This window comes from Serinus canaria, chromosome 4, assembly GCF_022539315.1.
Source record: "Serinus canaria isolate serCan28SL12 chromosome 4, serCan2020, whole genome shotgun sequence".
NCBI classification, from domain to species: Eukaryota; Metazoa; Chordata; class Aves; order Passeriformes; family Fringillidae; genus Serinus; species Serinus canaria.
The window spans coordinates 2,625,059-2,688,759 of record NC_066317.1 but is presented as its reverse complement, the minus strand read 5'-3'; the positions used below and the strand labels follow the sequence as shown (position 1 = coordinate 2,688,759).

The 63,701-nt window shown below is 43.0% G+C and overlaps 1 protein-coding gene across 2 annotated transcripts; it reads right to left on the bottom strand.

Moving 5' to 3' along the window:
• Positions 1-4,313: 4,313 nt before the first annotated feature.
• Positions 4,314-40,188, bottom strand: UGT8 (UDP glycosyltransferase 8). 2 transcript variants are annotated; one of them, XM_009089370.3, is made up of 6 exons: positions 39,837-40,188; positions 23,898-24,721; positions 10,564-10,706; positions 8,950-9,026; positions 7,602-7,821; positions 4,314-6,660 (listed from the first exon to the last, which is right to left on the bottom strand). In XM_009089370.3, exons 2-6 carry the CDS (start codon positions 24,717-24,719, stop codon positions 6,297-6,299), a joined length of 1,626 nt encoding a protein of 541 aa, XP_009087618.1. In that variant the 5' UTR covers positions 24,720-24,721; positions 39,837-40,188; the 3' UTR covers positions 4,314-6,296. The 2 variants fall into 2 exon arrangements, with proteins under 2 accessions (XP_009087618.1, XP_030095264.1); XM_030239404.2 differs by lacking the exon at positions 39,837-40,188 and adding an exon at positions 39,217-39,303.
• Between the last annotated feature and the right edge of the window lie 23,513 nt (positions 40,189-63,701).

The window sequence follows — 63,701 nt, the reverse complement described above, 5'->3', positions numbered from 1 at the left end:
AGCATGGAGGGAAAGTCCCAACAGGAGCTCCTGAGACATTCCACAACCAAATTCCTCATGCTATGGGACGGCTAAAAAAAGGAGAAGGTCAACACTCTGGCCCTTCCGCCCCCACCCCTCAGGGATTCCTTCTGTGTTTTCTCTCTGCCAACACACTGAGGTGTGCCCTCACCAGGGAGGCCACCCAGGTGGACATGTGGTGACTCCTATGACACAGGGAAGAGTGTCCAGCTTTCCCAACCTTTCCTCCCACACCCAGAAACCATCCTTAACAATACAGCTGGTGAAATGGTTTGGGTCTGTGGGACATTTCCTGAAGATGAAGAAATGATCTAAGAAAGTAGTAGCAAGAAAGCTGGTCACAGGTCTGGGAATGGTAACCTGCCCTAAAGTTGCTCTTACATACAATATTACATATTACAGGGAAGACAATTTGTTACTTCTGAAAAGTTGTTTTACCTATAATGTTACTTTAACCCTCTTAACTAAAAGCTTTTTTTTACACACCCCCCCTCCCCCTTAATTTGATACAGCAATCCCATCAGGCTCACATGGATAGACTGGAATGTTGGCTACTGTTACCTTGAGATGCTCTTCTCTTTACATCCACTAAAACACAAAAACCAAAGAGAAATAAAATTAAAGAAGCTGATGAATCTTTCAGCAATCCCAAGTGTCACCCACAGGTCAGGATTCATTTGCCTTTTTTGGAAAAGCATGGAGTCACAGAGTCCTGCCCCTCATTACATGTCATTCCTCACCCCCTGGTTTCTTCACTGCTCCGTCTGCTGTTGTGAGGCTGCTCTGAAAGAGACAAACAAACAGGGAATGACCTGGGGTTTATTCCCTGGGGGTTATTTTTAACCTGGATCTTCTCACCGTGTTCATTTGTGATGCGGCTCCACACAAAGGAGATCTGGCTGCAAAAACCAGGAGCCATTTGCAGTCCACAGCAGGAGGGGTGGCCAGTGGGAACGAGTCTTTACAAAAGGATGGATGAAGCTCTTGTACCTGAGTAACACAAGCAATGGGATCCAGGGAATAAACTATTCCCCTCCCTGTACCCAACCATCAATCACACTCCAAGTTCTTATCATTTCATCTAAAAAACCAAACTCCAGCATGTTCTTCCAGTAAAAGCAGTGCAGATTTTAATCATGTGTCTCCTTGTCATCCTTTTCCCAGCGCCACCAAAAGACCCAAGACTGCACCTTTCCCCACAGCAGAGGCTGCAGAGCCAAAAACAACAAAGAGGAAAAGCTAAATAAACATTCCTCTCATCAAGAAGCTCATGGGTGAGGCCTGAAGCGCTGAAAGGTCTTATCTGCAGTGAAATCCAATGTCCAAACTTAAATCTCGGCTTGGAAACGCTCCCTGGGGCGAGGCCACCTCCACCCAGGAGCCAACAGCGCCCAGGGAGGACATCCAGGATACACAGGAGCTTTCTAGACCAGCAGAGCTGGGACGGAGCTACTGGAACAGCTTCTGGCAGAGTTAGGGTGTCTCCAGGTGAGTTACCCTGAAAAGCAAAACCAGGAGGGCAGGGAAATGCCAAGGGGCTTTGGGCAAGTGGCAAATCAACAGCTGGCAAGCTCAAAAACTAACACACAGTAAAAATGCTGCTGAGAAAGGCTGATGTACCAAAAAGGGAAGGTACAGAAACATTCAGGAAAAAAAGCATAAATGCATAAAAAAGCAGGGCACAACAGAGTAGAACCTCTTACAAAGACAGGCACAGGTGTTAATTCCTTATAGAACTCTATTTTCTCTACATACATATTTGCTGTCTCTACTAAGTTTTCCTCAGCGGGCATCCCCTGGAGCTGAAAACTCTTATCCTTGCTGTAAATCTCACAGGAGCAGAAATTGGGAATTTATTCAAAGCCTCTGTCTGAGATTATCACATATCTACTGCTTCGTTTCAAGAAGCAAAGAGCTGTTGTGTTCAGAGTGAGAGCCATTTCTTCCTACCAGGCTGTCACAGGAGTTCAGTGCATCTTTTAGCAGAGATCTTGGAAAATGACCAGGTGAGCTTTGAGGAGCACAAATAACACAGACACCCCAGAGGCTGCTGAACATCCCTATGCCCACTGCAGCTCATCTCCAACCAGCCCCTTAAGTACAAGCATCCTCCTGACCTTTGCCCCTTCTAGTTTTGAACACCTGCTCTAATTTTACATTTTCTTGTAGCACCAGCACACACAAAATAGTGCTTATATCTCTCCCAAGTTAATTACTACACTGGACAGTCCAGCTGATTAAACACCATGTCAGGAGGAAAGACGCAGAATTCTTCCAGACCCAGAAAGAAACATCTCATTGTCCCCTACAGCCCTCCAGGATGTCCCAATCCCAGCTTCACCCCTTTGTTTTCCAAAATCTAATATTCTCTATAAAAAAGAACAATGTCTAAATTCATGCACATGTGTACTCACCTACACTCCTTACAAGTAACTTCTCCATTTTATGAGGTCTGGCAAGGCTTTTTTCCCCAAACAAATCCAACTCGTAGACACTAAATTAAAATTTTGCCTGTTAGCTTGTTCTAAGCAATTCTTAAGTATGTAGGAATGTAGTAAAACATTCATAATAATATAAAGCTCTGTTAAAATTTGATCACTGCAAAACAAAATGACAAGAGAAACAGATGCACATAAAATAACTCTGTGTCCATTGCTATCAGTACAGAAATGGACAAATTGAGATTATTTCAGTCTCTTAATCAGGAGCAAAAGTGTCTGCAGGTGTTCCCTGCATTAAGAGTATTTGGCTGCCAAAAATATTGGTATTCATCTGCAAAAGTCAAAGTCTATGTTGTTTCTTGCCTTAGTAACTATTCCCCACCAGTTCTTACTCCCAGATATCATTACTTCATTAAAACATAATCACACTGACATGGAACAATTAATGCTCCATGCAATGCAATTCTGCTAAGTCAGAGCTCCTGTCTTCCACAGACCAGCACTCCTCAACCTATGGAAGGCTAGTGTTTGTGCCTCAAAAACCCACCTGACACAGCTGAACCCTTCAATCTCAGCCCACACTGCTCTTTTAAGGAGCAATTCCTGAATCTACTCAGTAACAACACAAGGAAGGTTTGCATTCCTGAACTGTTCATTTCCTTAACTACTGCTTAATACCTAAGTAATGTAAGCCTCATGTACCTAAACAACTGGATGATTCTGTCCACTACTCTAACAGTAAATTCCACAACAAGAATTTCCAGCCTTTCCCTAAACACTGTTCAGCCTTCCATCCCCTCAATATATGAGGAACACAATCTTTCCTATCCAATTTTGGTTTTATTACAGAGTAATGAGGACTGCCCAACACAGTGTGTTCCTTCATTTTGCAGTAAAATGAGATTCAGCAATTGCTGCCTTCTGCTTGAGAAAACACACACGCACACCCCTGTAAATAAATCAGGTTTACAGCTTTCAAAAGGTGATTTTCTTTAGGATAAGTAAGGCCCAACTGTGGTATTTTCCAACTGGTGGCAGAGCACTGTCTTGGAAGATGAACTCAGTTTCCTTTAAGTGTCTTCTCTGTTCAATGCCTAATGACTAATATTGATCAGAGGGGTGACTAAAGCCTCAGTCCTGACACTGTGATGCAGTCTGGAGATACACATGTATTTTTAAACCCTTCCTTTAACATGCCTTCAGCCATCTGGCTGATTTCAACACTGGCTGGGCACCAACAGCAATCACTTCTCAATTCTGTCTCTGAAACACAGGAACAATTTGCTTGCTGTGGCAAAGAGGGGATGGAAATAACCACAGTAACAGCTTGTGCTTGAACTTAGAAGGAAGTTGAAACACAACAGGTATTTCTAGACATGAAGTGGATCAGCCTCATCAGCCATTTGGCAATACAATGAACACAGCAACTGCCTCTTCTTGCAAAAGAATTGCAGCATGTTTGTAGCTACAGAGAACACTGAAGAAAACCAATCCATCATCTCAACTAACATCACTGTGAAAAACCTTTCAGCCCTGCTTTTCAAAGAGTTTACCACGTAGAGGAAAACAACAACACAGAAACCACTGTGCCAGCTATGCCACAAAATATTTGATTTGCCTTTAAGAAATGTAATTAACCATTTTCTCTTTCAATTCAAAGATGCTACAGGAAATGGACCTATACTCACCAAAACCAGCAATATTTTTGATTTCAAATACATATCATACACCACAGTAAACACTGACAAGTTGTGTGCACCCCAGTAAGCATCCACATTTAGGTACACACACACACCATGGGTACTTGGAGAAAGCATCCAGCTCAATAAAAATATACTTCCAACAACAGAATTTCTCTATTAAATCCATGTTTATTGCTTAAGTTTTATCACAGTGGAGATTAAATTATGCTTAATCATCCGGTCAGTGCTTTTGTACCTTCTTTAATGCCAAAACACCCCCACATTATAAACCAAGTCATTCATACACTCGAAGTCTTCTCACCATCCCACCATTCATCGCCTCTGTGTGCCCCTGTAGTTGCCACGGGCTGCGAGATTGTAAAAAGGTATAGCTAAGAGGCTTATATTTATAATACCATTTTTGTGTTCAAGTATTCAGAGAGCAGCACGAGTAGCTGCCCTGCGTATTAGAAACATATCTGCACTGTTATTTATTGCTGTAGGACCGAGGCTCCTGATGGAATGGCGATGAAATTTTGCATCACTGTGTATGAAGATGAGCTCAGCATCCCGTCATCATCCCAACTCCTCCCATGTTAGTGAGCGACACAAGGCAAAACCTCTGGGCTTCCCTCCTTTCTCTCTCAGCCACGGGACCTCGAACTACAAATAAATAAAGCGTACACTCACAACGTGTGTAGTGCAAATTCCAAGTAAACAGAATGACACGGAAATAAAACTCGGAGTTGCCAACTTTGGTTCAGCAGGGCAGCAAGGACCCCGTGCCCGGCATTCCCGCCCCGGGAGAGCGCACCACCGCCAGCGTCCCGTCTCGGCGACAATGATTGAGGGAGGCCGCTGGAGGCAGGGGGACACGGGGCCACCTCGGCAGCCAGGTGGCCAGGCCTCACCCCACACACACCACCAGCCCCAGGCAGGATGGCTGGAGACCGCCCGCGGCGCGGAATTCCTATTGGCAACTACGTGGAACATGGATTGCGTGGCCCAGACTAATAGAAGGTAATGTTTCTGTTTCTCCAGAGACAACCGTTGAAAGAGAACATCTACAACATTGCGATTCAGAAAGAACTTAATGAGAATTAACAGGAAAGACATTCAACTCTGGGGGAGCGCTGTGTGGGGGTCGTTCCCTTGAAACAAACCCCAAGGAGTGGTTCGAGTCCTGCACAGCTCTGGGCCATCACAAAACCTCCTGCACTAAGCACAGAACTAGATTTTTACAAGTTCTTTTTGGTTTGTTTTTTTTTTTTTTTCCTTTTTTGTTGCTGTTGTTTCACTTATTTTTCTTAGTTATGCACATCTACTTCCCACACAGCCGTATTTGGAACTGAAATAAGACTCCCTAATATTTTTGTGGCGTAAATTCTGTATGCAGAGAAAGGCGACAAAATTTTGTCTCAGTTAAAGTTAGGACACACTGTAGACTTACTCCCTTTTCTCCAAAGTACTGGTAGCGAGCAGAAGAGTCATGCAGCTTTATCAGTAAAACGAGTACATATTTTTGCCATTTTTCTTCAGTGCTCTTTAAGATTATCCCTATTTTTTTTTTAACGTTTGTTTTCTCAGTCCACAACTTGCTATTTCTCACATAAAGACTGGGGGAAATCACTTGTGTTTTCAACAGCATTCTTACACAACAGGTTGAACCTTCCACAGAGGAAACACAGAACTAGCACTAGAGAGTTCTCTCAGCTAAAAGGATGGAGATATTAAAATAATAAAAAAATAAAAGGAGAACACCTCTGCAAATAAAAAGAAACCTCTCCTGGTTTGGGGACACACACTGAGCTTTTAAAAGCTGAAAATTCATAAATACGGTCATTGTATAGAACTTTAGAGAATTAAGGCTTCTAAAAACTTCAGTGCCAAAATAACCTCTCTGCATATCAGTATTAAGAATAAAATATTTTCCATTTTAGGTTGTGCTTGCCTTTTTTTTTGTTTTTTTTCTTTTTTTTTTTTTTTTTTAAAGACTTCTCTTAGTTCCGTAGAATTTTGTCACATAATATTACATACTGAGGGGGAGTGTTAGAACTGCTTATTGAGGTTTTAAGTAGTTGTTAGACTAAGTTACAGCGATAAAATTCGATTACTGATCTGATTCATTACTACTTTACATGGGGCTGTTGGCTCATTTCACCTTTTTTTCATGCTTAATGTGGCCGTTTCTTCTATACTTGCCATTGGGGATCCCGTTCTGGTAGTGTCCATTAACAGCGCTATGTTTGTCATTAGGCCAGAGATGTTTGCTCTGCTTGCAGATTAACTTTGCCACCCTGGCCAAAACATAGTAAACTAAGGCAGCACCCACTAGTAGGACCAAGGCAATATCCAGTAAGAAATACTGAAAGAGGGAGATGCTGTAAACAGCAGCACGCAGGTGCTGGGCTCCGTTGTGGCGCAGGATGTAGTTGATCCAGTACACAGTCCGGTTCACGGGGTGTCCAGGCTGGTCCTTGTGGATCTCCGACAGCCTCCGCGCCCGCTGCCGGTAGCTGGGGGGAGGGAAGCAAACAAGGAACAAAGGAAAAGCTGTCATCTCATGTCATTGTGCTACTGAATGACCAGAGGAATGGCACAATAGCAAGAAACCTGGGGTTGATTTTGCAATAAGCTATTTCCGCCCGGGTCCAGAGTTTCACCCAAAACTTTTGGTTTTTCACCCCAGCAGCTAAACCTGCCAATTTCTTCCTCTCCTGTCTGCAGCTTATTTACACAGGACTTGCCTTTACACCAAGGATAATTGCACAAGGGGAAGGTGATGCAACTGATGTTATCGAGGTCGCTATCAACATTCCCCCTCTCTGCCGCTGCTTAGTCCTGACAGCAATCTCCTTTCCCAGAATGACTCAGCTGCCATGAAAGCAAGAAGCATCAACAGCACCAGGCTCCAAAATTAGGGCTTAGCCCAACACAATATACTGCCAGATAACCCCTCACTAATTTTAATCTGGATATGAGTGGTATTACAAGCCAGAACAGGAAAGTACTACTAAATATAATTTTTTTTATAATAAAACCACAGAACTTAGAGCCACTCTTCCTGAATACCTCTCCATTTTAGCTAAAACCCAAACTGTGTACAGGTATCTTGCTCCAGGCCCTGCAAGTAGCACCACAGCCAGGCTGCTCATGTGCAGTAATCAAAACAGACACAAAGGGACCTTGGTCTGCAACATGGAATAAGTTGGGACAGGTTTGTTTCCATAACCTCTGTGCCCTCCACATGGCAACTGCTACAAAGAGCAAGCGAGACAATTGAGTTTTGGTGCTGAGCAACTAGCCCAGCACCCACACAGAAACTTCAGCTGTTGGGTAACCCTGGGAAATAGGACAAACACCCCGACTCGCCTCAACTGTACACACAAATAATGAAAGGCAGTTTTTTTCCACTGCACAAAGGTTTCCTTTCCATTCACACACAAACATTCCATACCTGGGGTCATTAATAACTTTTACTAGGGCTTCATAGAGCTCACTCTCAGTCATGGTCTTCCAGTTGAGCAGTATTCCCATCCCTTTGGCCTGCACACGGGTCATGGTGTCATAATGGTCTCCGAAGAGGGGAATGCCCACCACTGGCACCCCGTGGTACATGGTTTCAAAAATGCTGTTCAAGCCTCCGTGACTGAGGAAAGCTTTAATGTTAGAGTGACCTGGAACCACAAGAGGCATGAAGGTTACAGAATACACTTCCATCTCCTTTATTTGAAGCTGTTGAAGCACCCGGGTACAACAAATTCATCACCATGTTTCTATAACTGCAATTCAGGCAGGTTAAAATTACTGGAGCTTGTTCTGAAGTTCTTCCTAAACCCACTCTGCTGAAATTCCTCATGCATTAAATCATTTCCTTATACACTGAGAGAGAGAACAGCCAAAGTAAAGAAAGAAAAATCTCATGTGTGTGAGTGGTGTAAAATGATTAATGGAGTAATTAATATGCATTGCCTACTGCTGAGGAGCTGCAGGTGGTGACTCCAGCAGGTTCAGCAGTACACTTGAGCAAGGGGGAGCACACTTTGGTAGGGAATATTTTATTTTTTTTTAATGGCAGGACAACTGAAGACACACTCTCCCTAAAGTTTCACATGCCTTACTTGAGCTTAGCAAGACCTGACAAATCACAGCAACAGCCTCATGCGATGGAAAAAGCAGCCTGGCTGCCTGAGAGCAACCCTGTAACCAAAACAAATCTACCTGCTCTTGGAGTCATCTGCCTACTCACTACCTTCTCCAGCTCACACACACTGATGCTGAATGCACTCATCAGCTCCCATCAGAGCTGCTTTGGGAACACACAAACATCCATGTCTCCCAGAAGCAGTCAAATATTCTGTGGCCTCTCAGATCTGCAAGGGGCTCAGGTACCCTTTGACAGGGAAGACAAAGAAAAATAAAATATCAAGTTTCATTTCCCCCTGAGAACATGAAACACCTCAATTGAACAGAAAGGTTAGCAGCTTGCATCATGTACCCAAGTTCTGGTAGAGCTCTCTTGTCTTGATCAAACAGTATTTACAGACTCTGATGCTCAGTTTCATGACTCTTCCTTGAACAGTGTTTGAACTTAGAGAAAACATGAAATTCATTTTAGGGAAAGACAATTAACAGAGAGGTGTTCAATTCTCTCTTCAGATCCTAATTGAATATTCTTGCTCCATGACTGCCATGACAGAAATTATCCTGGCTTCATAGTAACTGCTAATTGAGTAGATTATTTCTGGAAGAACAAACTGAACTCAAGAGAGAATTAGCATTAAACAATGGAAACAGATACTCACCAAGGAGGTCATTTTGTGGCAACCATTCGATCAGCTTGGTATTGTTGCCTAAATTCCTTGGTTTGTTTCCTGAAAACCTAAACCAGCAACATGAAATGGAAACAGTTATCAAACCCTCCCAAGTAACCACTAAAGGATAGGGTTGTTTTGTTCATTAGAGAGGACTGGAACTGCAACTTCAGAAAGAACCAGCTACGCTTTCCCAGTGAAGCAAAACATACATTGTTGGAACTCTGGTTACTGAGCAAAGGATCCACAACACATCTTTGCAACTGGCTTCTACTTCTCTATGTCAAAAAAAGCCTAAATTATTTCTGCTCAGTTATAGAAAAGCAGTTAATTATGTTACTAGCTTGTCCTCACTAACCAGAAAGGCATAAAAAGACAAAAATCCTTTGATTTAGCATCATGACATTAAGACTGCCAAGCAGTACTCACTACTTTCCAGCCCAACACACCGGTCCATGATCTGAGGAACAAAACCTAACCCCAAATCCCTAAAAAACACCAAGTTACATTTGACTGATATATAAAGACTTAAATTTTAATAGAAGGCTTTAAATGAAATTGTTGGGTTGGCATTTAAAAAAGGCTATCCTTATGAAAAATCCTCCAGATTTATTTACTACAAAACAGGGATGTTTCCTGAAGAGACATACTCCAGGGAAATCAAAGTAAAAGGACAGAAGAAAAGCAGTAAGATAAATTGGGATAATTAATTAGAAGTCGAGCAGTGTTGTGGGATTCATAACAAAACAATGGCTCTACTCCAAACGAAAACTGATGTTACCTTTACTGCCACAGATTCTGTGCCACAGCCTGAAAAAATTCCATTTTTCTTGGTAATTAGTGGGATTTGATCATTCAACTACACCCAGCAGCAAGGACATGCCTACAATACTGTGAGGAACAGGCCACCAAAACCAATAATATAACTCCAAGAGTGTGGCAAGGTTGGGAGACACCTACATAAAGTGTAAGACAGAGTATTTGAACAAAGAAGAAATAGCTCACATGAACTCCACCAAATCATATCAGCGACACTTGACACAAAGCAGAGCTGACTAAACAGCTTTTGAATTTTTACAGGGAGTTGTGAGCACCACTCAAGATGTTTTTAGAACTAAGAATGCTTCTTACTGATTTTGACTTCTGAAAATTTCTCTTCCTTCAATTTCTCACAGAGAACAAGCAAGTGGGAAAATCAATAATGAAAGGCTGTGTTTACACATAAAAGAGGAAAAGGGCCTAAAAGAGTGAGGGAAAAGGGGAAGAACAAAGAAAACGGGGGCTTTTCATCATCAGGATTAATTCTTGAGCCCTGGGGTAGTTCCTTCATCAAAAATAGAGACAGCATGTTCTAAATGGTACAATCTTAGCTTCTTTTCACTGTCCCTAATCCTTCCAAGGACATAAACTCAGCCTAGGAGTGTAACCACGCCTTATTCTGCCATGACAGTAACTGCTTCTCCTTGTTACCAGGATATTGCAGTATTTCCATGCCAAGTGTTTTTCAGGAGTGTCACACTGTCTGTGCCACCTAGGCAGTCTCAACTCCAGCAGGAAACAAGCACTCCCCAAAGCGCCCCAAGTTCCTCCAAGAATGACCTTTACCTCCAGATGACCCTCTGGGGCAGCCTTGCCAGGGCGTGTGCCAACTTATTGGCGATGTCTTCCGACAGGTACTTGACTCCAGCGCCGAAGGAGACGAGGACAAAGCCGTTCTCGTGCGCGCCGTTCACCCAGGCCTGCAGATCCTGCGGAAAACAAAGTTCACACTGAGCACCACAGAGGCAAGGCACGGGAACAGAAGGCAGACGTGGCTGAGAAAGAGCAGTTGGTGGTGCCTTTGATGCTTCAGAAGCCAAGGTTCACAAGTGCCAAACATCCTAGAAGTCGCCGGGAACAATGGCTCGAGGTTCAGAATCCAGAGCAGCACCATGAACAGCAAAACCCTTCAGTGTTTGTTTTAGCTGCACTATTAACCACCACTTCAGACAATTTGTCCCTCCTTAACTGAGCAGTTGACACACATTCCCAAGTTAACAGGCTGCACTTTAACTCAGCAAGGCATTAACAGATTCATCTCGTAGTATCAGCTTGGAAGCCCTGCACAGGAGAAGTGTGAATGAAGCCCGGGACTCAGCTGTGTCATTTCCACCCTTTAGCAAAGAGAGAGTGCTTCAAAAGCCTTGTTTTGCTTTCATTTATATAAAAAGAATAAACACAACTTGAAAGAAGCCAGAGCTTCTAAAGACACTCTCAGTTCCTACTGCACAAGGAGTAAAGAAAACATAGCTTTTACTTTTTAAAGCATAGATTTCATTTCTGGGTTTTTCCTAACACAACTGTTAGCAGTGGAAACAAACCAAAAAATGCTACAACTGACATATCAGTCAGAAGAAGACTATCTCAGGATATGCTTTAATTCTTGTCTTGTCAATTATAAGCACAAGCCTGCTCAACACCAGTGCAGCAACAGGAAATGAGCAAAGAGAAAGTGAAGAGCCGTGCTCACAAAGTGCCTCTTGTCCTGGTAATAAATAGGAGGGCAGACAGTAATGGAGTAATGCTGCGCTGTCGTACCCGAGCACAAAATCCAGCGCACTGCACCGGGGGCTGTGCACTGCTCTCTGCTCTAAAGCAAAAAAATCCACAGCTTGTCCTTCCCCAATGCACTCTTTTCCTTTTTTTATTCATGGGGAGGGAGAGGGAGAATGCAAAGGAGGGGAAGTGGCTCTGACCTGCCTCAAAGCTGAATCATTTATTAGGGGCTGAACTTCTGACACAAAAGTTTCCAAGTGGTTTTGTGATTTATTTAAAGCTCGTCCTTGAATCTTACTTCAGGACCTAAGGCACACTGCAAATGTCATTATATTACAGTCACTATAGTGCTTCAGCTAGTTACATTTTGAAGTCTTTCCCATCAGCTGTTTAAAGCTAAAGAGAAAAGACCTTTTCGTGGGCTCTAGGACAAACCATCCTGAAAAACCCAATTTTCACAGGCCCTGGTCTTCACAGGGCGCTCACCCAGCCAGAGGGGCAGGTTGCTGGAGGTTTCCAGAGTGCCTTCCCTGACAGAGGTGCTCAGGAAGCCACAAACAAGGTATTGGTGCTGGCTCTCAAACACACAGACATGGCAGACCTTGGGACACAAAGGCCAGGGCAGCCTTGCCTGCAGTGACCGTGAGATGGAGATGAGGATACTGAGGCAATGTGGCAGGGAGCAGCAGCATCTCCTGAGCTGCAAGGAAGCCAATTCCAGCCTGGAAGAATCCCATGAGACACAGAGCTAGAAAGACAGGTTTGGGAGAACATGTTCCAGCACCACTTCCTCTGAGCTAAAGCAGGCTCCATGCTGATGAGCAGGAGGCCAGCAAAGGCGCAGGAAGATAAAGATGTAATAAGAAAATAAAAAGAAAAAAAAAAAAAAAAAGAAAAAAGCACACTTTAGTCTGAATCAGGGACAGAGAGAATACCCAGGCACTGCTTGAGCAGGCAGGGATGGGGTTTGGAAAGCCAAAGGTGAATGGGGCAAAGGACCCGGTGTCACAAAGTTCCAAGTGCTTCCTGGTTTCTTTGTTTTAGCCTTCATTGGTTTGGCCTTGGGCAATGCCAGGTCCCTCAGGGCAGAGGAAAGCCTAAATAAACTGGACATGGACTACTTGCACAGGGCCCAATAGGACGCACCCAGAAATGCCAGGTGTCTGGAAACTGGTGTGGAATGGGAAACAGGATAAATAGCAAGTGTCATGTGTGTTTTTATAGAGGAAAACGCATGGAGCAGTCTACTCAGCCTCAATTTGATCCCTGGAAAGCAATGAAAAAGAATCCTGGACCATCCTGGAATCAGAATGTCCTACCTGTGGCTACCTCTCCTTGGCTAGACATTTGATTTCTGCTGCTGGAGAAGAGCCTGTTCTGGCTGAGAACTGGCTCCCAATGCCACTGCTCCTCTGGGCTGTATGAGAAATTCTGAGAGAATTCCTGGGAGATCCCATGTGTTCACACAGTAACAGTCATTATAGATGCATAGAGAAAGTAAAAATATTTCCCTGTAATGGAATTTCTAAAACAGCATCCAAAAAATCCCCATATATAATAAAAAATAGCTGCTACGTACTTATAATTTTATGTAGAAGAACATTAATTTCTAAAAAAGGAATTTTATCACCTACAGACTTTTGCATTTTGTTGTGCAACAGCAAAGCAACATGCACTCTGTAGCTATAGTGGTTTCATAGCCAAGCCTCTGTAATCCTTCCCTTTGAAGGTAATCCCACTGCTTCAGTGGAACATCACATGGACAAAGGTGAATTGAAAATCTTGACAAGATTTGTCTTGGCAGGACAAGTTCCTACCATCAGGCCCAAAGCACGGGATTTGTTTTGTCATATAAAATGGGATTACATTTAAAAAAAGCATACTGGAATACAAAATAAAATAGTTTCTATCAACAAAACCTTAATATCCAGACCAGAGCTGGATGATGCCTGGCCAAAGCTGAAGCAGAGGAACCTAATGCTGTCCTTGGAGTTTCCTTTAGAATGCTAAATTAGAAAGAATGCAATTTATTCCTCAGGGTCAAAACTGCCCAGTGTCAACCTCAGAAGACACAGAGTTTCATCTCAGCTTGCTGTTTTGACATCACCTGAAAGGTTCTTTCCTACCCCAGATTTTATCTGTGCTTTTCATGGTGCTGTTAGCAAGACAAATTGCTTACCTGCCCTCTGACCTGCAGCCTCTTTCCCATCTGCTTCCCCTGAGGGGTTCTGGACATCACTACTGCAGAAAATCAACTGCAGACTTGTCAGGATGAAGGTTCTTTCTATAAACATCTGTGTCATTCCTGGCATAACACAGCCCTGATTCAAGGGGATCACTACAAATGGAGGGATCTGGGTAAAAATTCAGCTATGGGAAAGTGGGAACTTAGACTGCATTCTCTTAGAGCTCCTGAATTTGTCATCTGTAGGAGTCCATTATTCCCAGGTTCCCTAAACTTACTGTAATTATTTCTGTGACAGCTTTTTAGCATGGAATTTCTAAACAGAGCATCAAGTGAAACTGAACCCAAGTGAGTGGCATTGCCAGGCCTTGGGTTTTAAGACACATCTGAGTGTCCTGGTACAACTAGCCAGGCCATGGCACAAAGCCTCAGTATTTTCTTGTATTTTGCCTGTTCTTTGTGCAGTATACAAGGTGTAGCTGTGATACCCACAGCAGATAAAGAGCAGGCTGCGCTCTTGGCACGTCTCTGAAAGGGACTGAATACTTCAGCAGCACTGTGACTATGGCTGGGAATGTCACTTAATCGTTGCACATACACTCCTAATCTTCACCAACGACAAGCTGGGTGCAAGGCTCACAGAACCTGAATGCTGGAAAAACACACACTGATGCCACAGAACAATTTTGTCTGCCTACACTTTCAGCAGCCTTCAGTCACCTTCCTACCTTTCCACTCTCGAGGGCCATATTAACCCTGACATCCCCCACAGTAGCCTTGACGAGCCCACAAAAGAGCCCTCAGAGACACCCAAGTTCATCCCCATGAACTCAACCCTTTCTTCCCCTTAAATCCACTTACACTTTTGACCTCCAGCACATTGTGCCCCGGCGATCTAATTACTCTCTGTATGAAAAGGCACTGAGTCAGGATGAGTCATTGAGCCGCCCTCATTAAAATCAGCATTCCCTGGTAAAACAGCACTTCCCAGCTCCTGCCTTGCAGCACACCCGCCTCCTTTTGCCTACTTTAAAGGATTTCCAGGTTTCCTATCAATTTGGGATGCTTTTCTTTTAACACAAGGAAAGGAAATTACCCTTTTGGAGGTCTAACCTACAGAAAAAATCAGGGGAGGGAGTTTGTTACATGCCGAGCTGCTTTAAGCCTTCCTCAAACTCTGACTCGAACTGAGCACAGAATTGAAAAGTTAATTCAAACTTAAGCTATACATGATCAGGACATGCACTTCTTTAAATGGCTCTTTCTTTCAGTGACTGGAAGAGAACACCTAAGCCTCTCCCTCACCCCAAAATATAAGTTATTTTCAGGTTTTCCTTAAACTGAGGCAAGGGCTTTTCCTTCTAAGTCCTAGCAATGCCAAAAGACAATATTGCCCCTCGTTGAGGCTACACTGCCAACTTGACAAACCTAGCAGAGACTTAGAAACAGCGATCTGGCTCTTGCCTTCCAAACCAGTCAAACCTGAAGGAATTATAACCCCCCAAACCTGAATGAACTGGACAGCAAAACTGCCAATAGAAATTCTAATGAAGAATCAGAACAGCCACTCCCAGAGCTTGTGTACATCATGTCCACCAAAAGCATAGGCCTGGCAAGTCCAACACAGCACATTCACATTCTAAACTCAACTGTCAGCTCCATTTTCCAGCTCAGTTTCGGTTTTCACCCAGTTACAGATTTATACACATTCATGATAAAGGACTACCTAATACACATATTATAACCGATTCAAATTTTCATTTAAACGGTTTAAAAAACAGTAAATAATGCAAATATCACCCAATACCTGTATTAATTACCATTTTCATTGAAGTTAGTTTAAAAAATAATAAAAAATGCATACTAAAGCATAAAAACCTTAAAGGGCCTCTACTCAGAACACTGTGCCCAACCCTGCTGGGTCTCTGCTTGTTTCCATGTAAGCTCTGTTCAAATCCATGTCCTTTGGGAGAAATAGTACAGGACTCTGTGCTTGCACAGGGACAAGAAGCACTTATTGATCCATGCTGTACTATAGGAGCGAAGGGGGGAGGAATAAAGAAATCAAATCCATCTTTTGACCAATGTGAGACAGGAATGCCATTGTGCCAGCCCCACTGTGTGGGCTTTGTTCTGCCTGGCTGTCTAATTAGCCATTCTCTGCAGGCCCGGGTGCTGAACACACAGCTGTGAGCAGGGAGTGAGGGCCCAGCTGGCAGTAACCAGTGGTGCCTAATACTGAGCTTTGTTTCAGATAAACAAAGTGCACAAATACAAACATAACCGGGTGTCATATCCGAAGCTTCCCCTGTTCAGCTGCTCCATTCAAATGTGCAATAGCACAAACGCCTGTTCTTCGGATAAGGTTGCAAACCACCCTTTCCCCAAGGCAGAGCACAGGCATCCTATGCAACTTCTCCTACAAAATGTGGCTCAGAGCAGACAAAACCAGATCTATTTTAAAATAAGAAGCCACATTAAGTCATATTTAGAAAAGAGATACCCACTGATAAAGTAACAGAAAGGTATAAAGATCATTTTTCTGAGAACCCAAACTTTTCTGCTGTCCTCAGAAGAGTACTTCTCTCATGTGACATACTTAAATTCTGTATTAATACATTTTTGTTTCAGATTTTACTAATGCAACGTATCAGAACAGGTGGTCTAAGGTCATGCAGGCGCCCTTTTACAACCTTTACTATCATAAAACAAACAGGATCATATCATACAACCTGAAAGTTATAAAACCCCGTAATTCCACAGCAAACTCAGAGACACTATCACTCCAGGCCAAGTAAGCTGTTTGCATTTACTTGCCATGAATTTTCAAGTCAGTCTAGAACCTAAAATAGGAGTTTTCATTTGCTTGGAGCAGCAAAGGACACAGCAGAGGCCAGTGCACACCGAGGGCACGAGGCAGAGGATGGAGTCAGCCTCCCTGACTCCGCACATCCAGCTGCTTCTGCTGGCTCCACACCGCCCTGCGCCTTGCTCACCCTCCCAAGGTTATTTTCCACTGACGGCACTCCTGCCTTTTAGCAACTAGGGCCACCAGGCCAAAGCCATCCTCCCATTTTATCAGGACTTGTTCCTTTCCATAGCACCCGTCTTGATTAAGTTCTTAGTTCAATTAAGAGCAGGCACACAGCTCCCCCAGTGAGGACGGGATCCTCCCGAGCCCCCATTTCCCTCTGCATTAACAACAAGTTAATTCTTCTCTTCCCTGGGCTTTATTTACAAGCTCTACCATACAAAAACTGCATGCAGTTAATATTCACACATTTTTTTCATATTTTCTAATTTATACTGGCACAGAGTAGGGTTACTCGAAAAATACTACCTTGCACCCATTAAAGAGTACCCAGATTGTGGTATGAGACTAAATCTCCCTTTTCTTGCTGGCTAAGAAAGAAACTTGCTAGCTTGGGAAACTAACTCTAAAAAGCTGAACTGTTTCCTATCAGAATCCCAAGCATTGCTAAGTACAGTCACCACATATTAATCTGACAACGCTGTTAAGTTTTTTCAATATTAGACACAGACTGAGCCCTGCTGAAATACAGACATTTTCCTGTCATATTTTTAACTAATTATTTGCTGTTACTGTGTATAGGCCTTATCCAAAACACAGGAGGTATAAAATAAAATTAAAAAAAAAAAAGTCTTAAAAATGCTATGAAGTTTTCCAGTGCCTAAAATGTTTTATTTTCTGATCCTGGACCTTTACTGCCTTTCCCCATTTATCATCCAAGAGGGACAGAGAGGTTAAACCCATGTAACTTCAAAGAGGAAGGTAATTCCCAGTCTAAACCAGAGTGAGGAAATGCAGACGCCCAAGCCTTTGCTGCTGCACCTGAGCCTCCTCTGGAGATGCAGGCATATCCAGTGAAGCTCTGGGAACAGGCTCTACCCAGAGCTAGAGGTCAACCAGGAAAGTGCCGCGCAAGGACTTCCCTGGTGCAAAAATCCATTACTCACCAGCGCTCTGGCAAGCACCCTGGGAAAGCAACCTTGCTTTCAAATGAATGGGGGGAGTGGAAAACAAGGAGCTTGCCCTTCAGGAGAGGTTATTAAAATCACTGCAGAGAGTGGCAGGTGCAGCAGAGGGATCCTCACACCCAGGGTTCCAATTAGGAGCCTTGCTGGTATTACCCCACAGGCAGCACTCTGTTAAAAAACACCCCAAAACCCACCTTCCTAAGCAGGAATGGAAAAGTTGATGATCATCAAATGGAAATGCAAAACAAGGTTCTACCAACCCTATCAGCTGCTCCATATGGAGCAAAAAACTCTACAGGAGTTAAGAAAAAACAACACCAAGCATGGAGACTGTTTTTACTTACTCTCTCTACAAAACATTATGTCAAAATAAATTGGTGGAAACACCCTTAGGAAGAAAATTGACAAGAAACTAAAATATAAACACATACCTCTGTACTACAGATATTGACGTACACCCCACCCATAAATCCACATGACAATCTCATTTAACTGACAAATTTTGTCTGTCATGGTTCTTGTATGGCACCTGGATGGTAGGACATAAGAATTCTAACCTGGAGCTTGAAATCCTGTAATAATTGCAATTTCTTCTTCATTTTCCTCTTCAGATAAAACAGCTTTTCTTTCTTTCAGGGGTTCTCTTTCTTCCCTTTTTTTTTTCAGCTTTATAAATACATGTAAACTGTGTATATATAAATATATATATGTACACAACACCCATGAATCTTTTTATATTATATTTATATAAAGAAGCCATCTTCTTTATATAAAGAAGAATTTCTTTGAAAAGCCTAAGACCAGCAGGCTTCTGAGCCTAAGACCCACATCCTCCACCCAGACTCCCCCTTGCTCAGGGTGAGCAGCAGAACATGCTGCTGCCTGCAGAATTCCCCCCATGAACAGCCTTGGAAGGCCCAGGGAGATGTCTCCTCCCAAAGCTGGAAACACCTCATCCCCCAAAGCAAGGTATAAGCCATAAACAAATTATCCACTTCACCTTTAAGCAATTAGGACACCTGAAAAGCAGTCTTGATTAATGTTTTTTTTTTCCAGTCAGTAATACTAATAATTACTTTCGCTACTTGTAAATGTCAAGTTTTGAGTACATCCCAACGCCCCAAATTACAGCCAAGTGGTACCCAAACTCAAGGATGTTCCAAATACCCCAGGAAACAAGAACACTCTTTGAAATAAATTCCTATCCTCTGTTTTATGTTAGAAATGGGATAAATATGGGAAAAACACTGGCTTGTTATTGTCATCTATGGAGGTCATTCCTCAAAATTTCAAAGAGTCCCTCAGTTAAACCACCACATGTTCCCAAAATGAGTCAATCTTGTTAGTCGGTGTGCTCCAATATGAACATCATCAATTAGAATACTGAAAACCACAAGGCCTGTTTACAGTAGCAGCTTAATAGAGTGTTGGGTTGCTAGGGGGTTTTTTGGGTGGTTTTTTTTTTTTTTTTGGTATGAATGAAAAAAAAACAAAGTCACTAAGTCACTTCTCTTGGCTTTAGTTTTCAGCTTTCATCATCTGACCTATCCCACATCTAAGGTCTGGAAATTCTATTTTCCATTCCTAATTCAAACAACTACTTGAACTCAACAAATAACCATCCTGGACTGTAACCCATGAACCAAGTAAACTTGCTTTTTGACGGACAGCACAGGCTCATAGAAGGTTTGGTGCTCCTTGGTCAGCTCATGGGATGCCAGCTTTACGCCTGGCACATGCACCTGGAGGACCCTGCCTTCCTCACAAGTTGAACTGGAGACACTTACCCAAGCTCCAGAACCAGCCCTGTGTCCTTTTCCCTGTGTCTTGCACTCAGACAGATGCTGAGGCACATTTCTTCCCAAATTTAAAATGCAGCAGTACAACAGACTAGACATGGTTCACCAACCCAGTCCTGCTGGAGAAGCTAAGACTGGACACTATAGCTTTAGGATTGTGGGTACCTGGATCCACAACACTTCCTTGTGGATCAAAACATCAAAATCTGGGGGAGAAGCTTTATCTAAAATCATTTCAGAGCCAAAAGACATGATCATACAGTTCAGTACAGAATTCACACAGTGCTGCATAATCTCCATCATCCTTAAAAGACTTTTTGCTTCCCCAGCTGACAACCACATGCATTTTAGAACAGCTCTGGAATTGCTTCACATCACCAGAAATTTACTGGCCAAACACATCTGTAAGAACCATTCCCTGGACTTCAAAAGTAATACTAGAGTGATGGTGCTATGCCATGCACAACAATCCACTGCTACAGTCTGCAAGGGCTTATAGATGTTTCCTTGAATCTGAATGAAGGACAAAAGCCAGGTTTAAGGAATAAAACATCTCTTGATTCTTCCACCTCTTTTTCTAGATACATATCAGTATCAGCTAACACACCTAGTAAACATACAACCGTCAGCAAGGCTCAGGAAGGGGAAAAAAAACCAAGACAACAAACCAAAAAAAAAAAAAAAAAACCCAACTTTTTAGTGAAGCTATTTCAAAGGCACCAATTTGCTGCATAGACTTTGATCTGTATAATAACGAGCTCAGATAAGAGATGTCCATGGAGGAGTGAAGAAGTTCCTGTAATTATCAGTTGACAACTGCAGCTGTAAGGACAACTTATTACTCCAAAATGAGAGCACCCTCCTCTGCAGCATAAATTCAGTGTACTCATGTACTCAGTACTTCCTAAGGCAGCTGCTTGGAGCAACCCTCAGCTTCTGCCGTGATTCAGGCTGATTAACACCTGATATGCATCAACCTGGTCACAAGACCAGAGAAGACGTTTCCCAAAAGAGTGTGCCTAGAAAAAGCCAGCTTCATTCAGGTCCCTCTGGAGAAGGGGAGTGAGGAAGTGGCAGAGGAGCCTGTGATTTTCCTAATGGCCAATGACAGTTACCTGCAAAATCCTGCCAGGGAACACTATACCCTCAGTAGTTTAAGGCACTGATGACCTTAAGGACTTGATAGCCTGTCTGTCTCTAGCTTTTCATCTTTTATGGCTAATTCTGTTCACACTGTCCTCTAAATAATTCAGCATATGGTTTTATGAGATATGTACACAAATCCTGGACTCTGCACCCACCACCCATAAGCAAATAAAATTTCACAGGCACGTGGGATAAGTCACCTCAACCATATCCTCTTCTTTTACTGAGCGGCACAGCACACTTTGTGCAAGAAGCACCGTCCAAACCCAGTTTAACCAGTGAAAATGTCACACTGGCTGTCACGGAACACAACTAAAATCGCCTGTGCAGAGCTTGGCAAAGCCACCACCGGCCCGCCCAGCGCGGCAAAGCAGAGTGACAGGGTGTGCTCGGCTCCATCCACCCGCAGCAGGGATCCGAAGGGGCGATGTGCCGTGTCCAGGTGGGGCTGTCCCTGCCTTGCCAAGGAGGGAGCCGCAAGGCGCCGCAGGGAGCCGGGCAGAGCGGTGACCTCCAAAGGACCCGCTGCTCTCGCCGCTGGCTCCCCCTCCTTGGCACGCCGATCACTGCGACTTCCCGAGGGACACTGCGCCAAGCGCAGCCCGACACCGGGGCACTGCCCGGGAGGGAGAGCAGGGAGGAGGATCGGAGCCTTCCCGAGGCATCTGGGCAAGCTGCAACCCAAAGACACGCTCGCAGTTTGTGTGCCACTGCCGGGGGCTGCAGCGTAATTGCTCCAGAGCTCAGCAGCAGCTAAAAATCATGCTTGACACAAGGTAGCTGCAGGAGCAGCAGGGACGATGTGCCCCAGGATCGAAATATCAACGCAGCTGGGACAGCAAAGCTGGGTCAGGTTATGTATTTATATATACACACATATATATATATAAAATATAATATTAACACGGATGACCAGCAAAGCCGGATCAGGTTTGTTTCCCCTCACACTGTTACACTACATGAATATTCAGCACCCACTCTTACGTGCTACCTTTAAATCTGTGCTTTTCCAACTTGTCTTTCAAGAAGTTCAGGGAACAGGTGCAGAATCTGAGAAAAAAGCAGAGCTACCCCATCCCCTGGAATGAAGGAATGGCTGCCATGAAACACCTTTAGAGATCTTGACCATGATCTCCTCATTGACTGCTTGTTACTATCTGCTTCTTCTTTTCAAGATGCTGCTTATGAACAGAAAGCTAGAACTTTTAACTCATGTGCAGGCAACCCATGATGATTAAACAAACTACTTGGTTATTTTTGGTGGGGGGGAGGGGAGTGGGGAGAAACTGTTGACAACCCAGGGGTGCCACTACTGAGGTGCCCAGGTAGTCTGAGCAGGTATTTTGGACTTAAAGGAACACCACTGATTTTTTTTCCAATATTTCTCTAGCAGACAAAGTTAGGCTCCTTTCATGCAGTATTGGTGAATGCAATACACCTGAAAGACTTGTAATCACAGCTTTAGTGGGCATATTTCAGCTGCTGTGTCCTGCTAGGTGCTCCCCTTTTCTAATCATTGTCCATGGACAAGAAAATGACTTGAGAGAGCTGCTGAAGCATCACCAATTCCAGCCCAGCACAGAAACATGAACTAGCTCTGCTTCTGGCTCACCTTAATGCACCAAACTAGAAGCTGCAGAAAATAAATTAGCCAAGGCTGCTGCCTTGGAGATGCAGCAAGAGCAGAGAACAGCCGCAGCACGCGCTACCCGCACTCCCAGTTCTCGTCTGCCAGGACAGAGGGACACTCAGGAATTTCATCCAACTGCTCAGCAAACAGATTGCCTAGCAATCTACCTACAGTACACACCACAGGGGGATGTGTAACAGCTTAGGCATGGACAAATGACAGGATAAAGAGGAACATGTTCACTTGGTCCCCCTCTCACTTTCAATCAAAACTCACGCTTCAAACACTATGAATGAATTGCCTGATAACATTGAAAATGTAAATAAAGTCTCAGCTCACTAATCATTATAGGTAGTTTCTTTCCCCTTCTGTAACAAATATTTGCCAACACTTACTTCCAACAGACACTACAGGTCTGTCTCAAGGTCACCGTCACTCCTGTTACACTGAACATCCAAAGACAAAACAGACAGTGTTAACCTCATTGCCCAAATTGATTATGCAAGTACCTTTTTTCTCTTACAAAAAAAAAAGGAAATATCAGCCTGGGACATGAAGGAAAAATTCAATCCAGCCGCAAAGTGTTCCTGGAGAGAAAATAGGGATGAACTTTTAGACAGCACAAGGCTACCTTCAGGATACCTGACCCTTCCTTAACACAAACACACTGATGCACATGTGCAAAGAGCCAGGTAGAAGCAGCACTGCTATGGTCATCTCTGATGACACCCTGGAGAACTGACAATAGCACTTTCCATACAATAACCAAAACCACAAACAGCCATTTCAAAAAGCAAATTGTTGAGCACTGCAGGAATACCTAGCCCTTTTTATCATCAGGCCAAAGGCATCCATTAAAAACCCCCTCCAATTCAAGATCTATTTGTTTATGTACACATAAACCAAAGTGCAAATGACATTGTTTTCTGTGAGATTGTTCTGCCTGTCACTCACCAGTGTATTGCTCAACAGAGGCATTCTTAGGTATAACATATCACAGATCACTGAACTAATCAAACTTAATAATTAATCCCTGCAGCCAAGATTTCTGGAGTCAGTCCAGTCACTATCACTGTTTCAGTCTGAAGTTCTGAGCCTGATGTTGTGCACGTGCACAGTAAAAATTGATATCTGAGTGCAGCCTTAGTGCTATTTTGGCCAACTCTTCCCTCCATTTCTCACTCGGTACAGACTTTCCAGGCTTACATATTCCTAGTCTTAGAGTCATTATCAAACCTAAGGGAGGCACAAAAAGAAATACCATAAAAACACCCATACCATGAAGATACCTAGCATAAACTACCAGCAAGCTTCTTTAAGCATAAACAGTATTCAAACATTCTCCCTCATGTTCATTTTAAACCATGTCTGCTTAAAAGCTACTGATGTGACTACCAAGGCAGAGAACACTGTTTCTCACCTCTAGTGCAGCATTAAGCATCTCACTCAAAAGCAAAATACTTCCTGCATCCAAAAATTATTAATTTTGTTGAAGCTGGGGCCAACAGTTCCCCTCACCACCACGTGAAGTGGCGTCCACAGAATATTTCACCAAGCAACAACACAACAGATCCCACCTGAAAAATCACTGACACGAGGCCAAGCAGAAAGCACAGGAATTACTGTAAAACTCAGCAAACCTTACTTCTGGCAGAGGGCTGGCCGGCTTCGTTAGGATTCCTCCCACATAAACAACGTTGGGTAGCGTAGGTCTTGGAAACTCCAGCGCTACATCAGTACAAAGCATCCACAGGCTGGATCCATGGACCAAGTCATACATGGACCGCTCTGGAAGAACCTTGTGTTTCTGCATTATCCTTTCGTATTTTGGCAGAACCAAAAAACTGACTCCAAATCTTGAAATAAGATAAACAACAGTATTTTTAATCCTCTCGAATAGGTTCATGTGATCCGTGAGCAGCGAGTTAAATTCTGGAACGTAGGACAGGGGAGCCGGAGCGCCCACTTCTGCTGGATACCAGAGGCCAGTGGAAAACACGGCGTACTTAACCCCTAAAAGATGGGCTATAACAAATCCACACATCTCATTGGGATCTACCAGGAGCAGGTCAAAGTTCTCCTGCTTGAGGGCACGCATGAGGTTTCGGTTGCCAACCATCATGTCGCAGTTCTTGGAGTAGTGGTCCAGGATATCAAACAGTTCAAGGGCGGTCAGCCTCCCCGAGAAGATACTCCTCATCTTGGACTGGAGGAAATCATCCGAGGTGCTGCTGTTAAAGATCCCTGGGTAGCGCTGCAGTCTGTAGTGATTAGATGGAGGAATCTCTCTGCCCTCAGAGAGGAGAAACACTGTCTGGTGACCTTGGTCATGCAAGGCTGAGGCCAGAGTCTTGAAAATATAAAGATGGCTTTCAAACATAATTGGCGGCACAACAACGATTTTGGCAGCCCTCGCTATCCCAACAGCACTCCACAGGAGAATGAAGGCTGGAGCGTACGGCTTCATAGCTGCAAGGAGAAATAAGAGCATTACATCACAGACAACAGGACTGCATTTGGCTGTTTAAGCACACCACCCTTCAGCTTGCATGGTTATGAGCACTTCCACTGCAGGTCCTTCTCTGACAGTTACCCACAGGCTTCGAGTTGTCCTCCTTCAAGCTGCAACTTTACTCTGATTTTAGCATAACATTTTCTGGGGTTTTGTTTTCACATAAGCTAACAGGACAGAAGATAGAGGACTTGCTTCCTCCTAAAATGATATGCAAATTCATAGCATGTTTTTCTTTAGTATCAATGACAATCAGATACATAGGAGTGGAAAGCAAAAAATCAGGCAGGAAGATGCTACCATTGAGTAAGAACCAACCTTGAGCCCCCAAAAATGACATTCTGCTTACAACAACAAGAGTAATAACAGGAGTTAGTACTGCCCGTGTGAACACAGCTTTCACTGAAGCACTTGAACAGATATTTGATTCTCAACCTACTTAAATCAGCACTTGAACACCCACTGAAAAACCCCACTGCCATACTGAAAGTACTGCTCCTGACAGCAGCACACTGCTGGGGAAAGGGAAAATAGTTTTCACACGTGGGTGGGTGATTTAAAATGCTGTATGCAGCAGAGGAAAGCAAAGTGCCTTAGAAGCCCATCAAGGACATGTCAGGAACTCCTCAGTCACCATCACCCTCCTAGGACAGAGAAATGAGTACAAGCCAAACCAAACAATCTGCTCTTTCCTCGTGCCAAACCAATCCAGGTGGAAGCCTGAGTCTGTTGCAGTGTCCTTTATAAATAAAAACAACAGATAACACGGCTACTCAGTCCTCATCTCCCTGTGGTATAGTCATATAACCCTCCTACAAGCCTCCTCCCTCCTGAGATTGCTCAGGACTTAGTTAATGTTATATGGGTTACCAGCTAACAAAGAGAGGATCTCATATTTTATACAGCTATTTATAAATTACTATATTCCTATATGCTTATTATGTAAAAAAGTTTAGGGGTTTTTTGAGTTAGATCACTCCAGTAAGTTTACTGAAGGATGCCCCTTTCAGGTAGTTGTAGACAGCAGGTCTTCCCTGAGCTTCTTTTGCCCCCAGCTCCCTCAGCTACTCCTCACAGGACTTTTTCTCCAGATCCTTCCCCAGCCTCAGTGCCCTTGGCAGGATGTGCTCCAGCAGCACCCTATTGTTGATTGAGGTGAGAGGCCCAGAACTGGACACAGCACTCTAGGTGTGGTCTCAAAGGGCCAAATACAGAGGGAGAATCACTGCCCTGGCCCATGCTCAGTTATCCTGAACAGGACCCTGCTGGAGGGTACTCCTCCTTAGCTAAGAGAGCTGTCAGGAAAAGTAAGTAAACATGGTTCACCAATGAAACATCCAAGAAAAATGATAAATCAAACTCAGAAAAACCCCATTATTGATTCCATCTCCCCATGCTAGAAGCATTCCCACGGTGTTGAGTTACTGCTCCTGTCAACAAGAGCGATATTACAAAACCATGAATGGAGGCGCAGGACTGGCAAACTCAGCTACGTTTCTATCAGCAGCAGAAATCAAAGGCTCCAGGAGCCTGAGGATCCAACACATTGCCACAGGCCAGCTCCACTTCCATCTCCTGATCCGAGGCCTAGAGCACAGCACAGAAGAGACAATCCTTAGCCCTGAGGCATGGTTCCCATGGCTGGGGTGACACACGTGCCACCAAGAGCCATGGGAACTACAGCTATCCTTCCCCAGGATGTTGACAGTGGTTCCCCACTGCTTCCTCTCCCCACGCTTACCTGGCAGCCAAGTTTTAAACAGGAATCACATGGGACATGCTACTCCTCGTGAAGGTATTAATACTAAAATGAAAACCTGGCAATATAACTAAAACCATTTACCAAACATTATTTTTTTTATCGTCTTGCAGTGTATAGTGTCAAGAGATGACACAACCCACTTCCCTGGCAGTCTGTACCTTGTGCTATCTTCAGAACTGGTAAAACAATAATCACTTCTCAAAAACCTATTATGCAACTCCCCTTTTCAACATAAGCACCTTCCTCAGGAGCTGGAAAATATATGTACAGGACCTGCCAAGCCATAGGGATATTAAACACATGATGCTATTAGAGCAATGCCGATTAAGTGACATTTTTACTGGGAAAAATTGCATTGACCTTCTATTGAACTTCTGGCAGGAGCCTGCAGCCTCACCATTTCATACCCTGGCCAGACAGAAGCAGGGAGCTCAGGTTTGAATTCTGCAGTAAAAAGGGCAATAGGTAACAGCATTCTGTAAGAATTAATCATGAGCCTAATTCCCATTTGGCAGACTGGGACTGGGGAATAAGTGGGTGCCCGGTCCCATCAGCAAGGAATCAACACACAAGCAGCCAAGCTCAGCTCCAGGGTCTCTCCCAGACACTTCCCCACTCCAAGTGCCTTCAGCATTGAGCTCCCCCAGCATAGCAGGTGTTCCCCCTGGGACTCTTGCCCATTCCATTGGGAATTTCTGATTCAGCTCATCTCCCGAAGCAGCAGGCAGTGCCCAGGCACAGAAGCCTTTACAAGTGTCAGGAAAAGGCCAAGGTGGTGCTCAGCTGAAGCCAGCTAATAACAAGTCGAGCTCAGGGATTCTTCCTACTAGCTCCCAGCCACAATCCACTGGTTAACTCCCAGAACAAATCACGGGCCAAAATAAATAAAAAGGATCAACGTCCAATGCAACTGCCTTCTGTTTCTGCACACCAGAAGCATGAAAAAGAACTGTCAGGTGTCCTGAGGGAAAAGAGGAAAGAAAAGCCCAGAGACACAGAATGATGCATTTCTCTAAGATGGCTGACAATAAAAAACCACTTTGTACCTCTACCTTAAGTCCTTCTTCTTAGGATTTGCCTCCAGTAAACGTGCCTGTTTTGGCATCTGAGCTGGCATGCAACATCCTTTTATCAGAGAGGGTGAAAGGGTGAAAAGGAAAATCCAAATTTGCTAACACTTAAACCCCCAAAACATAATGTAACACCCAAACAATAAAATCTTCACTGAATTGAAGCCATTCCTTTCAGCCAAAAGGCCCCAAAAACAAAGATATGGAGAAGAGCCAGATGCAGAGTGGCATTATAGTAGTGAAACCAATTACTCATTGTAAAGGGTTTTCCTATTCCACAAGAAAAAGTTAAACATTAACTTTTTGGTATGCCTTTAACTTATGAGCAGCTGTTGGAGTTAGTTTAATGACCTCTGTGTGGGGGTTTTCAAATCAAAGAGGAAGGATGAGTTTTCAAGGGTTACAGAAAATCAAGCACACTCCTGCACAGTCAGACTTTTGGGGCCGTTTTCAGATGACCAAGACACCTCTAAATCACTATTTGGTTTTTTTTAAGGAAGTATTTTTCCATTCACCCAGAAGAATCAAGCAGAACCTACAACAAAAAGTGTGACTACAGAGAAAATAATGACTTTCAGAATTAAAAAATAGGAGGGAGGATCTTCCCCCACCCCCTTCACAGAGTTCCAATACTTGAAAGCTGGGAAATGTGGAAATGAACTGAATGACTTGGAAATAAGTGTAGTGCTAGCTGAATTGTAGAATACTAATTTAAACATTAAGACATAAAGTCATTTATATAAACATCAATCTTAAATTATTTTAGATACATTCCAAGTAGTACTTGGTATAAAAGTCAATTACAGTCCTAGAACACGTACCCAAAATTACATTTAGATTTGCTGCCAATCCTTAATAATCTGCTAATCACTGCTAATAGAACTTTTTGGCACGTTTGAGGGTTTTCTCCTGCTTTACACTCCTGGCTGCCTACCTGCTATTTCTGAAACTCAGAAATAGCTACTTTCAAGCCAGCAATACCATTATCCACATTTTCCTCCGTCGTAGAGAGATCCAGAGGCAGAAGAGCATGTCACTCACCTCCATCCAGCACAGCCTGAAAGCAAACTGCTCCCACATTTATCAGTACTCAAAAGATTAAACAGTTCTTGGGCACTTACACGTAAGGATATAAAGAGTCCTTTTTATTCACTAAACAAGAACACTCCTGACTTCAAAAGCAGCAAAGGAAGTTTGACAGCGCTGCAGTTCAGCGATGGAATCTGCTTTTTTAAATTCCTCCCTTCCGTTCAGCCTCTCTTTAGATCTGCTAAGGTTTGCTGAGTTTACCTGGGCAGTTTGAGCAGGACCTCGGCCGGAAAAGGTGCCCTTCATCCCAAACAGCAGCGATCCTCTGACAGCAAAGGAGCCATCTCTGAGCTGCTGATCACTCACCTTACCCAAAGGGCTCAAATTACTCATTACCATTTCACAGAGACAGCAGAGGATAAAGGAACAAGCTGCCACCTCTGCAAGCCCAAATCTGGGAGCTAATTAGCAACGAAATGACTATGCCCAAACGGAAAGCTAATGTGTGCATCCCAGGAATATTAGTATTTCGTAAAACAGGGAAATGAGAGATTTTCATGTAATTCAGCAAACCAACAATTGCCAGAGGTGTGGTGCTAACACACAGACTTATTCCTTCATCTTGCTCTCAGTATTGTCCCCCTCCCTTTACTACACCTCATTACACAAAACTCCTTATTTTAGAAGGAAGAACACAAACTCTGCTCTTGGACTGTAAACTCTCTAAAACCTGACATTAATGTCTGAGCCAATCGGAACAAAAAGGCAGAAAGACCATTTATTAATTTTACCTTTGATGCATTTAATCAGCAACTAAACTTGCATTAAAACCTACAGATCTGATGCAGTTTTCACATGGGTAGAGGGGCCTTGACCAGTTTTCAGTTGCATACAGCAATCACCCATGCCAGGCTCCAGAGCCAGCTGCTTTTCTCCCAGTGAGGCATATCTGCCCTCAGTTATCCCACCTGAGGTCAAAAAACTGGAATCCCGTGCAGGGCAGGGTCACCTCAGGAGCCAATCCCACCCTACCATGCCCAACTGCAGCCTTCACCACAGATAAAAACAAACATGGTCTTCATTGCTCTCAAGATCAGATGTACTGTAGCTGTAGGAGGAGACATGTGGTTGAAAGCACAGCAAGAGAAATGCAGAGGGAAGCTGCAGAAGAACTGGTCATGGAAAGCACTACAAAAAGCCTCTGGGGAAAAAAACAAACAAAAACCATAAGCAGCTGCTGACTATGGTTTACTACTGCTCTCAATAGAAAGGAGGCATTAAAACAGGAAAAGAAATGACCGCTGATCCCAGATTGTTGCCTGATATCACCCAATTCAGTGCCACTCCAGCCCTGCCCACTCCAAACTCCATTGACATGAATGTACTTTGTGTGCAGTTCTGTTTGCTTTAGCAGCTATTAAAAACAGTTTTACAGGTAAAACATGATACCCATCCTCCAGAGGCTCGTGAACACCTCACTTACACAAACAGAGCCAAGCCCTACAACCCAGGCTGCCTGACCAAAGGCCCTGTAAGCAAAGCCTTTTATCAAGCCCCAGATAGGCAGGAATGACTAACAAAAGGCACTTGCAGTTATGTATAATGCTGAAAGACAAATAAAACACTTCAAGACAGAGAAGGTTTCACTAAAACAGAGTACAGGATGATTCTATGCTAAAAACGCATGTAATCAACCCAAACCTTAGCTGTGCCAGCCAAATACATGCAGTTGATAATAAAGACAAAACACAAATAGACATACACACAAATACACGTGAAGTGCATTGATTCCAAACCAAAGGAGTGACCAGAGAAAAGAAAAACTCCTCCCTTTTACACATCCCACAACATGTTGACTTTTTCCTATTTCCCCCAAACACTTGAAGATTTAATAGCACTCCACATCAGCATTTTTTTGCCGAGCACCCAGAAATGGTACCTATGTGAGGAAATGCACTGACCAAATCATGTCTGACAGCAAATCTCAGAAAATAATTTTATCATGGAGACAGGAAGATGTTAATTAGTGGCATAACAGATGACAGTAAGGAAGACCATGATCTTCAAGCAAAAACTTGCCTCCTAACCATTCCTTGAAGCTGGGAAATGTAAAACAAGTTCTTAGCCCATAATACTGTTTGCTGTGCTGTACATATTCCACATGCAATCCAAAATACCCTAATCCTTTAGGAGCATTACAACATTACAGCCAGCATCACACAAGCTGACCTGAGGCAGCAAACTGCAGTTTAAGATTAGGAGGCACTAGGTACTAAGTGACCTGCATGTTGAAAAGCAGCAAAAAAGCACCAGAAACGCAGAAACGTGCTGAGTCTGGGAGCAACAAATCAGGAAACTATCTGGGAAGACACTCTGGTACCGGGCATTGTACAGCCTTTGGGTTTATGTCCTTAAATTTTCTCTATCACACATCCTGTTACTAATTGCTGAGGCACAGTGTATGCTGTAATTGCTATTCTGTGTTGCAATCTTTTAGATGAGTGGTGTGATTTGGCTTCCAACCACAGGCTCCTTTTTTTCAACTAAATGAATAAATTAAGAAATTAGTAACACACATGTATCAACAAGAGCAGGCTTTTGCATTTGCTTTGTACCATGTCCCAAACAACAGCTCCTATCCAATGACTGAAACACCTCAATGAGTACAAGAGTATCTCATCCACAGACAAAAGAGGAAGATTATATAGACATTACAATTGTCAGACTTACTGTGTCAGCTATGCAAACAGCAAAGGAGCTATCAAGAAGGAGTCAAAAGGATATGCAATTTATGAAACCACTTTTAGTGACCACTTACTGTACCTGCAACAGGTTTGATCAAACACTGAGGAGTTTTACCTAAGCTTTTGTACTCAACCGTGATAGAAAAAAGATTTTAGAAATCATCACTTCACAGGTAGCACAGCAGAAGAGGCACTTCCTCAAAATAAAGGTTTCACAGTTTACACACAAAATATTTTCCAAAAGGATGCTAGCAGATGGATCTCTCAGAAGTTACATGGGAACAGAACTCTTATGCAAGGCATTCTGTCCTATTAAAATAACTTTATAGCAAGTCAACAAAGTACAACACTCCTGCTAACACTACACCACTGGCTTTTGGAAAGAAGTGCTCTGTGGTTCTTCATGGTTACGGAAAACTGCCCCAAACTTCTACAAAGACTAAGCATATCTAAAAAGATTAAATACTTACAAATATTATCTTTATAAAATGGTTATGTTCTAAATCTACTCAGGATTTCCAAATCTATTAAGAGCAATAATTTGACCTTTTAATCAAGTTCCTTATAAACCTGCATGCTTTAGGGTCATAATGCTGCAGTAGTGACTGTATCAGTCAAGATCTGATTTCCCTGAGAGTAAAGGATTCAAGTCTGATTAAATATTTTCATAAGGTGAACGAAGTCCCAAGAGGGCCATGTGATCTACATTCCTTAACACTCCACGTACTAAAACTGAGCAAACATTGAACAGTAAAAATTATAAACTTTACAAAAGGTCAGTATTGTACGAGCATCCATTTTCCAAGTTCAGCCCAACTAACCGCATGGAATTGAGTTTCATCAAGATTTTACAACCTGTGAAACATTAACCTCCGTAGACCTACCAGGTAGGGTAATCAAAACAAATCAAAAGACATTCTTGAGTCATTTTAATAACCCAAATAAAAGCAAAGAGAGCAAGAACAGCCAGTCCTTTTTGTCCTGTTTTGCACTGGGCATCTCAAACAGGGCATTTCAAGATCCCTACAATTTGTATCACTTCACAAAGTGAGGAATTAGCAAAGCCAAGTGCTCACACACTGCTCCAAAAGCAGAGAGCCTTCCACCGAGGGCAGCCTGACTCGATGTGCCAGCGGCTTGGATTTCTCCGCATTGGCACTCTCCACGACACGGCTCTGCTCCTTGCTGCCCATGGTTTTCCCACCCCTGGCACCTTGGAATGACACCTGCTGCCTGCACACAGCCAAGAGCCATCTGTTTGCAAGTGAGACACACACACACTCCTGGTGGAGAGATTTGTCTGCTTCATCAACACAACAGGAGAAGCTCTCCTGACAAATGACACCTCTTCCTTCGCAGCTACTGGGAACTCACTCACGACACCGTGTTTTGGCAACAACATCCAAGTCCCTCGACAAAGTCTCCTCAGCTCCTGGAGACCTTGCCTCCAAGTACCCAGACCTGAAACCTTAAGCTCCTCCACCTGCTGCAGCCATTTTGCACCAGAAAGAACCAGAAATACTGCAGCGACGTCAGGGCTGGGGGTATCAGAGAGGAGCCAACAGGTTATTCCACATTTCCAGGGGACACCATGCTGGTAAAGACATTTTTTACCAGCTCTTCTCCTGCTGTGTGACCACAGTGCCTTGAAGAACCCAGGAACAGAATAGCTCACCACAGGAGTAAGAGCTGAAAGTAAAAGGAAACGTGCTACCTGCGGAGAGGACAAGGCCCAAGTGCCACAGGAGCTGATGGAGACAAAGATGCCTCCAGCAAAGGGTCAAAGCTGCCCACGGTGTCTTTGGCAGCAAAAGACAGGCTGAAAGAGTGCCTGAATGAAGTGCTAAAAAGATGGGGGAAAAAAAAGCCCACAAAAATCCTCACTCTGATTTTCAACACTTGAATTAATGACTGAATCTCCCTTGCTACAATGACCCTCCGAAGAAGGGGCTGGAGGAAACTGCAGTGCACTTTGCTGTGGGCCTAATTCCTTGGTGCCTGTAGTTATATGCTACCACAAACCAAGCATGAATTTTGGCTCATGAACAAGCCCCAGAGCCTGAGACAACATTAGTTTTAAACATAAACCCATTTTACTGGGATTTTCACTTAACTTCAGTAATTATTGGGGGGATGCTTTACTTTTCACTCCAGCTGGCTTCAGCTTGGTACAAGCTCTCCCTGGTCACGCCATCACATGACACCCAGAAGCACTCAATGAATTTCTTTGTTCCTTTTCTGACTTCATCCTATAGCAAATAAGCACATTTTAACAAGCCACACAAACACCATCACAAAGGAAACTATCACAGGTTTGTGTCGGCAGTGGGAAATACAACCTGGAATAAAATAAAAACACTGCATTTCATCATGCTTTGCTCTTATTCAGCTCCATTAAAATAATTGCAGCAACACCACACATGCCAAACACATTTCGCTTATTCAGTCTGTTAATTAATAGCTCCTGTTTCGAAATTTACAGGTCGGTTTTCTTCCAAATCAGTTGTTGTCTGTTGCTTTCAGATTTGTATTTTGAATGCCTGCTTTCAACCACCTCCTAGTAGAATCTGGGCCTAGAATAAGGATAAAAGCGTAGTGTAACAGCTGTAGAGTTTAATCCTGAGATTCTGGTTTTAAGAGCAAGACCACAACACTTACCAGAGCTACAGGAGACAGAAATCAACTGGGAATCTTCCAGAAAGTGCAAAACACACTCCAGTAAGGGGTGGGAATTATTTTTTGTAGCTGTATAACAATTTTTAAACACACATAAGCTCCCTGCAAATTTCTAGCACCAGTAGTTGAGTAAGACTAGAGTATGATTCAAAAAAGCAAAGTCTAGAGTATAATTCAAAACCTAAAGACAGCATTTGTAGATTTTCAGAGAGGGTCTAAGATTTAAGTACAATCTGTTAATTCACAAACATTAGGGAAAAGATAATATAAATCCGAAGGTCACAAGGGGTCAAGACCAAGATGTTTCCCATCTCCAAGACTACAATTCCCAGAATAATCTGGGTGTAAAACCAAAACAAATTAACAATAACCCATCCAGGCACATCCCAAGTAGTTCTAGACATGCATGTGTCTGTTCCTACCCACCAACAAGGCACTTTCCAGGTATTCCTCCACTTCTGGAAAGCAGCTACAACTTTCTCAACATGAACACTACAGAGCAATAAATACCTGATGGGGGTTTAAAACAAAAATAACTTTATAGCCTATATCTGTAGGTATTTCATTGGTAAGCAGTTCAGGCAAGACTGATTGTCTCATCAAAGTACAGTCTGAGATAAAATGATTTGGAATACCCCTATCGTCAAGTGTACTTCCCTGAAAATAAAGCTAACTGATAAACAAGCAAAATAATTACTAAAGTGCCACAAAGTACAGTAACCAATGATTTATCATTAGAGTGGTTAAAGAAATATGACAGCTTCACTCCTATATTTTACACACTCAGATCTGTTTTTCAAGATTCTCAACTTGGAAAAAAACACTCAGATAACCATCAACCGTCCTTGGGCAAGTTTCCACACAAGTCCTCACAAGACTGACACCAGCAGCTCCCAGTTCCTTTTAGCCCCACAAGTCATGGATGCCCCAAGCACTAGACTGGCCTATCCAGACATGTTACTGCAATAATACATGTGCAATTTTCCACTTCATGCTGCTGGGAAGCAAAATGTGTGTGGACAAAGCTTCACAGGAACATTTTAAACTTGATTAAAGTGATAAGGTTTTGTGCCCAGGGACCAAACATCATACACATCACCACGCACCCTTCAAAGCTCAGTTTCAGGAAATAATGTTCTTCTAGGGACCAGCAAGGCTTCATCAAGGATGTATTTCTCCAGCAAAGCTTTGCTGGCATTTACAGCACATTGATGTTCAGGTTTGAAATGAGCTATGGTGACTTTGGACCATGCCAAACCCAGCTCTCCAGGGGCAGCAATCTTGGAGCCAAGAACACTCCTGGGAAGGACACTGCTGCAAGGTCCACCTCAGGATACCATGCTGTTAAAAAGAATTCCTTCTGAGCAGATGCTTGCATTATGATCGATTGGCACAAGTAGCTTCCCTAGGAAACCTGCAAAACTAAAAAATCTAGCTCCTTGCAAACAGCAGCCATGCTCTCTAACAACTAACTCATTTGAAAAATCCCTAGCACTCACAAATCTGAAGCAGCTACTACAGGAAGTGCTAGGACAGCTGATGGGGCTGGCCATGGCTCTGCTGCCACACTTCCCCCCTCACCTCACAGGCAAGCAGAGCCTCGTGTTGAGAGCAGCACTCTGGGCACAGCTCCTGCTCCTCACCCTGAGTTCATTCAGGGAGAGACGTTCCTTTCATCTCACCTGCAGGGTCAGCCAGACCTCACTTGGCCTCAAATGTGAGTATTTCTCAGTTGAAACATGAAATTGGGAAGACAACAATGATGTCCTGAAAATAAAGCTAAGAGGAAGTAAGAACAGACTGGCCATGTGTTTTCTTGAGGCCTTTTTGTTTCTCTTTCTGTTTGCTTTGTGCTAGCTTCTTTGTAATTTTTTTTCTAAAGCTAGTTCTTAATTTTTGTTGAAAGTTTTTGCAATACTTAAAAAAATGTGTCTTTCATGCATTGGTACTCCTGGCACTAAAGCACCTTATTCATTTGACTTATGTCAAATAACTTTCAAATCAAATGGGGACTGCTGAAAAAACCTAAAATTAACCAAATAAAAAATACGCAACTGCATTTTAATCTAAAATTCTGGACATCTAAAATTAATGTTTGAAGTTTTGGTTACACTTATTTCACTCCATCTTCAGTTATAACAAATAAACAACTTTATCCAGACTGGTGGTAAAAATAATTTTTCTAAAGGAATATAGTCTTAAATTACCAAACATCCAAGGTCCCCCATCTTCTACATTCACACTGTTACCTCCCTCTAAATACACTGAGACACAACCTTAATATTTGAATTTTTTCTTAGAGCATGCTGTTTCTGCAGGGCATCAAGACTCACTTCCAGCTCAGCTCAGAATCAGAGGCTGACTCAAGACTTCCCATTAACTCTCCCTTTAGTTACTGAGTAAAAGGGAAAAAAAGTCTTAAGTTGCTCATTTTTTGTGAAGCTGAACCATCCATTCATAGGAGGAAAGAACAGCACAGAGCAAAGAAGAAAGCTATGCTTGTTTCCCTATACAAATAAAATTATGGGCATGACAAACCAGTTTATAGGCACAGTTTGGGCTACAAACCATTCAAATGCTTATTTCTTGCATGGAACAGCAGGACCTCACACCCTGAGCATTTTAACAGACATACATCCAAGTGTCATAAAAGATCAAAAATAACTCATCAAAAGGTTCAAGAAACCTTATGTCACAAGTCTTGGAAATTTCCTCCCAGCAAAGCTGTCCTGGGGAAAGGACAGAGAATTCTATTCAATGTTTCCAGTGCATTTTACTTCCTGGAAAACAGGAGAAGAGCCCTCCACAATACCTACACATGAACACTTGGAGCTGTATCAGAAAGTCAGTTTTCAGCCCAAAAATACTTTCTGAAACAACAATAAGAAGTCAATCCATGCTGAAATTTTTCTAAGGACTAGAAGTACCAACAAAGGAGGTGAATGATGTCAAACGCTTCTCATGTGTCAGCATTTCTCAAACACACTTCTGTTCTCTTCACAAATATGACTTTGTAATAATCAAACAGAAATAAAAATATCTGTTGAAAGTCTAGAGCTGGAGGAAAAAAGTTATTTCATGTGCTAATTATCCCACAAATTTGATCTCACCACAAACAACCCAATAGGCTTTAATATTGCAGTGGGATTTCTCTGGTGAGTAAAAGACAAGAAATTTGACCCATAAGAAACAAACCAAGGTAATTTCTTGTACTGTTCTGAAGGGAGCAATCTGGCTAAAACTGCAAAGTGGACAAAAAGCACTTTAAAGAGCCCAAAGTGGACAACAACAGGCAAGGTAGGCAAGGGCAATAAACACCCAGCAGTTTAAGTCAAAAGTAATGTATCTCATGGTCAAGAGCATCAATTAGAAAATAACCAAGTCAGGACAGACATTGTTACTCTTTTAATTAGCTCAGAACACTTCTCAAGTAGTAGGAAGAGTATGCCAGCGTATCATGCCCTCTGTGCATGTCTCAACAGGTGCAGGGAAGGCCCACACACAAAGCCCTGCCAGCGAGGCACAGCAGCCAAGCACCCAGCTGCAATTGCCACCGACTGCATCCACCAAAACCAGCCCACTGCTCCACTAGCACTTAGTCAGCAAGTCACTCACACGGGCAAGGAGAGGACTCAGAGCTCAGGTGACATCACCCTGCACATTAGAAGGATGCAGGATCATTCAGATACCCTCTCCTCCAGTCCTGGTTAATCCCATGGGTTTCTCCACCCAAATCCTGCTTTAGAGCAACCCAACTGTTAAGAAGCACCCTAAGAAAATAAAATCCACTGTCTACAAAACACTGACTTGATTCTCACCTCTGAGTCTCAATATTTAACAGACACATCATCAAACAAATATTTGCTTTTCTCGGGTTCTATAAAGAGCTTCTGTTAACAGGAAACACACACAAAAAAAAAAAAAAAAGAAAAATAAATCACAAGCAATTTGTGCTAAATACCCATTTCCCTGTACTTCAACTGAAATGTTTTCACAACAGCATAAAAGCTGTCTCGGAACACAAGACTCCAGGACAAACTGGTTGGTCTTTTGGAAAAGAAAAGCCACTGCAGAATCCAGTGTTTGGCCTGGATCAATGACTGAAACAAAGGAACAAAAACAAGGAAATGTGAAGCAAAGGTTAATTGCACACTAGGTAGTGTCAATGCTTTAAAACTAGCTCAGCTAAAAATCTAAGTGACCTTGTGTGATAATTGCTCGAGAAAGCAGGCAGCTTCAGACTGGAAACGCTAACAGAGAAAATGTTGGCAATAAAAATCTGGAAATAAGTAATATCACGTGAATTACTCCTAAAACTAAGTAATTTGGTCATAACAAAAAATAAAAAACATTGGTTTCAAGGTGTTTGCTTTGGAGGAAAAGACCTTCAAGGATGCCTACTACTAGAGCTGCTCCCTGCTGTCCATCCCCAGGGAACTCTTAAGAGCACACAAAACGGGCTGCGCAATTCCCAAAAATTTCCTATTGTTCCACGGCCAGGGCTCAAACGAGTAGGTTATTTAAAGAATAAGAGACAAAATGATAGTCGATACCCGCTTAAATACCGCAACTTCAGCGATGTGTCGCCCGAAAAGTTCACGCTTCACCGTTTTCCTCCGTTTTGAGCCCAACCGGGAGGCGCAGCAGCAATTACGCAACGCTGTTCCTTCCGAGGCGGCTGGGATAGAAACTGAGGGAAGATCCAGGGAGGGCACTGCATCCCAGGCGCCCTGGGAGCCATCCCAGGCCTCCGCTCCCCTCACAGCGCGTCCCCAAGCCGGCAGCCGGGTGGCAACCCAATGAGGCTGGGGGTGGGGGGGGGAGCTCCGCTCCCACACGCCGCGGTGCTACCCTCGCTGACACCACCGCGGGGCGGCTGTCGGCGACAGCCCCTCACGGCGACACCAAGCAGTTAAGGGGACCCGCCGAGAGGGGCTAAGACTCGGTGTCCGAAAAGCGGAGCCTTTCCGCGACCCGCGTCCCCCCGACGCCGACTCCGCTCCCGCCCTCAGCGCCCCGCGCGCGCCGAGCCCCGCGCGCGCGCCTCCCCTCAGGGCTGCGGAGCCGCCGCTGAGGGACCCCCGGGCGGGGGACCGGGAGCCCCACCCCAAGCCCCCCTGCTCCCTCTTCCCTCACGGCGCTCCAACTCCCTCAGGGAGCAGCGCCAGCACCTGCCGGGCTTCCCCGCACTGGCCGCTGCGGCTCCGGACGACGACCACGCCAGAGCCCGCCTGATGAGTGCCCGCCTGCGGCGCCGCACAGGTACCTGCGCGCCGCCCCCGGGCCCCTCTTGTCTCCCCGCCCCAGCGCCCCTCACGAAAAGGGCGGGAAGGGACGCGTCCTTCTGGCGCCCCTCAGGACATGGCGCTCCCCCACAGCCCTCAGCTCCCTCCTCAGGTCACACCGTCCCCTCGCCCGGAGGCACCGCATCGACGCGGCTCTCCTGCGGCTCCTTCTCTCGGCTCTCACCCCACGGCACGGCTCTTCGCCTCAGCTCCCCACTTCTCACCCCGACTCGCACGGCTCTTCCCCTCAGCCCTCCGGCTCTCATCCCCCTTCTATAGCGCTTCCTCTCAGCCCCTCGACTCTCACCCCCCCATCCCCTTAAACGGCTTTCCCTCCTCCCGCTACATCAGACCCTCCACCTAGGGCACCCTCCGCCTTGCGGGAAGGAAAAAGGGAGAAGATAGACTGGGACAAGCAGCGAGGTGGAACGACATTCCCTGCCCACCTCCCCCCCGGGCCCTCCGCGCCACGGCCGGGACCCCTCGGTACCGCCGAGGCCCCTCACCGCTCTCCCTTCAGGGCCGCTCCTCCGCGTCGCTGCCTCTGGTAAGGAGCCGACGACCGCAGCTCCGCTCGGGGCTCTTGTCCTTCAGCCGGGTCCGCCCGGCCCGGGCTGCGGCGCTGCTGCGGCGCCGAGAGCGCCGGGCCCGCCGGTGCCTCCGCCCGGGCTCCGCTGCACCTGCTGCGGGGCTGGGCTGCCCTGCGAGCAGAGGAGGCTCCCTCGCTCCGTCCTCCCTCAACTTCGCATCACTCCGCGCTGCCCCCGCTCCTCCCCACCGCATGCACCGGCGCTGCCGCTCGCCCCCACGTCCGGGGAAAGGCTCGGCTGCCCTCCCGCCCCATGCACTGCCCCGCTGCCGGGACGGCGGGCAGCTCCCAGCACAGGGCAGGTCCCCTGTGCCCGCCTCTAGCGGGCGGGACCAGACCGCCCCCACCAATCAGCCCCAGTGAAGCCGCTTTTCGGGCCCAGCCCTTGGCCGTGGGCAGAGATACCTCCTCCTGGACCAGGTGGCTCCAAGCCTCGTCCAGCTGCTTAGCTAATTAAGCACCAACTAAACGTAGTTATCGCGATTTCGCGCCCCCGACCGTCTTTAAATATAAGCGCTAATTATCCAGTTGGTTTTGTGTGTGTGTGGTTTGGGTGGATGTGGATTTGGTTTTTTTCCCTTGTTATTTGCTTGTTATCTAATAACGATACGTCAAAATATAATAAAGCTTTTATCTCATAGCTGACAGCAAAACTCTTTGAAACAACAATATTTGACCCTTACCTCCCACACACTCTAAAGTCCAAACTTTCCCTGTTTCTTTTAACTTTCATGTTCACTAGAGTTTTGCAATGAGCTTTAAAGGACAAGAAGTGTCAGATTGTCATCCACATTCGACAGATCAAGTTACTCCTTTAATAAAAGTGAAGGTTTAAGTTTCATCAGACAAAACAAGAAAGTTAATGAAATTGGAATTATAGGTTAATGAAACAGCATGATAGGAAAAATGAGCATAAGATTTAAATTGATTTCCATTTTAGTCAAGATGGCTTGCAAAAGAAGATGAAACTCAACTTTCATTCAAATTAATCCAATTTATTTGGGGCATATAGTTTTCCTCTATATTCGTCATACAGCTTTTTAAGAGCTCTTCTGTTTCTCACACATGGAACAAATCATTAAAGTTTAGAAAACCTCAAAAAGCAACAATTGGTGCAGGTACCTGGCAAATTCTATCACTATTACTTACCAGACCTTGGTAAAAAATTAAAGGTTTCTTCATGGAATGTTGTACTTAAGATGTCTTACAGTGGTGGTAGCACTTTGAATTTAATTACTGGATTTAATACTCAGGAGTGAATGTTACTTCTAAAAGCTTTTATGTTATTCCTCACTCATTCTTCCATCAGCACATCAGACTTGCTTAATTTTGTCATTGTTCTGCCTTCCCAGTTTCCTGTCTTGAGCAGATGAGAATAGGTCAGACACAACGTTTTACCAAAAATTATTGTGTTCAAGAGCTAATGATTTTCTTATAACATCCTACACTTATTGTAATGGCATCTTTCCTTGCCTTGTAATGGCAGCTTGCCTTGAGTTTCCATCAGCTCTAGGTACATGCACATCATAGTGTCCTGTCTTTGCCTCTTATGGTTCCACGCTATTGCCAAATTAATTTTATTTCAAACTCCAGTTATGTGCATAATTTTGTATTTAACAGTCTTGTATTTCTTTCAAAGTAAATATGAGGCGTTCATTATTAGCTAAACTATGATTGTAAGGTGTATAAGGTACGCAGCAAAATACTGAAACAGGAATTTTTTTGCTCTCCAGTATGTCCCAGATCCTGTCAAAGAAATTCTGTGTTGCAAAAGTTTTGGAGTCTTGGAATCTGAAATTGTGATAAGAAGATCAGAATCAAATAAAATAAATAAAATTCACAAAATGCTATAAATATGAAGCATTCTTAATTTTTATTAAAGTTTTACAGAGTTAATAAACACTTCAAAGCACTTTTAAAGAACCATGAATTGCTGTCCAAAGGGACACCTTCATATTATTTTTCAAGGGAGGAATTTAATTAATTTGCTTTTAATTTGGACACTGATGTCATCAAAGTTATTTTTACTGGCTGAGGAACAAGAAATGCCTCTTGACGTGACATATTTCTCTGAGGTTGTAGAGTGCCTTCATCCAAGAGAATGAGGTTAGAACTTGATTGTGTTGGAGGAAGACAATGGTTCCCTGTCATGTTCCATCCTGTTGGAGTTTTTATCATGCTCCTAAGAATCAAGAAATGCCACACTGTTAATTCCAGATTTGTGATTCTGCAAATCCAGTTAATTGAACAGTGCAATATGTGTAAGTTATATTGAAGATTTTGTCCCTTGTGCATTTCTACTGATTTGCACAGGTCTGGCCAAAGAGGAAGGAATTTCTCCCATAGATTGCTGGATCATGATGATTCACACCGAGTTCTTCAAGTGCTTTGTCCTCAGTCTCAATGGTTTTGGCTATACATGCACACACCTCAAGACTTTATACAGAACAAAGTACAACTATCACCTTCCTTGTAACTCAGGTTCCAAGACAGTGCTAGCTGCCTTTGCTTCTTAGTTGATCTGCAGTCACAAGCAGGCAAACTCATTTATTTAAATAGGGTTGTGCTTCTTCAGCCTTTCCTATGTGTCAGAAGGAATTGATCATGTGAAATGTATAGTACCCATTTTAACTGCAGTGTTACCAGACCACCAGCACTCTGGGTTTGCCTGCCATGACTTTGGAACCTGCTCACAGATCCTCACAAAAGCAAGAAAAATGTCCAAACGAGTCTGCCTTTGCAGTAAGCAACTGTTGCCCTTATTGCCTTCCACAAGTGACACTAACACACGAGTTAATTCTACCTGAACGGGCGAGCCCCCTAACTGTGTGTTACAGCTGTAAATGGTGGCTCCCAACAGAGCACTAAAGTGACCACCCCGTGCTTTGTGGCTGGTGGAGGTGTGAAATGGTAATTTCCAGCTGGCTGATGTCATTTGGGTAGCAGCAGACAGTTTTTCTCCCAGGTGAGAAATCTGTGATGCGCCTGCAGTTGTTCTTTCAGCGCAGCCTGTGTAATTACAAAGCACAACGTTCTATTTCCTGGGGCAAAAATTTTAACAAAGGAAGAAGGAATCCTTTATGGACAAATTTAGGTGAGACCTCACGTCTTATTTATTCCTTGCTTGGCAGTAAGTTTCTGAGCAGGTTTGTTGACCTTGGGGCCAGGACATTTTAATGTAGAAAAATGTTAAAACCATAAATCCCGCTTTGCTGTGCCTTGTTGCAAGGGATGTTCTGTGGTTAGAGAAGGCACAGGGAGGAGCACTTAAAGCATTTGAGCAGACCAAGCCGCTCTTTCATGAGGAAAGACTAAAGAAGGTGGAACTCTTTTGTGTAGAGAGGGAATATCTGAGAGAGGATTTGGTCAAGATCTGCAAAACCATGAAGGGGGTAGAGGTGACAGCTACACAGCTGCTTTTCACTAGAAGCTGTGATTCAAGAACAGGTGACAGTAACTGCAGCGAGCACCAAAGCAGGTTGAAGAGATGAGAGGAAGCTTTTCACAACAAGCAGCTGACCTTGATTTCCTTGATTACCCCCAAGAAGTTAAAAAGGCAGGCTGGGTGAGCAGAGTTAGTTATGGGGTGAGCAGTTTGTGGGTGAGGGTGCTCTCTTTTAGCTCTGGTGGGTGCCTTTGCTTCTGTTGCTGTGTCGAAGCAGTAACTGAGCATTGTGAGTGAGTAACCAACCAGGGAGGGGGTTGGCAGAAGGGGTTATGCTGGCTCTCAAGGGTGTCTTCTTTTCCCACTCTTAGAAATTGCATAGTGGCTTGGAACAACTTTGTTAACCCTCAGAGAATCTCTGGTATGGAGAATTGAAGTCTAGGAAGCAGCAACTCTCAATGAGTTATTTCTTTCTGAGTTTTTTATTGCTTTAAGTGGAGTTCTGAATGTGAAAATGAAGCTGGAGAATTGAAAGACTTTTTGAGTGGTTTTCTTGTTAGTAAGTGGGGATGATATGTTTTCACAAAACTTGCTTCTGGAAACTTAGGCTGTGTTTCTCCCAGAACATTTTCAAGTTCTAGGGTATTGTGAAGCACAAGTAGGTAGGAAGTGTTAGGTATGGTGTAGGTGCTTCTTAGTTGAATAAAGTTCTTTATGTCAGCTGTTCTGGTGGCTTTTTGTTCACTTGGTTTTGTTCCTATGCTTAATGGTGGTTTAGCAAAGGAGATTCAAAACCTGTGCCACTCCCTGTTTCAGTCCTGTGTTTCAATGCTGTTTCTCTCCAATTGCTTAGTCACTTCTTGAATTGTGTGGCAACTTATTCCTCAGTGTGCTTTTAAAAAGGAATATAAAAATGGAAAGGTTTAAGTTTTAGTTCATGCTTTAGTGAAAGTTGTTTTAAATTCATTTTCATAAGATGAGTCATTAAGTGTGTAAAAACCTTGCATGTAAAAGTGGTGTCCTCTTAGTTGCAATTAAAAATGTTTGTGCATGTAGCTTGCTTTTTTACAGGTTTTTGTCTTAGCAAATAACAGCATTATCAGCTTTCCTTGTCATCCTTCAAAGAGAGGCACTAGGGCTTCGTCTCTTTAAAGCTGAGGAAAACAACTTGAAACAGGTATTGGTAGTAGTCTTTTTTTCAGCTTAAAATATCAAAAGGTGTTCCAAGTCTGTTACCTGGTGGGGGTTGCTTGTTTTAATTCATTGGGCAGAAAGAAGTAATTACCAGAGGCTACTACAATAGTTTTATTTCACAAGGTAAACAAAGTGGCTATAATACCCTAGCTTGGAGCTAGTGCTGATTTTATACCTGGCTTTTGCGGGAGGTTTTTTCAGACTGCCGCTGACATGTTGTACATCTTTGAACAGGTACAGATTCAAAAGTTGGCTGCAGAGGGAGTAAGCCAATTCAACAAGATGTGTTGGGTTGTGTTCTGTTTCTACACTTCCTTGTGAGTGTCTTCAGGAAGCACTGCTTAGTTTTGCATCTGTGCTTCTAACTTAAATTATCCATGGTAATGAGATATGGTTTGTGTGTCTTTCCTGTGTAAGGCGAAAAGGTTAGTTTGTATACAGTAAGTAAAATAATTAATAGTGCCTGGATACTCTACTGAAAGGTGCTGCTGTTTGACTGAAAGGGGAAAAGAGAACAGTAAAGCAAACAAATGTATTGCTCCAGCAATAGTGTATTGTATTTGGTTATTGAACCATTTCTCATTGTAAAAGAACTCTTGCCACACCTGTTAAGAAAACACCAAATACCAAAGCTTTGAGCATCTTGTTTGCTCTCCTAAGCCCATCTGGGCAGTAAGGAACAGACTGAGAAGGCAGCACCTCAATAGGGCTTCAAGGAAATAGTTAAATCAACTGAGATCTGCTTGGGAATCCCATAGTGACACGGGTGATGGGGTGTGGTATGGTGTGTGCATGTTTAGTTTTCTGTTTCATAAATTAATGTGAAGGCAGTCTTCATAGCCTTGGCTGTAGCATGGCAAAAGCTTGACAAAAGATGAGTTATGGAACTCTTTAAATGAAGTTCTGCATTTCCTTTGTGTCTTATGCTGATGGCTCCTTTTTTTTCTTCCATTTTCCTTTTTATTCCTCCTGTTGTCAAGCCCTACTGACCTTGGTGTTTTGGAATCTTTTTAGTAAAATATGACACTAAACAGCAGTCTGAAAATATTTGTTAAACAATATTAAGAGTCTGCCTAAAAGACCTCATGTCATTCCTTCATTGGATGGCTTCTGTCTCCTCAGGTAGTTATAAGTCCTACTTGGTAAACTAATCACGACCCAAACCTGTTGTACCGGTTCCTTTGTCAGAAATCTTCTCTGATTTTAGGATGGATGTGTCTCTGAAAGCCATTGTAGGGCTGGGTTCTATGTGAGTTAATAGTCCCAGCCCAGGAGGTCCCTTTCAACCCTGAATTGCTGATGAGGTATCTAGGATAAGTGAGAGATTAAGAACCAGGAAAGGGCTCTCCAGCCTTTTTTTGGGGATGTTTGGGAGCAGGGGAGAGATCCTGAGTTTAAGCCCTAGTGCCAAGTGACTGATAGATGCATGCTTGCATACAAAGCTGGGAGGGGTTGGGGACAGTGTCTTCCAGCGATGGGTAAGAAGCAGAACAACGCAAGGCTGGTGAATGCAACCTGCTGTGGGGATCAAGTGTGGCCCCTTGTGTGAGTCGGGAGAGGGGAGAGAATATGGCATTCCAGTTGCTGTGAGCACGTCTCAGCTCTGCAGTGCTTTGGGGAGCCAGGAGCTTGGGATACTGAACTTATGGCTCAGCTGTGGGTGCTCACCAGCAGTGCTGGTTCATCTTGTTGTAGCTCTGCTGTTGGGGGTGATGGGGAAGCATGCCCAAGTCACTCTATACACCTACCACATGCCAAGAAGTTGTTTCCCAATGTTTGGGTAGCCACCACCACATCCTCATGCCAGATCTTCCAAACAAGTTCATCACTTACGTGTCTGTGTTTCATTTTGCAAGCATTTACGATACTGAGACTGTCATATTGAAACCACTGCACCCAGTATCAGAGGACCTCTTTGTGCTCCAGGTGGAGAAGCAGGCTTCCCAGGAACTTGTTGTGTTTTTCTGTTTGATCTTTACGGTAACAGACTTTCATCTTTATGCATTTCTGTCTGCATTGCAAATAGTTTTCCCTCTTCTGTGCTTTTTAAGTAGCCATAGTAATAAAGGCGTTCTGACAAGCTGTTTTCTAAATGCTGCAGAAGCCTTTTTTACTTAGGGGTCCCTTCTGCTCTAAGTAATGTACCCCTACTGTGCAATCCCACCATCAAAGTCTATTTATGAGACCACAGCTTTTTGCAGCTGAAGTTGTCTTGTTTTTGCAGCTATACCTTTTAGAATACCTGCTGGGTCATTTTACATTGTCCCTTTTGTGGCCTTACCATTTCTTACTGGTTTATCTGTTTTTAAAGAGTGTGCCCAGTACCATTTCCTACAATGTTGTTGGTTTCAATTATTTCATGCTGTCCTTGTGCTTAAGGCAACCAGAGAGCTTGGAGGCCTGAAGAGCAGAATGAATCATTTAGGGCAGGCAATCAGCTTTGGAAGAGAGAACAAATTGAAAGTCATTTTCTTTCCAAAGTGCTCTTGTTAATTTAGTTCCCAGTGTAGCCTTTCTTCTTCCCTTTTATTTAGAAGATGAGCTCAATATCAAGAGAAGGATTAGAAAGACAATTCTAACAATGTCAGGAACCCATTTCTATTCCTCCCAAAACTAGGGAAAAGAATAGCCTTAATAAATTAGAGTGCCAACAAGCTAAAAAGAAATTTTTAATTATATATGTAGTTACTAGAAATCCGTTGGTGTGCCATGTCATACCCTGGATGACTTACTTGTTTCTTTCAAGTCAAAGGTCTTAAATGAGTTATTATATGTATATTTGTCTAAGTTCTTCATGAGTTTCTTATGTACTAACTCTTGAACTTTTAGTGCATTTAACAAGTTTGATGTAATTCTGAATAATGTAATGTTGAAGGCTGCATTCAAGTAACAGTATTAAATAGAACAAGGGCAATATCTTTAAGCAAGTAGCAACTTTGTACAAAATAGCAGCAACATGATTTATACAGACTCTAGGAAGTCAGTTTTAAACAAGTGCAGAAAAAAGAAACTAATATTTTGTATCATTGGAAATCTGTTCTCTCCTTGTCAAATAAATATTTGGCTGCATTTATTTTCTAGGAATCTTCTTTTCTCTTGTGGGGAAATCTGCTTTCTGTTAATCCACTGTTTATTTTCATTGCTTTCTTTTTTCATTACTATGTTCTCATATAGTTGTGTGGAAATGGAGCTACCTAGCTTGTGTCTTGTATCTGTAGCTATCTGTGTAACCCCATCTGTGCTTATGATGTGCCATGTACACCAAAATTGGCTGAGAATAATGTAGTTGTGGACAGATGTGTTGGCCCCTACTTGTGACTTTCCCAGTACAGAGCTCTTCCATCTCCCTGCAGCCGGGGCTGATATCATCACATAACGATGCATTTCCTGTGTTGGTCTTCTCATATCAGTGATCTTCCTTGGCAGGACCTCATCCTTTGCTCAGCCCTCAGTCATTTAATTGAAACTATTGTCACTTGCCGAGTGCATCCATGTTAAATCCCTCCTAGGAACATGGAATAATTTGCTAAGGGAACCTGTATCTTATTTCATATCAAGAGTGTGTTAAACATATGCTAGGGCATGGTAATGTTTGGAGCAGTGAACTGTTACACTTCCCTTTGTCCCACTTTCCTATTACTCTAACTGTAGTGACCGAACTGCAGCTGATCAAAGTGTATGTGTAGAGAAGTAAAAATCTTCTATTTCATGATTAACCTCTCCCTTTATGCTGTTTTACCAGCAGTTTTGAGTGTTGGTTCTTTTATTGGTAAGGCATGCTAAAGCTGGATTGGTTTGCAGTTAAATGCATTTTTTTTCTTTTGTTATGGTTGCGGGGGGGGGAGGGTTTAGATATTTTTCTGTATGTGATCATTGACTGAGACTTAGTTTTTTGGTTTTGTGTGCTGTGAATGGAGCAGTGTACTAAAATCCATTACAGAACTGTCATAGGTAGATTTGAATGTTTGGGAGCCTTACTCCGTCTTCCTTCTGTAGAAATCTGCTGCTTCATGTTGCCCTGGTAGAAGTTTGGGAGCACGGTTTTGGAGATGGTTACTGGCTACAGGTACTGCAGATACAGGTAACCTTAAGCATAGGAATCCTAAAATAAGCCAGTTTGGAAGCTATGTCTGGAGGCCTAATTCTACCCCTGGCAGGAATTGTTCATATTAGTTTTGGGTGTTTAGGGCCTGGCTGTTTCAGTCTGGAACATTGGGGCATCAAGGTTCCGCAGCCTCTTTCGGTGTTTGACAACTATGTTGGTTTTTTCAAGTATCTAGGCAGCTCCTCTTGGCTCTTGTGTCCACTGCCTTTCAGGCTATCACTGGGCACTTCCCAAAAAGCCTTGCTGTTCCTTTACCCAGTCCCACTGGAGAGCTGAGGACAGTAATGAGTTCTCCCCTCAGCTGTCTTGAGAGACAGGACACTAGAGCATCTATTCACCTGGGTTCCTTCAATCTTCCCAAAGTGTGCATTTGGTGTGAGAGTATGGAGCTATCCCTCCACATCTACGGCAATCTTGACTTGTCTGTAACTCTGGTGCTGTGGGGTTTGTGTGGATCAGAAAGAGTGATTCCCAGAAAGAAAGTGTTCCTGATAGGGATTAGATATGGAAGTCTGTGAGGGCTGGAGGGAAGACAGAGTTGGTTCTTCCCTTTGTTTTTGTATCTGTGAGATGGCCAAGAACACACTTGGGAAGGAACTCAATGTGGAAGAGGCAGCTTAACAGCTGGAGTAAAGCCATAAAAAAGGTAGTACTAATGAAAATGAAGGCATTGGTAGTAGCAAAACCAAGAGTTAAATATAGGTGGTGCAGATGCAAAGAGCAAGTTGGAATTACTGTGTGGTGGGCAAGGGATGGCAGAGATTACTGCCTTAATTGGCTTGGCCTTTCTCTTTTTAATATCACAGAAATGTGTTTGTGGACAAGTTAAGAGTGAAAAAATGAGTACAAATATTGCAAGAGAGGTATCATGGATATCATGGACTTGGGTTTTTCTACAGTGGAGAGGGGAAGATTATTGGTTGAAGGGGAGGAGTTGTTCTGCTTTTTCAGCCACTGCTTTGAATAATGAAATATTTATTCCCTTGGAGAAGAACAGCTGAAACAATAGAGCTGTGTTTATAGAAAAATGGTTATTTGTCCAGACTCTGATTTCTGGTTCATCAATACCTCTTTGTGAGAGGTACTTCCCTCAAATATGCCTTTGTTTCCAGTGGAATGCAACCAGGGGCGTATAGTGCAAGGAGTCTCAGTTGGGCTGGCCTAAACAAACAATAAAACAGTGCAAAGACTGAAATTAAAATGTATATATTTGTTCTGTGCCATGTTCTATTCATTACCTGCTTGGAGCATGAGGCAAAACAAAACATCTTGAAGCTTCCAGCTGGCTGAGCTGTGCATCTGTACAGCAATGTTACATGTGTTGTAAAACATGATTAGTAAGGCAGATGCCAAACTTTTCTTATGGTTTGTTTAATGAGCTTCTGAATGGTGGAAATAACCAGAAAAGTTCTCAATTTGTGCTTATCCATAAGGACAAACACCAACTTTTTTTTCTTTTTTTCCCAGACCACTGAGCCCAGTGATCCAGTCTTAGGCTTGGAGGGACTGTGACAGGTGGTAAGTGAGATGGCTTCAGGTTGCTTTGAGTGTAATTCATCTCTTTTCTGAAAATGACATCTGCTTGCCCAGAGGGTGCTTGAGTCTATTTTCTTCTCTCCATGCCCTGGTATCCTCTGCTGGAAGCAGTTGGGAGCTCAGAATATTTATTACCAAGTCATTGCTCGTCGTGTCCCTGTTGTGATGACAGGGTGTGTTAAGGCTCCCTTTCTCTGCCAGGGAACCACAACGTGGCCTAGAACACAAGCTTAATAACATAAGGCTATATTTTTAGTTTGAATTGTTGTGCTTTTTTCTCTCTGTTCTGGTGCATTGAGCTAGTCTGCTGCTTTGACTTGAGTTGTTTGGTTCTCTTGAAAGCACCATCTAGTGGTACAAGCTCCTGAAGGTATAGGTTATGTTGCTTCTTTCTGGGGTAAATCTGTCTCTTGTTTTGCCTTTGCTCAAAATAAGGCTCAAGAGCATTTCTCCAGATTGCCTTCCTGCCTAGTTCAATTTTGGAAAAAATTTGGCTACATACCCCCCACCTTTGTAGTGCCTTGAAAAAAAATTTGTTGACAGGAGCTTTAATCAAATGGATTGCTCTCTAAGAAGTGAGCAATGATAAGTATAAAAGATGGTTGCTGTTTTAGAGAAATGAGTGGTACTGCACTGTGGTCTGCTCTAGAGGCAGAGATGGGTCTGCAGGAGGGGTAGGTGGGGGAGAGCTGCTGTTCTGCCAACTGTTCAGGGCTTTTCCCCAAGGGGTTTATGTGTGTTTTGGATACAGCCAGATAGTAAGATGTAAGGATTTTGCCCTTGGTGCAGCAAGAAGGGTGGCATTCAAGGAACAAGGAGTGCACACTTAAGCAGGACATGAAACAAGGACAAGGAAGGCAGCTGCAGAGAGACAGAGACAGCTTTGGCACCTATTGCAGAGCAAGCTAGCACCATGGGATACTGGTGTGCAAGTGACTGGGAGCTGCAAAGTAAGGAACTGAAGGGATGGTAAGTCATGGAGAATCTGAGTGTGAAGTCAGTGAATACCACAGTGTTGTGTGAAGAGTCCATTGAGAAGTCAGGACAAGTCATTAAAGAATTTGTGAAATGACTTGCACATGTTGGTGACAGGGCTGGGAGTAGTTGCTGTGTTGTGTCCATATGACAGCCTGGGTTTAACAGGATGGATATCATTGTGCCAGTAACTTATTCGTTCTGGTCACTGGGCAAAACAAGTACATGCAGCACTATAAAGTGAGTAATGTTTCATTCTAGAAAACAGAGGAAATGTTCATCAACAAGTGGATTTCATTACCATTGACAACCGCAGTGATGGGCAGATGGTGTCACACCTTGCTGTCTTGCCTGAATCAAATGCTGTGTGACTAATAATGGGGATATCTCTCTTGGAAAATCTCTCTCCCTGCCAGATTAACACTGCCTGCCCTTTTTAGTGTCCCCATATTATAGAGAAGCAGAGTCATCTTTCAAATTCATTGATAGTATCAAGGAAAATGTGTTTACTGATGCCTGGTAAATATGTGAATATGTTAGGTGGCATCTTGACAGATCCATCATAGGAGACTTGTCCTGTAGGTTTGAGCATTTGGAGAGCAAAATCTGAGTTTGAGCATCTTTAAATGGAAAGAGATTTGAAGTCCCGTGGTTTTTGTCCCATGAAAATGACTCATAACTACCAAAATGAAAATTATGCCTTTAATTTTTTTGATTCTAGAAATGTTTTCAGGCCTAACTTCATTCAGTTTCAAACCAACTGATATGAGGTTTGTGGTAAAGTCAACCATCAGAAATGAAAGAAAAAATGCTGCTTGTCAGAGTTGTGCTTCCCTAAGAAGCTCCTGGTTACAGCAGAGCTGAGATGGTTTTTAGACAGCTTAGCTTCAAAGATGCACTTAATAAGCAAGAGGGACCAAGTGTTTTGACCATAGAGGGAATGACTATGGACTGATAATGAAGGTGAAACAGAAGTATTTTTGTGTGTATGCAGTGCATAGAAGTACCACCACTTAATGCATGGCATTAGCAACATAAATGACATCCTGTTTTATTCCATATTGTGACAGTATATGCCCAGAAGGAAACACAGGAGGGGAAAATCTGCAGACTAAACCAGCAAGGACAGCAGGCAAATTGAGGAAATGCTTCATACCTAGAATGTTGTTGAGGTAAGTGAAATTGAAGTATGTGAACTTTGCCAAAATACAAGTTACCAGCTCCTCTTCTAAAATTGCAACATCCTGGTAGATAAAGCATTTTGTAAATAGTGACACAGCTAGAAAGAAATGAATGCTGAGATTTGGTAGGTATGATGGGATTCAATTTGCGTTAAGGAAAGGGTCATGTAGTGACGCAATGTCAAATTATGTGTGAGAAAAGGAATTAAGATGCCAGCTGCATGAGATGGGAAGGTACAGTTCATGCCAGCAACTTCCTGCTGTAGACAGGTTATATTTACCTGGTGAAGTCTGAGAGCAGTTGGGGCCTGGAGCAGTGCAGGTTAGCCCTGAAAACCAAGGACCTCTACTGGTGTTCTGCTGGTATTCTGCTCTTGGTATACCACACACACACAAAAACTCTAAAACCAAAAAAAAAAATTCCCAAATATTAAAAACAGAAACAAAAAACTGAACAACCCACAAGCCCACAAACCCAAACACCACCCAAAAAAAAAAATCAACTAAACCAAAAAACCCAACACCAATCAAACAAAAACCCCCAAAACAAACAAAGAAAAAAACCAAAAAACCAACCACTAAAGATACCAGAAAAAAACTTGCTTTGCAAGGTGGAAATATTTGTTTTAGCTAACATTTGATCTACTTGCTGATTCTGGCCAGGTTAAAGACTAAATAAAACAAGGAATTTTTTTTAAGGTTTTTTATGCCAGTAAGATGAAGTAATCACTGCTGCTGTCTTTGGTTGTGTTTCTTTCCAAGTCAATAAATTATTTTTTTTATTGCTTTTTTAGTCTGAGTTGAATTTCATCTGTGGTGGAATTTACAGTATCTCACTGGCATCTGTGCTGTGGTATTGTAATTGATGAATAAGTCTATTTCCCAATCATTCTTGTTTTGGTATTTTGGGGTTTTTTTCTTGTCCTTTCTTGGACTGCTCTGTGTAACGGCTGTCAATTTTTTTTCTTTCCATAGTGCTGCTCATCTCCTTTTGGAGGGAAAGATGTGACACATGCCCCTGATTTCTGTTCCACTGTAATGCAGCTGGGCTAGCAGAAATCTTGACTGTCCACTGATCTGACTGCGTGAGCTGATGGCTTTTAGAACAGTGGGTTTATTGGCAAAGGGCTTCCCGAGTGTGGTTTTAGTGGTGGTTGTATTCAGACTGACATAAAAAGTGCATATATTGATATTTCAAAGCACAGTCATCCAATATATCTATGCATTTCTATCCCGAAATGAGTGAATTTCCAGAAATAACTTGGAGCTGTCTTTCATGTAATGCACTGAAAACCTATATGAGCAGCAAGAAAGCTGCTGAGAAGTTAATTGGTAAGTAAAGTTTCATTTCTGCCTTGTGGGCTCCTGAAGCAGTCTCAGGTTTTGTACCCTACAGCCTCATCAGATAGATATCTTGCACGTGTGTCATTGTATGCAAAGAGTTTCATTTTCCAGCTTCCAGAACATCTATGTAGAGGAGTCTGTAGTTTTATTATGATGCTGATGGGACATGATGATGTTTACATACAGGGCAGAGGTCACATGTGGCCCCATCACTAAGGTTCACGTTTGGCAAGAAATTTTTGGATGCTCAGTCATCTTATTGTAGTGTTTTTCAGTCTGTTCCATTGAGTTCTCCAAGGTGACCTCTCACTGAGTTTTCTGTGACTGTGTGCCCAGGGGTTTGCCTAACAAGACTACCTGTCCCTGTGAGCCTGACCTCTCTTGGATCACCACAACTATAGAATTAGTGCCTCAATTTATTGTGAAAACCTTTGCTTGGCATAGCTTTTGGGACACGTAGCTGCATATCTTGCTCCCACGATCCCATTAGCTCTGAGGCACTGCCTTACAAGTTCATGGCACTTAGGGAGAACACAAAAATCAACTTGGGCATTTTATTAGGTTCCACCAAGGGATTTGGGGCAGCATAAGTTGGTTTGGTTTTTGGGGAATGTACTTTGCTCCTTCCGAAATTTTAGGAACAGAACTCTACGATGGATTCATTAGTGCAAGAATTTCTACCACGTAATTCTTCAGGTAAGCTGTAGGTCCATTGTCTTTGGTATGTGATGCTCTCACATGTTTTTAGATGTACTAAAGAAAAGCAAAACTCTGCACAATCTCTCCAGCCAGAGTTGTTGTTAATATCTTGGTGAAAACAAGAAAAATATCTTCATCTGTTCTTGTTCTCCTTAAGGGGAATGCTGTGAAATGTGTGAAGAATTATCCATGGGGGTTCTCCATTCCTATGTGATTGCTCTTTTTTTTCTGCTCTGTGGTAATAAAGATATCCCTTTATTGTAAGGTAAGGTATTTCTGTGCCATTTGCTTTTTACTTGGTCTGTTTATTCTTTTTCCAGCTCAATCCATATTGCTACCACTTCCATTTTAACTTGTTTATAAGTTCTGTCAGTTACAAATTATAACTATGTGTAAGAATCAGAATGTATATATATTTAAGAAGATAATCTGGGCCCAGGTGTTCAATCTTTTTTTTCCCCTTCATTCTGAAACACTGGTGAGTTAAATTAGGATGAGAATTTAAACACAGAATCCTAAAATTGATGGGGACTCTTGTGAGATCCTGCAAGGACTTCAGTGGGGGTTAAATGTGGGCTTAACTCTGGTCTGGCAGAGAGGCCAACTTGGTGCCACAATGCATTGTTTTAAATATCTCTCAGACTCTGTAGGGGAAGGCAAGGGCTGACATGTGACACTGTGTAAGGAATACTACAGTAACAAGCTCCTGTGAGCCATGCTGGGCGTTCAGATTGTCTGTACAACCCATGTTCAGGACATCAGGCACTAGGTACTGCAGACATTGCTCTGACTTTTCTGTATCTGTCACCTAGTCTGCCAGGGAAACTCACTGTGCATCACAAGGAAGTTCTGGACAAATATTTCAGTTTCCTTTATTTATGGTATGGTAACAGAAGCGTGCTCAACACAGTTCTGTTCATCTTCACGCTTGATATGCCTCCTCTTGGGTGAAACTGCTGGGTTGTGTCATAGGCTGGCAATTGCCTTGGCAGTGAGCACCAGTGTGGCCCCAGTGGCTGGGCTGGTTCTGCCCCAGACGGGTGTGGGGATGTCAGTGCAGAGATTGGCATCTTTGCTGCATTCATAGCCCAGCTCCAGCAGCATCAGGGCAAGGGTCATCAGTGTGTGCCTGTGTCTGGACCACTGCATGCACAGGTATGCTCTGGAAGCCATTTGTCTGTGTGCCAAAGCCTTGTGAGGACTTAGAGCAGAAGCCTGAAGTGCTGCTGCAGTGCAATCATAGCTTAGGAAAGCATTAATGCATTTCTGATAGAAGCTACATTATTACTGTCATTCAAATTGCTGACTGCCATGTCCTTCTGTGTATGTTGCCTTTTGGAATACAAATGGTAAAATCCACAAGCTTGTAGCTTAAGTTCAGAAGGCTCCAGGTCATAACTCAGGAAATAAAGTTCTAATTTCTTCCATTGCCAAATTTTTGTGACTCATTCAGATTACTTGATCTTTTACTGTCTCAATTTACTGCATTGGAATTTAACATAAACCCACCTATTTCTTCCCTAAATATTTTCCATCCATTGTTGAGGCATCAAAGATAATGACTAATTTCAGGTGTTCTCCTTAGTGGGATTGGGAAGGAGGGCTATTAACTTTGTGGTGTCATTTGGAAAAGTTACTGAGGGGACAAATGCCAAAAGTAGAGATTGTATCATCATCCATGTATTGCGTAGTTATTCTTGTCAGTGTGCGACAGCAAGAGATCCCCAGACAATCAAGGGCGATGTCAACTTTATGGAATAGACCTTTTGGAGGGCTGCTTTCAACATCAGGAAATTTATTCTAAATATGCAGTAACTTCATGTTTTCAGTGCTAAATGACCTTTTTGTTTAAAATATCAGGTGGCCAAAGCTAAGAGTCCAGGGCATTTTTGGAACTATTTTATTGGAAAGCAAAATGATGTTAAAATATTACATCTTGGACTTTGTTGAACTAGAATGTTAAGGATAGAATTTTTTTTCTAATTTAAAATCTGGGTCAGAAATGTGGCTGAAAATGTTAAAGCTAAGTCAGACAATGGTAATCTTTAGTATCAGGAAACCTTTTGTGTGCTGGCATGCTTTAAGAGAAGTTGAATTAGTTTTACTCACTTCCTGTGCAGAGCTGTTCCTGACCTTGTAGCAATTTTTCCAAGGTATTAAGAACTGGTGGGACCATGTGTTGGATAATGTGGACTGCTCAGCACAGGAGAGACATGGAGATTCTGGAGAGTGTGCAGCCAAGGGCGGGAAGGTGTTCAAGGAAAAGCAGCATCCTGTCTGCAGGGAATGGCTGGGAGCACTGTAGTTCTCTTCAGCTCAGAAGAGAAGGCTCCAGGGCATCTCATCAGTGGATAAATAGCTGGAGGGAGGGTACAGAGGAGACAGAACTTGGCCACCTTTCCTGCCTGGTGCCAGAACCAGAGCCACTGGGCACAAAATAAAACGGGAGTTTTCCTCTGAACATCAGGAAACATTTTTTGCAGTGAGCATTATTGAGCACCAGCGAAGGTTGGCCAGAGAGGCACAGCAACACTGAGTCACAGCCAGATCTGAGAGCAAGCCTGGGACAGCAGCAAGTACCCTCCAAAGGCATCAGAGCATAACTTGAGGAGGTCCCTTTCAACCTCAGCCTGTGATGATGTTAATGATTCATGAGCAGGGGCATCAGAGGACCAAATCAGTTATGCTTTGAAGGTTTGAGCTCTGACTCTCTGCCATAGCTCTACTAAATTGATGCATTAGTGTATAAAGTTGTGACCTAACCATTACCCATAGCTAAAATGGTACTAGGGCTTGCAATGTCTGGTTAAGCTGGCTCACTTCTGTGAATCTGTCACCCAGTTACGTTGTATATTTATGGTAAAGCACTTCTAATGATGCTTATCAGACACAAAATGAAATTCTTTTGGGTGAAGAGGGCTGATGTCAGGGGAATCCAAGGAGCTTCTGTCTGGACATATGCAATTCTTTCCTTAACTTGTGGAAATTCTAAGCTGTTCTTCTTGCTGCTGTAAATTCTATGCAGTGTTTAGGCCTATGAAGAATAATGGTATGAGTTGAATAATCCAATGTGCAACCAAAGTCTAAAATCCCATCCGTGTTATACTAATTTATATTTTTCTATTCCATGGGATTTTTTAGATTAGTTTGAAAGGCTTTTGTTGTATCTATCTGGTCTCTGACTTCACTATGTTGTTGAACACTGCATTCCTTACTAGATACAGGGAAATAGCAATGCTCAAGGTTTTCCAAACAACAGATGTGGTTTAATGTCACTCATTAACCAGTCCCATGAGCCATTAAAAGGCCACTGGCCTTTTTCCCAGCACTGCTTCTCTTAAGCAGGACTCTGAAAAACTTCTATTTACCTTAGCTATGCGTCTGCAGAGCAGTCTGTGGAGTTTGTGCCTGCCAAGGCCCAGGTTTTCACATCAAGACTACAACCTTAAGTATATTTCCTTGTAAGCTTAGGAAATATGTATTAATTAGGCAAAGTAATGGGGAATAGATGTTATTGTTAGTCTGATCAGAAACGCCCCAGAATGGGCTATTTAGTCAGGCTGTTTGTAAGTAATGGAAACTACTGCTTAGTTTTTCTTAGGGCAACTATTTTCTGAGTATTGTGATAGTGCTGCCTTAGGTGCCTGGCTTCATGATTTCATTCCATATTGCTTCTTATGTGCTAGATTTCTGTTACATGTTACAAATTTGGGAAGTCCAAGAAATTTATTTGCACATTGTTTACAGGGAGTGCGCAGATCCCAAACTGATGGTGACTTAATCTATATAGCACTATGTCATGCAGATATCATGAAGAAATAGGGGATTCTTTTCTGGTTTTTTGACCTTTAGAAATGATTAGTGGGAAGTCCTTCAGCTGATCTAATAATTTTTTTCTGTGGAACAGTTGTGAAGTAGCAGCCCTGAAGATTTCCAAATGAATATAAATACAGATGAGATATTTAGCAGCTTCCTCAAAATTTGTTCAGTTGGGAAGACACACTTAGTGGGAGGATGAACAATTAAAACCAAGATAAAGTACTAGAAATTGTTAGTTACTCCTTGTTTCTGAGCTTACCAGGAGGGTTCCAGTGCAAATTGAAGTAAATGATGATGGTGAGAGTCAAGCAACTTAAACCACTGGCTGCTTTGGTAGTGGTCACTTGTTAGCTATGCTATGGGGAAATCATGTTTGTCATGAGAGTTTATGACAGTGAAACTGGGATCATAATGTACTGGGACTTGTTAATCTATTTTCCTTATCACACTGAGTGCCCCTTCTTTCAGGATATTTAGTGGCAGCCTACCTGGTTTTAGTTGACTGGTGTTCAGTGCCCACAAGACCACAAGCACATTTGGTCTAGACATAGTTCAAGTGCTGGTTTTAGCAGCAAATCATCAGATGGAAAGGTGCTAAATTATCTTGAAGGTTTTGGTTTCTTTAGGCCTATGCTGTGTGATTTTTCACAGCTCTGTGTCTTTGGCTTTGCATTAAATCTTGTTGTTGACTTTGTGGTATGGAGAAGCTTCTAAGAATGTTGATATTAAGGCTTTTTTTTCCTTTGTAGATAGAGATTTCAGTACTGTAGTCTCAAATACTCTGGATCCACTAAAGGAAAATCAGTAAAATCACTTTTGTAACAGAATGACTGTAGAGTTTCAAAATATTTGATAGGTGAGTTTGAAAATAAGAAAGCATTTATTTCTCCCCAGAAAGTTGATTTCTTATATGAGGTCTTTAGGATCATGTCTCCTTGTAATTCAAATATTAGAAATGTTCAGGAAAAAGTTTGGTAGCATGCCCACATACCTCTTGAAGGAGTAACAGACTTGGGGATAGTAATTTGGAAATAAAAATACCAACTTGGGAATATAGCTAGGTGTGATGAGGAGTTGTCCCAATGGTTAAAAAAATCAAATTGAAAAATGACCAAAATATAGCTTAGAATAAAGAGATGCTGAACTTTGTCACCTGTTCAGACAATTTGACTGTCTAAGGGCACTTAACATTCACAACTTCTGACATCTGATCATTCAATAGTCATCTTGACTATTGGGAAAGCTCTGTTCCTCTTTCCAGAAAAAAAAGGGAAGCCTTTTTTGCTCACCTCATGAAGGCTTCGAAAGCTCTCTCTGTAAGTATTAACGTTTCCTTCCCTGCCCAGGATTTAGAGTTTTTGGAGGGAAGTAAATCAAACTTCCAAGGTATAACCTGAACTTAGCTATTCATAAACTGAGCTTTGATGGGTGTTGCCACTACAAAGCAGTGTAAGTCCCTAGGGGATGTTCTCTTATCTCTTGCATTTCATTCGTAAACTGTACTTCTCAGGTCTAGTTCTGGGAGTTATCTGCACTAATGCTATCTCAATATCTGCTTTAAAGATGGGAATGTAGATATTGGTAATAAAAAGGTGATGTCAGATCCAAACACATTGCCACTAACTTGGGCAATGCCACAACATTTAACACAGAGCCTTCCTGTGTTCCTGCTTTGCTATGAATTAAGTTAGGTTGTATTAAATTTCAGTATAGTTAAGCAGAAAAGTTTAATGTCCTCTTGGCTTGAATGATTTTGCTGTTAGACGTGTAACTACCAATAATATTATAAACTTGTTGTCCTTTGATGTGGTCCTGAAAAGATGTTTATAAAAAATGCTCTGATGAGCAGGGCAGTCACATCTAGTAGAAGATGATCCACTTAAACATGGGATTCTTCTGAATAATGTACCTCCACTTAGCATCTTCTTCCCATGCAAACAGAAAGTACTGTTTGGGCAATAGCAGTCATTTCCTTGTCCGCTATTGCTGTTGGCAAGTATATTCATGTCCCCTTTACGGAAGTCCCACAGTGGCCAAGGAGGTGCTAATGGCTGGCCGGGAGTCCCAAACTGTTGGAGAGTACCCCTTTTAGGCATCGTTTTGTGGGAAATAGAGATGCAAAATTAAATAAGAAATTAAGCGGGGATGACAATCGAGTCCTATCTTTCCCTGTACTTGGAGAGCTATCAGATTTGGGTTTATCTCCTGTGAATAGGGTCCGTTGTTAAAACTGTGGTGATACCTCCTGGGACCACAAGCTGCTTTCAAAACTGTGTCAGAATATTGTGGTATGAAGCCTGGCTTTCCCTGTCACTATCTGAATGCTGTCTTGCGCTTGCTGCCAGAGACAAGGCAAGGCGGATTCCAAAGGTACAACAGTGCAGAAAATGAGGCTGAGGAAAAAAAAACAGCTTCGTTTCTCAGACGCTAGCCAATGGGGCTTGTAATACGTTCTGCTGTCTGTGTGGGGCAGCAAGTATTACCCGGGGCTCCAGGGCACGGAAACTGCAGCCTGGGGAGTTCCCGCATCCACCTGAGCTGCCGGCACCAACTGCAGCCACGCTGCTAGCCCCGGGCAAGCGCTGTGCCGAGGGCCTGCCTCTGAGCTGCCCAGGGAGTTCCACATCCAGGGAAAAACGGGCATGAGGCTCTAGAGATGCTCGGAGGCACTGCTGCCGCACCCCTGCTATCGCCCGATCAAAGACAGCCCCGTCCTAAAAGGGAGTTTTATTCCACAGGGGAAGCCATATGTTTAGCTTAATTGCAGCCAAATTTTATAATGATGGGGAAAAAAATCAAGGTTATAACCACAGGGCAGAAAGTGATGAGTTTTAGTGATGCAGTACTTCAGGCAGGTGGGCTGTACAGGAAGGCATTTTATCTGTTTGAGCTGCATAGATTTGTCAGCTTTTTTCTTGGGGTCTGGGAAATTGGGTGGGGTGGTTTTGGGAGGTCATGTGTAAGGGTAAGAAAAAGGGCAAGATAACCTTAAAGGTGACTCATTGTGACGAAACTAAACTCTTTCTAATTTGTTTAATGTTGTGGGGGGTTTTTTTGTACTTGCTGAGTTCGGGGTGTCAGTGCTTAGAAACAGAGTAGAGATGGTATGTGCCTGAGATATAAGATTGCATTTTAATGAGTAATTTATTGTACACTTTACAGTTATTAGCAGAGATTAATCTATCAGTTAAAAGCCAAAACACACGATTTTCTGTATGGCAGCTCTGAGTCTGTAATCTGATACTAGACTTGTAATTTTATTGATCAGCTTGATTATTTCTGTGTTCATCCTGAACAGGTTTCTGAATGGCAAAATAGTTGTACAGAAGTGTTATGTTCTTTTTCTATGGTCTCAGGTGTCTAGCATGTCCAGTTTTGGGGAACCTCAGTCTCCAACCAGAATTTAGTTCATAGTGGCAGAGGTCACTGTCCTGTGTGCAGATGTTACTTGTGTTGGTACAAGGGGAGGCAGGTGTTAGCTCTTGTTTGGAAGACTGGCCTGAGGAACATGACGGATCTAGGTGATTGCATCACAGAATGTACACCCTGTGTGTGGTGTACTGTTTTTTATTACTGGTTAGTTGGGGGAAGTAAAGAGGGAAGAGCTTTATGTGGAATATATTAAAGATAATATGTGAGAAATTGCTGTCTGATCCCAGACAGAATTTCTAAAAAATGCCTAATTTTATCTCTGTTCTGAGTTGGTCAACTTCTGAGCTGTGGTCCTTGATTTATGGTCCAGAATTTTTCCTTACTATTGCACAGCTACTGTAAAACCAGTGTAGGTCCAGTTACTAGGGAATTATAGGTACGGCTGCACTCAGGTTCCAAGCACCAGTGACAATGTGCAGGATAGTGAAAAAATGATGCATTTTGGATTTGGAAGCCCTGGTTGTTTCCAAAGGGTCCACACTGAAACAATAAATACATCCCTTCTGAAAGCTCAGTCTGGCATGCACTGGGAACTGCTGTCACAGCAAGAAGAGCCTAATTTGAACAGCCTCAGTAGCACAATTGCTCGCAGCATTGCAGCAGCCTCGAGGTCACTCCTCAAGGTCTCACAGCACTATTTGGTGTAGTTGGGCTTCTTCTTCTAAGGACTTATGATGTGTATGCAAGCTTTTCTGTACTGTCTGTATTAATAGCAATTGGGCAACTTATTAGTTTTCAGAAAAGCTGTTTGCACAGAAAATTGCCTTCTTCCTTGGGGAGTGTGTATCAGTGCTTCCAGAGCAGAAAGAGGCTGGCTGTGGGAATGGGGAGGAGGAACAATGGTTTTAAACTGATGAGGATAGTTTTAGGTGGGGTATGAAAAAGAACTTTGTATTGTGAAGGCGATGAGACAGGGTGCCTCGAGAAGCTGTCAATGCCCCATCCCTGGAATTGTTCAAGGTCATGTTGGATCGGGCTTGGGGCAGCCTGATCTAGTGAAAGATGTCCCTGCACACGACACGGGCTTGGAGTGAGATGATCTTTAAAGGTCCCTTCCAATCCAAACCATTCTGTGATTGCAAGGACCTCAAGCTGTTCTATCCAGCTTCTGGGCTGCCTTGCTGCAGTTGGATTTTCTCTCTTTTAATTATGGACTTTGCATTGGTGTGCAGTGTGAGGTTCTTGGGATAGGTCAAGATCACGATTAATGTGTGATTTGTCTCTATCAGCAACAATTACTGACGTAATTGCATTTAAAGATTTCAGCAATTATGTGGTATTAAGGACTTAGTATGTCGCAAGGTAACAATTAAATGGAAGTTGTCATTCCTGTAATGAAGTAGCCAGTATTACACGATTAAGTAGAATTGGAACCCTAAAATAGAAGCATTTCTTCACAAGTGTGTTTTTCTATTTTAGCAAAGCAGTATCTGGGTTCTGGCAGTGTCTGAAAATGCTAATGAGTGCTATAACTACTTTTTACTAAAGAACTAATCAGCTTCAAAAGAAGCAAAGGTATGATGTTTGTCTTAATTTCGTTTTTCAGCAAAAGATGTTATTTGAAGAATAAGCATGCTTAGTTCTATTTAGAAAACTTGAAGGCTTGAGGCAATATGATCAAGTTGTTAGTATACCAAGTACTTGATCAATGCAAATGTTAGAAAAATTTGCTTCTTTTTACTAGCTGTTTGGTTTATCTTCTTTCCGTAGCATGTTTCATAGGCTTACGTCTTGTTGTTATCATTGCAGTAATAGCAGATACAGTTATTATTTCCTAAAAACGTGTGGTCATTCCAGAGCTAGTACTGCTGTCTGATCCTGTGCAGGTATTGTTTCTATAACTCACTCCTAAAGGGGATGTCCAACTGAAAGTTATGTGGCTGTGAAACTGTGAACAAGTGGCATCTCCTCAGGTTTTCTTGCTGTTAAACACAAAGTCTGACCTGCTGACACCAAGTGTTGCTCTGTATTGTCTGCTTTCTACTCTGGCAGTGCAAGAAAGGAGGTCCCAAGAACTTGCTGCAGTGTTAGTGCTCCACGGCAAACATGTTTTAATTACAGTTTCAATATCCAATCTGTTCCAGCCTAACTCAGATGGAATAGAGGCTGCTA

Bases quoted from the DNA above. Each gene is read 5' to 3' on its own strand.
- UGT8 (XM_009089370.3), bottom strand. From the start codon at position 24,719: ATGAAGCCGTACGCTCCAGCCTTCATTCTCCTGTGGAGTGCTGTTGGG. The intron at 9,027-10,563 runs GTAAAGGTCATT...TTGCTGGTTTAG, and splicing joins CCCCAGAGGGTCATCTGGAG to GTTTTCAGGAAACAAACCAA. The intron at 6,661-7,601 runs GTATGGAATGTT...CCCTCCCCCCAG, and splicing joins AAAGTTATTAATGACCCCAG to CTACCGGCAGCGGGCGCGGA.